The sequence below is a fragment of the Pinus tabuliformis genome, chromosome 1_2 (assembly GCF_031772625.1).
Source record: "Pinus tabuliformis cultivar Carrire ecotype Pingquan chromosome 1_2, CPIR1, whole genome shotgun sequence".
Taxonomy (NCBI): domain Eukaryota; kingdom Viridiplantae; phylum Streptophyta; class Pinopsida; order Pinales; family Pinaceae; genus Pinus; species Pinus tabuliformis.
Genome location: NC_142298.1, coordinates 1,000,253,464 through 1,000,325,552, shown reverse-complemented (window position 1 = coordinate 1,000,325,552; position 72,089 = coordinate 1,000,253,464). Strand labels below are relative to the sequence as shown.

Below are 72,089 nucleotides of genomic sequence, written 5' to 3'. Positions count from 1 at the left end.
AAAGCAGTCTATGAAGGGTGTGTCCTTAGCAAACATCCTAGAGAAAAGTTTGACACCGCCAAGACTCACAGAGCATCCTCTCCTCTAGATCTGATCCACAGTGATCTCATAGGGCCTTTTGCTCATCCTTCCATTAACATAGCAAGGTATGTTCTTACATTTATTGATGATTTCTCACGGTATACTTGGGTGTATCTTCTCAGGGGAAATCTGAAGTTTTTGCGCACTTTGAAGATTTCAAAGCACTAGTTGAGACACAGTCAGAAAGAAAGAACAAAGCCCTCCATACAGACAATGGGGGGGAATATGTTAACACAACACTTTAGAACCTTTGCCTTGAGTCTAGCATACAGTTGCAGCACACAGTTCCATACACTCCGCAACAGAATGGAGTTGCTGAGAGAAAGAATCAATCTCTCAAAGAGATGGCTTGCTTCATGCGGCATGCTAAGTCACAACCTCATAAGCTTTGGGCTAAAGCACTTAATTGTGCTAACTACATCCAGAATAGATCTCCTCACAGATCTATCAAGGATCAGACCCCCTTTGAGGCTTGGAGCGTCACTAAACCGAAGGTCACCCACTTCCGTGTTTTTGGCTCCCAAGGATGGGCCAAGATCCCCTCTAAAAAGAGGAAAGCTCTTGATCCATAGAGCATTGAGTGCATCTTTGCTAGATACCCTGATGGTGTGAAGGGATACCGACTCCTGATTTCCTCTACGGACAAGCTCATCATTGAGTGAAGTGTCTAATTTGAGGAAAGTCTCTCGCATGCACCTTAATTGCTGCATGCAGACACCTTTTATCTACCTCATGACCGAGAAGATGGCTCAGTACACTTAGATGCAGATACAGTGTATGCATGTGCCGAGATAGAGATAGAGCATCCAGATGCAGAGATAGAGTCTTCAGATACAAATCCAGTGCATGCATATGATGACCCACATCCAAGCCTAGATCGGGCTTCCAGCAGTGAATCAACTTCCCCTGTCATAAATGAGAGAATAAGGAGCTTAAGTGAGATATATGCACAAGACCACCCAACTGCTAGAAATGGTCTTGTGGGGGATATTTATGATTCGTGGAGGACTAGCTCAAAGTTTATTGAACCTCCTCTTGCCCTCATTGCCACTGAACCAACACCATCCCACCATTGTCATTTCGTTCAGTCTTCTAATCCATAGTCTTATGCTAAGGCTGTTGGGAATCCCTCTTGCGAGTCCGCCATGGAGGAGGAGTACAACTCCCTCCTCGAGAGCCAAACCTGGGATCTAGTCCCCCTTCCTCTAGGAAGGAAACTTGTCTGATGAAAATGGGTCTACAGGACCAAGAGTGTTGTAGATGGGAAAATCACCAGACAGAAAGCCAGGCTAGTAGCCAAAGGCTTCCAACAAGTGCATGGCATTGATTATGATGAGACCTTTGCTCCAGTAGCAAAGATGGATTCCATACGCCTTGCACTTGCCATTGCAGCTGCCCAGGGTGGGAAGTACATCAGATGGATGTGAAGAATGCATTTCTACACAGAGACCTATTTGAGGAGATCTACATGGAGTAGCCACATGGTTTCATTCAGGATTCATATTTGGTCTGTAGACTGAAGAAGTGTCTCTACGGCCTTAAACAGGCCCCGAGAGCTTGGTATGCGAAGATGGATTCTTTTCTCTTATCACAAAACTTCGAAAGATGTAAGTCTAATCCAAATTTTTACATGCTCATGACACATGACTCTCTTCTTATATTAGTTTTGTATGTGGATGATCTCTTGATCACCGGTAGCTCAGCTTCATCCATTGCTGTAGTCAAGAGGACCTTGCATGATAGATTCTTGATGATGGACATGGGTCCATTACACTTCTTTCTTGGTCTTGAGATCAGCCAAGATGCCACAGGCATCAAACTCTCTCAATCTAAGTATGCACGGGATCTCCTTGAGAGATTTCACATGACTGATTGCAAGCTAGCACCAACTCCTTTTCTGACTGGGGTCCACCTTGAGGATGGAGGTGACACTCCATTATTTGACAGTACTCTCTACCGATAGCTAGTGGGGAGCTTACTATACCTCACCCACTCCAGACCAAATCTCTCATATGTAGTAGGGGCAGTTCCCAGATACATGCAGGAGCCGCATGAGCTACACTAGAAAGATGCCAAGTGCACATCTGATATGTGCAGGGCACCATTACCTTCGGGATTCACTATGCAGCAGGCACTGCATTGAATCTCCTTGGCTTCACAGATTTTGATTGGGTGGGCGACAACATTTTTCGCAAGTCCACCTCTGGATATTCAGTCAGTCTAGTGTTTGGCGCTATCTGTTGGTCAAGAAAGAAGCAGGCTACTATTGCTCTCTCTTCAGCTGAGTCCAAGTATAGAGGAGTAGTCAACACCAACATTCAAGCTCTATGGCTATATCACTTCCTCACTGAGTTGGACGTCCAGTTCCACCAGCCCACTGTCATCTAGTGTGACAACCAGACCACTCTCAAATTTTGCAAGGATCCAGTACAATGGCAGCGGATGAAGCACGTAGAGATCCATATGGACTACATCGAAGACTTAGTACATGATCAGGTCAATGATTTGCAGTTATGTCCTTCAACAGAACACACTGTAGACATCTTCACCAAGACATTCACTCAGCAGAAGTTTCACTCTCTGCGTGATCATCTTGGAGTGAAGGACACCGTTGCTTAGAAACTGCCTTTTCTTCCTCTTTTCTTTTGATTACATTGTATTTTGAGGGGGGATTTTTCCCACGAGGTTTTCCCTCTTTCCTCATTTTTAGTACAAGTTGCACTATATTTTGGGTTACCTATGGCCTTAGTTGCTAGGGCCTATTTTCTCTTTTCCCCATAATAATGTTTAGGGGGGGTGTTGGAGATACTACACACCTAAGACCTTCATTACTGGGACATGCAGACACTTAGTTAGAACATTCACTGACACGAAAGGCTTCAACATTGGAATCTTCACCAGATTGGTTCCTTTGACTCTCCATGAATGCATGGGACTAGATGTAATATCCTTTTCGCATGTTTTACTCCCTGATTTTCTCCTCCTTTCACTCCGCAATCGGCTAGTTCTCTTCGAAACTTGTTGTAGGTGTTGAATCCTCTCATTGATCACCACTATGGTTCATTACCTTGGGATCTTCATCCAGTAATGCTATATCATGAGCATTGTAACCTATTTTCTGAATTAATCTTTCCTTTTTGTTCTTTCGATTCTTTTAATGTTTTTGCTCTATAAAGATGTGTGTTCAACATTTACTAGCTAGATTCATCTATGCAGGTTTTCTAACACATTTACAATTATATATCTTCCAAATGTTATGACTCATCCATAATTTTGTATATTTTTCAATTCTATTCATAGTTTTAATTTGGACACGATTAAACCACCTATTTTTTCATTGGATCCACACCCCACATGAAATGAACGAAATGAAAAAATACAACTACCACGTGCCTTTTCTTTCTTTATATTTTTGTCATGGTATCAGAGCTTAGGTGACTTGTGCATAGTGGCTGAGGAAGGTTGCAGCCTGTGAAAGTGTCGTTGGACTTTTAGAAGCGCCTGGTCAGACTTTTAGAAGTGCATGGTGTGTAGATTGGTGAGGGTTTTTTGTGCTTGCAGACCGTCAGATTGGTTTGTTGCGGTGAAGAACTTGAGACTTCCACCAAGTATTTTCTTTGTTGCATGGCATATTTGCATGTGGAGGAGTCTAAGTTGTTCGACCTTAATTTGTTAATTCCCTAAATTATTTTCTTGAATCGCTAAAAGTGTTGAAGAATGAATGTGTTGCAGAGCTGAGTAGATTGTTGTGCCCACTATGGCTATTGTGAATCTTGGAACTGAGATTGTATTTTTTTGAGTTCGATGTGCCATTAATAGACGTTTCCAAGTGCACCGCTATTCTCACACTCTATAAATTGAACCTTAGTGCTTGAGAAGTGTTAAAAGGGGACATGGTGTGATTATCCCTGGTTGATGTTCTTGAGTACAATCATGTGGATTGTTTGAGACTGTGTGAACATTTCTATATTCGAAAGTATCTTCAAAGAAAGGAATAGTGGACCCCCTGGAGTTGTAAGTGCTTCTGATTGTTAAGTAGACACTGTTGTGTGGAATAATAGCTGTGTGCAGGCGTAGTTGAAAGTGTGGGAACATTGTGGCACTCTGCTCTCTCTATGACTTAACATTTGGCACTGGACAATGTTGACTCTATGTTGATGTGAATTGTGGCAGTGGAATTTTTTTTATTATGTAGCATTGTGGAGCTGCTTGGAGCAGAGTGGAGTTTCCCCCTGATTTCTTGCATTAAGAAATCTTGATCTCTTGATTTTCCATAGTTTTGTTAGCATCTGCACATTGTGGAGGACATTTGTCTCATCATCAACTATTACCTGTTGGTGGTGCCCAGTGTTTGGAAGGTCTTGGGCGCTATGTTCCAAGCTAGGGAGATTATGCATATGTTGTTGAAGGCTCAGTGCCTCCGTCACCACCTGTTGTAACAAATAAGAGTGAGACAGGAAAACTGCTAGATTCAACGAAGCAACTACGGAGTCATTCTTGCCACGTTGCTTCGCAGAACCTTGACTTGCTGGTAGAGTGAGCATTGGTGCCCCATTTCAGAGCGAGTGGAAACTTCTCTGTCCCTACATCCAGCTTGAGGTCGTGAGTTTGTCAGTGCTCAATCCTGAGAGGATAAGACAAAGGTTAAAGCTTTCTTGTATAAAGTTGTGGCTACGAGAGAGTTTAGAGAGCCCAGTAGAAAGTTACAGGTCTTATTGGAGGACATTGGAGAACAATGACTGGAATAATGTTTGATCGCGATCTTTTTTATGTTGTTTTTTTAGAGTGTTTATAAGTATATAGTATTTTTGAGTTATAAGAATTATTCCATAAACATAATAGTTTTATTGATGACCTTGAATAACATGATGTGCATTGTATTTCACATGTTTCTTCAATTAGTGAGAGCACAAATTGCTTATTCGGGAATCCAATTGTTAGAAAATTGATTGAATCCATTTCTAAGATGGCTGCTACAGTGGAGGATATGACCATGGATTTTTTTCAGAGGTAGCGCATGTTCGAAGATGAGTGCATTTTGGTCAATGATGTTCTAGTAGATCAGTTTGTGCCACTTGGTTGCATACTTTACAAGCCTCCTTCTCATGGAAAGTGGGGAGAGCATGAATTGGATTACCTAGTTCGAGATGTTGCCTTGCATTCCAAGCCAAAAGGGGTTGTTTTTGTCAAGTACGTAAGAAAGGAGCATAAGAATCTCATAATGAAAGAAAGAAAGGTGAAGATGGAACTGCGTCAGCAAATGAACAAGCATGGACCCTTTAGCAAGAAGGTAAACATGAAATGAAATGTTTTGTTGGAACCCTAGCTGAGACTTAGACGAGCAGGCAAGTTAAAGTTTAGTTCGTAGTGATTAAGGGGAGGTGTTAGAACATTAATCACACCTGATAGTATGACAGCGATCAGTGAGTCATCAATGTCAATTGGCGGAAGTCGGTTGTAATCGATGAAATTAGATAGATACTTAATGATTGTCGAGAAAACCTCTATATATTTACTGTCTGGAATTTGTATAAATATGTGTTTTATAATACAATAAACAAGCTCTTTGATAGAGTCTTCATAGTTTCTGTCAATTTATTGGCACATTGAGAAGATGAATTAGATAACACCCTACATGCATTCACCGGTTGGTAAGAGGCGACAAAGCTAGCTTTGCTCCAACATGTTTTAACCCTTCCTCGTTAGGTGGCCCATTTAAATATTCCTCGTTCCAAACGCTGGAGTGAATCCTCCTGGGTCGAGTACTCAGACATGGGATATCAGAAGATTCTTCATTGTTTTTGAACGCCATGATGAACATAGAATTTATCGAAAACCTACTTACAAAATGCAAAACATATCATAAGCATATCAATAAAAATTTTGAAACAAAATTAAATAATGGCACAAAACCCTGCCAATAACACCACTAAAACCATTAGATTGTTGTCATCAGATCGTATTTCTCGTGCTCCACTGCTCAAATCCTTAGCAGAGCCAGTAAAGCTACCTCGTTACTCCACTGCTCAAATCTCACGCAAAATCAGTAAATTTATGTCGTTGCTCCATCACTCAAGTCTGGGCCATAGACTCTGACCTACTCAAATTGTGTTTCCAAAAACGCTAAATATCTTGGGAAGGGAAATTGATGTTATTGAAATGGAATTTCATGATAAAAACTAATATTAACTTCCTCACAGTTGCACGACGTGGAGAAATGATCCGTCACCTATGAAACGATCAATCACCCAGCTGAAACAAGGATTCATCGACTAGATAATGGAAACGTCAGTTTTTGAAACACCATCATCTAATCGTCTGGACCCTTCGGGTTAACCACTTGTCAACGCCACTCTTTTAATTTTATGTTGCCGTAAAATATTTTTCATGAGAACGCTCCATGATACCCTAAGCTTACGTCATTGATTTTTCTCTAAGACAAAGGATCTTTGAAGCATATTCGCTTCACATAGAATCTGCGTTAAAAATAAAATAAAAAATGTCAACCCCACTCATCCACCCAGGGTTGAGATAGAAAAGCCTTTCGCTAATAAAACTTTATATTGACTATTTTTTATTAATCAAAATATATATATAACACATTCTACTAAGTTAACACTCCATATTACATTGGTGTTAGAGAAAACCACTCATTAATTATAGAGAATAATAAAAGGACAATATAATCCTATGTTCTCTTACCTATTCAAATTTTAAATGTTTTTAATTATATATAATATTTATATTTTAAATTTGAAAAATAATAAAAAAAATCTTTTAGCAAATTTAAGAATTAAGAGCATGTGTTTAATTCTAATTCTAAAAAATTATAAGTTCAAAAATCTAAAAAATATTAGCATTTATAATTTATATTAAAGTTAACTATTTTAATACATTATGTTTTTCTTTTCTTTTTCCAAAGAAGAAATCAGCAACTTTCTATTAATAAAAATGAAGAGTTACATTGTAATATATGCATTGAAGCATTCTGGGTTTTGTCCCAAAGGACTCGTGTGTATGAAGCACACATAGTAGCAAAGCTACCCAGGAAAAATAAAAATAAAAGATAAAGAGAAAAAATAAAAATAAAATTTAAGATTACATATTAGGAGCAAAAAGAAACTTGTCTTTTTTTCCTTTTTTCTTTTGAACTTTTTGGGAGGCCCTAGTGGTGAAGAGGTAGGGAAAATTGCCAGTTGATTATTATTTGTAAGATTGGAGGTTTCTTTGTCTAAATCAAAGCTTTAGGAAAAATGTTGTCGCTTATTTCCACCAGTGCATTGGTTGTTGTTATTTCCTTCGACTTGGCTTTCAAGTATCAGATTAACCATTGAGTTGTTTGGACTCTCTTGTTGCATCTTGTGATCTTCTTCCTTTTCATCCCCCATCTCATGTGGACCTTGTAGTATTGAATTAACCACTGAGTTGTTTGGACTCTCTGGTTGCATCTTCTGATATTCTTCCTTTTTATCTCCCATCTCATGTGGACCTTGTTGTTTTCATGACTCCTATTTTTGATGGGTTTCATCCTATTCCTCTCCCTCATCATCTCATGAAGAGGGTTCTCTAAATTTGCATCTTTTTTTCCTTTTCATTCTCTTTTTTGTTGTTTTTTCTGCTTCTTTGCATGTATTTTGTAAATGCCCTCTTTGGTGGCATATCGTGCATCTAAACGCTATATTTTCAAAATCAAGCCATTGTATCCACTTAAAATCTTTATGCGTCATTTTTATGCAGCCAAGAAGGCCTTTACTCAAATCCATCTCCACACAGATGAGTGCAAATGTAAAGAGCCCTTTGTCTATTCTTTCTCGATTTATCTTCAAGTGCCTTCAAAGGGAATGCCCTATGCTTTCTAGAACATGATGGTACAAGAAGGGGAGCAGAAGCTTATGAAGCCTCATGCATACTGCCATTTTTGGACCACCATTGTATTTGCATCAAAACCATAGAACCATGGGGTTACAAAGAGCCCGACCCTTCCATGGCCTATCATTAATGACGTAGTTGCAGTCTTTTTGGGTATCAAACTGAACCACAAAAAGAACTTTTGGGCACAGGTAAATATCACATTCATTCTCTAGTCCAGTTTTGGTAAATCCATTCATTAAGCTCTTCATTTTTTGGCCAAAATCCATTAGAACGACAAATGATGGTGTTGGAGTGTAAAATAGTGAATAGATCACTTACTTATGGGAATTCAATGGACATATCTGACACTTTTTCCATTTTTTCTACAATGTATGGTCTTCAAATTGTTAGATTTGTGACTTGATTGTCTTGTGTTGCTGGTTTCCTTCTTAGTACATCTTTGAATGAATCTTGAAATTTGTTGGTTGGATTTTCCCTTGCTATTGTGCTTGCTCCTGTAGCCTGACCTTGTAATCTTAGATTCAAGATAATAGTGTAGTCCTTTTTGATTCCATAATATCTATGTTGGATCTCTTCCTACAATACTTTCCCTGAGAAAATCAAACTTTGAGAAAGGATTGGAATACCTGTAGCCTCTTGAACTTCTTTCTTCAGATCAATCCCCAGCTCCGTTTTCGCAACCCATGTCATTATCGACTTCCCAGATATAGTTTTTATAAAGATATGATATAGATTCTCTGGGGTTAATTTGCTTATTTTCTCGCTTGATGACTGCTGCCTTGAACTTGTTCTGCATGAAGCCCTGGTGAAATAGGCAAATTTTTTTGCATGCAACTCAAGTCCTTTTTTGGGGAATGGTAAAGCTCGTCCACCAGTGACATCTCCTTTTGGTAATTAAATAAGATATGCATATCAGCCTTTGTCCAGAAAAAGGCATTGAAATACATTTCGACAGAGGCTCCGACAGGGAAGCCTTGTGGAAGAGCGAAAGCATGGTGCTTTCTTATTTCCAACCCACCAACATTTTTTTGTACATCCACAAAGAAAAAACTGTATTTGTAAAAAACATCGTGCATACTAGTGAGCGTTGCATGCCATACAGGTACATCCCTGGCTTGTATGCAAAGAGTCTTTCACATTCCTTGCTCTGTTCCCCTTACTCCCATCATTGTAACCACCTCGCTTGCCATCCAGATCTGGCCCCATTACCTAGGGTAACGAATCTTGGCTTTCAAGGTTATCTTACGAATGCGGGTGAACGGCGTGAATTCAAATCCTTTGCATGCCTTCCAATCAATCTCCTTATCAACTGGAATATCATCGTATACATAAACCTCTCTGCCATAGAAAATTGACAGCTGTGCAAGAAATGGGTTCTCCTGTATCGTGGCTGGAGTAAGCTAAGGAATGCAGTCTGCATATGCACACTCAGCACTGCCATTAAACCTTATGAAGGCCATTTTTTCCAATCGCATGATGAAAAAAAATCATTATGTTTTTCCTTACTTCTAATGTCATTTCATTTATCTTTTATGGAAAAATATTTTTAAATTAAGTTGTTAAAGGGTTTCAAATCCATTTCACACTATTATAAGGTTAGTTTATTGACGCCATTCATTTTCAGTATACATTTTGTAGCCCTTGGATTTTGTTTGCGATATCAATGTTTCCACGGCCAATGAAACTTTATAATATACCATGTTCTATGCTTCTGATTTGAAGCGAACATTGGAATCTAATGTATAGAATGTGGTGGCTGAAGAAATTTTTTGTCGAGGCATGACTTTTCCAGAAGTATAGATACCATTCAATGTGTCAAATCTGATTGCAATTTCACGAAGTGTATATCTTTTGTGGAATTTTCTCATGCCTTAACAGAAAGCTTGATACCAAGAATTCACAAATCAATGCTTCACTAGCGTAAATCTAGGGCTAGGAAAACAACAACGTATAAATACTTAAATCTGTTATTGCTCCGTTTCATATTTTAAATATTTAAATCTACTATTTCTCCATTTCATATTTTAATTCTTTAAATGTGTTATCACTCCACCCTGCCTCTTCTGTACTATCTAAATGTTTCAGGTTCTCCCATAATCCGGTTCACATTCCCCCAGACGATAAGACGTCTCCTCCAATTTGCAAATATTTTTGGTGGTGACAATTAATGGCATTAAAAACCATGCGAAGGTCATCTTCGATTTCACGTTTCAGTTTCATTCATAAATCCATCCATGTTCACTTCTTGCGGCCGAATCCTAAGTTGTATTTTTACTGATCCAATGACTATTAGATTGTCCTAGTTAATCTTCCAATTTTGGAACAATATAATATAATGAGTATATGGATGCCTTCATAATTATCTCAAAGAAGAGAGGTTTAAACTTTAATCTTCTTCATTCCAGAAGCTGGTAATGTGCATGCGGTATGTCATAATTGTAATTTGGGAAAAGTACAATATCGATATTGTGGAGCGATGATCCCGATAGTGGTAGTTTCAGAGAGAAGGGGCGCAACAATATCGTGGATGTTAGAATTAATGGAGATTGGGTGATTATTGTTACATAGTTATGATTGTGCTTTTCTTGGAAATTTAGTTCTTGTTATTCAGGGATTTGATTTACTATCCATAAAAAAATGTATCTATTTATTGTTTGAGTTTAATGTGAAGCCTAAGTAGCATATTTTCTTGTAGGAGCTCCTGGTGATCCGCACTTGTGAGCTCCTCTTATGTTGTTTGATAATTCATGCCTTCGATGTGCAACTGTTGAAATGGTATCAGAGCTTCAGGAAGGAGAGGCCTGTACACTGAGTTGAGGAACGTGACATTGTCGCAGGGAGACTGAAGAGTAATCGCACTAATACTCTTGCGAACTATGCTCATTTTTTATTTTCTACATCGTCGCAGGATTCGGGTGTACATCAGTGACTAGTTACGAATCTGAGGTGCAAAGCAGCAATGATTGTTTTTTGCTGGCTAAGGTAAGTGGCTTGGAAGCTGCGTGTTGCATGGGCTGGCTAATGCTACGCGTGATTAAAGGTAGCCTAACTGTGTCGAGGAGAAGGAGGCCTCATCGCTGGTGGAGGCCGATCAAGACTACATGGAGGTCAATATAACCTGCATGGAGAAGGGCACTGGATCTGTGTCGAGAAGGAGGTAGTTGCGTGGAGAGCTGTCAAAGTAACGCTAGCAGAGCTGTAAGGAGGAGGCTGTAGTAGCATTCAGGAGGCTGCGTAGAAGAGTAGGCTGCAGTAGTGTTCAGGAGGCCGTGTGGAAGAGTAGGCTACAATAGCATTCAGGAGGCCACGTGATTGGAGGAAGCGAGCTGGACCTACGTCAAGAAGGAGATAAATGTCTAGTGATTGCATTTGAGTTGGTTGGAGCTCTGTCGTTTGTGTAGAGGAAGTGTATTGACTGAGAGAAGCTCAGTGATTGTGGCAGCATCGATTGATTTAGGCTGCATGGTGGAAAGAAGGTCATAGCGTGAGAGGTTTGCTATTACTTCTCCTCCCCACGGTGGTGTAGAAATAATCATCGCTCAGACAATTAAAATTTTTTAATTGAAATTTTATTTTTCAAAGCTTTAATTAAAAAAATTTATGTGGATTTCTTTTAATTGGAGGTCTCCTTACTTTTAAAATAAAGAAACAGGGTGTGTATTTTTTCTGTTAAGAGAATTTGGAGTGATATTTAAAAAAAAAAAAGATCTGCAGTTTCTTTGAAATTTGAGGAATTATTATCATTTAGGGCAACTTTTTTGTGAAGGAAATTCTTAGTGATCGGGGTATTTTGTTTTTTTAACATTTGAGGGTTGCTTAAATTGTTGAAGTTTTTTATTCATTCAAGATGAATAATCAAATCGCTGAAGCTTATCTCAATGGCAGTAATAAGCTTGATGGTTCCAATTACACTAATTGGAAGTTTGAGCTCCAGACTCTGCTTGAGGGACATAATGCCTATGTGTTTTGGGCAAATTTAGTGTTCTTCAAATGCCTAACCCTCTAGACCTAGTAGCTAGTCTAGAAACAATAGACAAAGTAATTCATCACTTTTCCTATTGTTAACAGATAAGAGAAAGAAGAACAAAGGTACCAACCTGTAACTTTCTCTCAATCCCTCTCTCCTTTAACTTATTTAGCCACTCCTTTCCATACTTAACTTGCTTGGAAAGTACCTGCACACAAGTCGAGACAGATACCCATCAAAGCATACAATAATGATGATCTGTTAACTAAACATATCATTGAATCAAGAATACGATATACATCATATAAACACATGAATGGAAAAAGCTTAAAATTCTTTATTAATAGAAGGAAAGATTACAACCCATGTAGATGCATGCTCGATTCAGTGGCATCCTTCTAGCTTCAAACCCTTCTCTCCTCATGAAGTAACAATTTGACATCATCACAATACTCTTACAAATCTCACTCAAACAGCATTTCCTTAGCTCAAGAAGTTCCAACCTAGACCAGCCTTTGAGTTCATGGTCAATTTATAGTTGAATGGAGGAGGTTAACTCATTAATGGCCCTCATGAATGCTTTGCCAAAATTGGGAAGTGGTTCCATGTAGGAAGGTATAATGGATTAAGGTTCATTCATCCTCTTCCTCATACAAATGCGAGCTCCATCCATCTGTAAACTTCCAGAAGCATCCATTGGATGAGGAATCCAATGCATTCATTTCAAAAATTTGATGAATCTTGATCAACACAGGTGAAAGAAGGGCTAGGTGCGATGCATAGCACCTAGACATTGTAGTTCCTACAACACATTGCAGCCTGATAGAAGGCTTCCTGCGTTGATCTCCTCAGGGGCACTTTTTGGATGAATGGTGACATGGAAACTCTTGGAAGGAAAGCATGATGTAGGTTGACTTCATTAGGGAATGAAAACAACTAAATTAAGGATTGATGGACCCTAATAATATGGATCTGGAAGTTGGGGTTGATGTGCCCAAATTGACCTGTAACAGTTTCCCCCCAAAGCATGAAGTTTAAAATAAACATGTCGAGTGGGATGCTTTACCACATGGAGAGAAGGTTTCGAAATGGAAGGAGGCCTGGATCAGTTACAATACATATATCATGATACTTTGATTTTTTCTCACAATTTCTAGCTGAGGGAAGGCATACCCATGCTCAGCTTATAAACTCTCATTACATGTACAAATATAGTCATCTACAGATATAGACCCATGAATGTAAATCCATTTGTACATTTGATATAGTACTCCTGAAAATATATCACAGCCCGAATGGATGAAACTAGATCCAGGGTCTTCAATCTCGTCCAATCTTTCACTCAAGTACAAGTCTAACCATGTGGGTAGATGATCTGAGGTCGAACATAGAGAGACATCGTCTGATTACTAGCAAATGATGTAAGCCATTAACAGATGTGAGAGGAATCACTGATAATGATAATGATACTCAAGGTACTGCAGTACATTTCGCATGGTGTGAATAAATGATCTGATGTCGAACACCAAATGAAGTCTTTCAGTCGAAGGCCATTGATGTCAACCTATCACCGGAAGCGAGAAACCTGCCATTGATGTACGCAAGCCTCAAGGTACTGAAGGGTGTTTCTAAGTCAACTTCTTGGATGATGTGCTGATGTTGACAAGAAGCAAATCATCGCAGGAGGGCCTTGGTGTATCCCACATCAAAGACATGAAATGAGGTAAATGATTTTGGAGATGAAATATCGACTGACGACACAAGGTTCAGGAATGATGGACATGAAAATGAAGGTTTATTGTATTGTAAAGGATGAAGTTTTGAACTAAATGACTTCTCTTGAACATATCGGTGACATTGAAGTGAATTGCTAGCATTGACCCAAAACAAAGTGATGGATGGTATGATAGACCAACGGTATGATAACCATCAAGCTGAATGACCCAACCAACATAGTCACAGTGATGAGGTGAAAGTGTCATGTTCAAGAGTGCCCTGCTACCACAAAGTGTTCTCAGATTTTTCCCATTTTCCCCAGTCATTTTTGACCAGTACCTCTTTATTTTTATCAAGCTTGAGGAGGATAACATATGCTTGTTGTATAATTCCACCCTTCGGGTGAATCCATCGCTATTTGATGTTTTAACGAGTCTAGTGAAGGTGAAACTCAGTCTTGTCTAGATGGACAAGTTTGTCACTATTTATGTTTCTAACGAGTTTAAAGACAAAGATAACTCAGTCCTTTTCACATTTAGAGAGTTTGAAAAGGGACTAAAAGGAAACTCCAATTTATTTTTTTTGTAAATTTGTCTCTCAAGTCTGAAAAAGCATAAAACAATACAAGAGAGAACCTATTGATCATGTTTGACCAACGAGTACCTTTTTCGTAATTAATCTATCTTAGCCCAAAGAAGGGGCAAAACTATATTGAGTAGATATCGATTCTAATCCATTAACGAGCTAGAAATGACAAGTGCTCGACAATCTTTTCATGTTTAGAGAGTCTGAAAGGAGCTTAAAGAGGACTATATTTTAAGGAACGAGTGGTGTCTACGGTAGCAACTGGTTCCGGTGATGTTGGAACTTCTCAAAACATGTTGATTTATGTGAAGAGGCTGGCTAATAAGACCACTCATTGCAACTGTTCCTCAAAAAAGGTAAAACAACCAAGTGAAAGCATATGATTGGCCAAAGGGATGTTGGCGATGGGATGAAACAACCAAGGATCATCTGACAAAAAAGGCTGATAGAATGGAAATCACAAGGGTTAAAATGGAAATGGGTTCATTTTTACACATGCTTGAACCATAGGGAACTATGCTTGTATTCGGTTTCAGGTTTACACAAGATTGAAATGAACAAACTATGCTTGGTTTCATTTTCATTTTTACATAAGCTCGTAATGAAAAGCTATGCTTGGATTCAGTTTACATGCTCCCAGCATGATGAAAGGGAGAGTCTCTTGTAACCAAATGGAAGTCACTGCGATCAAGCAGGATGGTTATCCAACATCTCTTTGGCTTCGTCCAGATAGAAAAAGGTGAATGGGGTGATTCCCTTCACATAACCTACAGAGAAACTTAACTTTACCATTAGGTGCATGCCCCCTAAGCTTCATTACATTCACCTAAGTAGACTACTCATGGCTATTAGGTGGATGGAATGAAGGTTCTTTTACGAGATCAAGTGAAAGACTCGACTGGGATTTTACGAGATCTAATCAAAGACTTGACTTGGAACTTTGCTCCAGGGGACCTTGTTTCATTTTTAAAAGAGCTTGAGACAAGACAAGGAACTTTGCTCTGATTCCTTGTTTCATTTTTTAATGAGCTTGACACAGGAAAAGGAACTATGCTCATACCCTTGGGTTCTTTTTTTAATGAGGTTGACACAAGACAAGGAACTATCCTCATAGACCTATTTCGTTTTTTAACGAGGCTGACACAGTAAAAGAACTGTCCTCATATCCTTGGTTTCTTTTTTTTAACGAGGTTGACACAAGACAATGAACTATCCTCGGACCCTTGTTTCATTTTCTAACGAGGTTGACACAAGACAATGAACTATCCTTGGGAACCCTTGTTTCATTTTTTTTAACGAGGTTGACACAAGACAACGAACTATCCTTGAACTCCTTGTTTCATTTTTTAACGAGGTTGGCACAAGACAACAAACTATCCTCGAAGATCTGTTTCATTTTTTAATGAGGTTGACACAATAAAAGAACTATCCTTGAACTCCTTGTTTCATTTTTTAACGAGGTTGACACAAGACAATGAACTATCCTCTAACCCTTGTTTCATTTTTTAACGAGGTTGACACAAGACAACGACTATCCTCGGGAAACCTTGTTTCATTTTTTTAACGAGGTTGACACAAGACAATGAACTATCCTCAGACTCCTTGTTTCATTTTTTAACGAGGTTGACACAAGACAACAAATTGTCCTCAAAGACCTATTTCATTTTTTAATGAGGTTGACACAGTAAAAGAACTATCCTCAAACTCATCGTTTCATTTTTTAACGAGGTTGACAGAAGACAATGAACTATCCTCGAAGACCTTGATCACAACTCATAAGAGGTCATGAAGGAGACATCTGGTTCTAATGCCCCCAATACATTTTGTACAAAATCACTAAATTGATCGTCGGTTGATGTAAGTATGGAATAGGTTACCACATAATTAACCCGTGGCAGGGCTGATACCATTGGTACAAATGGACCATTTAGGGACGATGGCTGACTAGGAGCTATATTTGGACCATGAAATGAAAGCTAGTCAACGGTGACAATTCTGCCTTCATGTGGGAAACAAATCACTCGAAAGAGTGTTGAAACAACAGCTCCCATGTCATCAACATAGTTGTGCCCAAGAAGTAAATTGTAATTTAAAGGGCTTGGGACTACCATCACGTTCAGATAAATAGTTTTTCCTCCCAAAGTAATGGGTAACCAAGGGAGGATCCCTAATGGTCGACTCGTTCCTCTGTTAAAAGCCAACATATTCTATGTAACTGGCACAAGTGGCAGAAAACCGAGCACTTTCCAAGCAGTTGAGGCAAGGATACTCACAGATGCACCTTCATCTATAATAATTCCAGAAACAATCATATTACAAACTTGTATTATGATTTGGAAGGGCACATAAGAAGGAAGGCAAAATCCTGCCAATCGATTCCAATCAAAGGAAGTGACTACACTACTTGGAGGGGGTCCCATAGAAATAGGAGTATTAACCCCTTGAGTTACGAGAATTGGAGGATTTTCCTCATGTCCTGATGGAACAGGAGGACTGCCCCCAAGTTCATTAGAACCTGAAGAAACGAAAAGAACCTGAGTAGTATCATTTTCACTCTCTTCGAGAAAGTTGTGATTAGCTGAAGTTGGAATCAGGTCAACTGTTACCTTGACCTGCTGATTTGGGTCATGTTTAGACTCATAGGATTCACTTTCAGAGAGAGTGGGTTTGACCGATGGTTCATTTTGGTCGGTCAATTCATCAACTAGTGAATGATTTAGGGATAGTTTCCTGTAACCAGATGGAAGTTATTGCTGTGAGGTAGGACAATTATCCAACATTTTCTTGGCTTCATCCAGATAGGGACATAGGTGAATGGGGTGATTCCCTTCACATAGCCTACATGGAAACTTAACTTTGTCCTTCTTGCCATGATCTTTACTACCACTAGTTGATGGTGTGTTACCAACATGATCTCCAAAAGTTGATAACACAGGATGGTGTGAACGAGAAGATCATTCTTCTAAGATCTGAGGAATATTAGGACAACTTCAAAGAATATCGTCTCCCATACAAAGTTTGCATGGATATCGAACTTTGTGAGGCTTGACCGATGGTTTCTCATCAGATGTTGCATTCAAAGCAATGGTTGCTTGGTTGCCCTTCTACTAAATTTGCTTCTTCTTCTTCTTCTTCCCTTTCTTCTTCTTCTTAGCCACCTGGTTACTAGTACCAATACTTTCACCAGGTGAAGAGGAAGAACTGGAGGAAGAAACAACCGAGGAAGAAGGCAAAGGGTCAACCTTAGGATCAGCTGGGGGTTGACTTTGTCCAATTGGAGGTGTACTCGATTGCGGAGAAATCACGACATTTTGAACCAAGGAGGTTGAAAAAAACCACATTGGCAAGCCAATGGTAAATCCTGGAAGGGAAAATGTAGCCATATAAGGAGCACCAATATTTTCGAAAGGAGGAAAAGGACTAGGATTCCCATCAAAAGGAATTCCTTGATTGGTGGACTATGGATTTGTCGTCATATGTTTCAACCAAAGATCAAGTAAGGAGTGAGTGTGGAGGATGTTATCCGCGGTCAATTAATTTGTATGACACTAGAACACAACTTCGCTTCTTGATTTTTAAAGAGTCGATAAAAAACAAAAGATGAATTTAGTCACTTTCGATGTTTAATGAGCCTGAAAGGACAAGTGCTCAGATGATCCTTTTCTTTTAAGGAGTCGAAAAGGAACAAAAGTGACTGCTTTGGAGATACTAAACAAGAGCGTTTACTAAACTAATCACAAAACTGCAATATACACCGTGGTTGTAAATGAAAGAGAAATTACCAAGGATTTACCATACAACAGTTAGTCTTCCTGAATGTTGTGTTTGGTGCATTGTGATCGGTAAGGTGGCAGACTCGGCTTCCTAGGGATAAAGGATTTCAACATATTGGATTCTCCCACTATATACTCGACACTACAGGGAGCACAAGTCTATACTAGTACTTATCAAATCAGAGAGGAGGAATCACCCAACCTCAATGAAAACAACAGCCACTAGGTTTTAAGATGCCGAAACACGTCTCTAGCCTAGACCTCTAGATGTTTTTGTTAAGTTCCAATGCACTATTAGGTTAATTGATGTAAATTTAGGTTAATCTTGCTTAAAATTTGCCTCTGAAGGTTCACCACGTGATGTTTTCCAAAATTCCTAAGAATGCAACTGGAATGAGAAGCACTCTTTCCATTTAATTTCAACAATGAAAATCCTAGCTATGAGGGATAGAGCAAACAAGTACTTTTTGATCAATTAACAAAGAGCAAAAACTAGATGCAATTCCCTAAACCATTCCTCTCAAGCATTCAAAAACTTTAATATGCACAATGCATGTTTTTCTTTTCAGTTTCCCTTAATGTGGATGATGCAATAAGAAAAACTAATGCACAGACGATTCAGAATTATTTTCATAAAAATGTCGATTAATGACAATTTCTTTTAAAGGAAAGGAAGATTGTACGAAACTTTCGATTTTAAAGAAATGAAGATTTTCGACACTTTAAATGAAAATACAAGTCAAATGCACAAATAAATCAATCGATTACTTATGAAGGAAGATTTTATGACACTTCATTTTTTGAAGAAAATGACGATTTTGCAACACTTTTCTATTGACAAAAACAATCGATTATATTCTAACTTTGACTATAGACTGATAATGAAAAAGAAAACATTAAAGAAACATTAATCAATCCAATCAAAGTAGGGCTGGATTAAGGAGATGAAAGAACTATTTTCAGAGATAAGACATCATTCACATTCAACAAGCAATTCAAACTGATGAAAATTGACAAAAAATTTCAATTCCTAGATGGGAAAACTTACCGTAAATGGATCATCGCAGACAACAATTAGAGATAGTGTGATGCATTGCATTGGATCTATGCGGGAAGTACACTGCATCGCACTGTGTCAGTCACAGAAGTGCGATGACTACTGAAGGAAATTTTATGCTCAAAATTGTCTCAACATTCAGTGAATTGGATTTGAATTCGATGAATAACAGAAGGTATAGTATGTCAAAGTGTTTTAAGAGATTGATAAGCTACTGTAAGGGATAGGATCATTCCCCAATATGGTCTCCATTTTGTTTTGGGAAAATTTAGTGTTCTTCAAATGCCTAACCCTCTAGACCTAGTAGCTAGTCTAGAAACAACAAACAAAGTAATTCATTGCTTTTCCTATAGTTAATAGATAAGAGAAAGAAGAACAAAGGTACCAACTTGTAACTTTCACTTGATGCCTCTCTCCTTTGACTGATTTCGCCACTCCTTTCCATACTTAACTCACTTGGAAAGTACCTACACACAAGCTAAGACATAAACCCATCAAAGCATACAATAATGATGATCTGTTAACTAAACATATCATTGACTCAAGAATATGATATACATTATATAAACACATCAATGGAAAAAGCTTAGAATTCTTTATTGATAGAAGGAAAGATTACAACCCATGTAGATGCATGCTTGATTCAGTGTCATCCTTCCAGCTTCAAACCCTTCTCTCCTCATGAAGTAACAATTTGACATCATCATAATACTCTTACAAATCTCACTCAAACAAAATTTCCTTAGCACAAGAAGTTACAAACTAGACCAGCCTTTGAATGTATGGTCAATTTATAGCTGAATGGAGGAGGTTAAGTCATTAATGGCCCTCATGAATTCTTTGCCAGAATTGGGAAGCGGTTCCATGGAGGAAGGGATAATGGATTAAGGTTCATTCATCCTCTTCCTCATCCAAATGCGAGCTCCATACATCTAGAAAATTCTAGAAGCATCCATTGGATAAGGAATCGAATGGATTCATTTCAAAAATTTGATGAATCTCACTCAGTGCAGGTGACACAAAGCTTAGGTGTGATGCATAGCACCTAGACAGTGTAGTTCCTGCAATGCAGTGTAGTTTGATAGAAGGCTTCCTGCACTGATCTCCTTAGGGGCACCTTTTGGATGAACGGTGACATGGAAACTCTTGAAAGGCAAGCATGATGTAGGTTGAATTCATTAAGGAATGAAAACAACTGAATTAGGGATTGATGGACCCTAATAATATGGATCTTGAAGCTCGGGTTGATGTGCCCAAATTGACCTGTAACACTATCGCATTGCCACCGGTGATGAGGTCAAGCCGACTACTGTAACTAGTGGATCAAATACAATAATTCAAGACTGGGAGAAAAGGGAGATGAAGGTGAAGGTTCTTCTTAAGTTATCAGTCAAATATTGCATCATCCCTCACATTCGGGATTCCAATATAGCGAATGACATCTGGACGATTCTCAAAGAGATATATGAGATCAAGAACACCAATCGAACATTGTACCTCAGGAAGAAGATTCTCTCAATCATGATGGAGGAAAATGAGTCTGTTTTTTCATTCATATCCCGGATAAAGGAAGTTAAAGATAAACTAACTCATATTGGTTAGATTGTGGCAAATGATGATCGGGTGACGATTACTATGAATGGCATGATGGATGATTATTAGATGTTTATAACAGGATTGAATGCAAGAGAAAAGCCTCCAGGCTTTGAAGAGCTCACTGGGATTTTACTACAAGAAGAAGAAAGGAGGTTGTCTCTCAAACCTCAAAATCTAGATCTTGCATTGATGATAAAGTTCAAGCCAAAAGGGAAAGCAATGGCTGATCACAGGAAAGGAAGCACATCACGAAAAAGGACACCACAAGGTATGACCTTGCATAAGCATGACTCTGCTTCTAAATGTTTTTGTTGTGGTAAGATAGGCCATATTGCTAAATTTTTCCATAAGAAAAAAGAAGATGGGGAGAGGTACAAGCAGAGAAAACATGCAGGTCATTTGGCTGATACAAATGCACATCAGAATCAGGATGAATCAGATATTTGGTTCTTAGATTTAGGAGCCTCCTCACATATGGCAAGTAAAAAGCAGTGATTCAGAAATTTTAGGGAATCCAGCACTGGAGTAAGAGTATAACTTGGAGATAATAGAGGGTATGAGATCAAGGGACATGGAGATGTCCTTACTACTCCGCCTGATGCAAAGATCAGGAATATATCTGATGTATGGTATGTTCCTGGTATCAAAAAGAACCTGGTTTCTGTATCAAAGATTACAGATCAGGATCTCAAGGTAGAATTCTTTAAATCTCATTGTATTATTAAAGACTTGTTCGATCAGATGAAGCCCATTACTACATATATTCATATAGGAGGACTCTACAAACTGGATGTGAATAGTATGCCACAACAAGCATTGATGTCATCGGATAAGTCTGCTGAAAATTTGTGGCATCAGTGACTTGGGCACATCAATTTTAGTGACCTTCTTCTGTTGCAGAACAAGGGTATGGTAGATGGTCTTCCTGTTTTGAAAAAGTTTCATATTGACCCTGAAGCATGTGAATTCAGTAAACAACATAGAGATGAATTTCCTGATGTTAAATATAGGAAACAAAGGGATCTACTTGAACTTGTACAGACTGATTTATGTGGCCCTATGCAGACAATATTGTTAGGTGGGGCCTACTACATTTTAATCTTTGTTGATGATTGTACAAGATTCGCATGGGTATATTTTCTTAAACAGAAGAGTTATGCTTTTGAGTATTTCAAGCAATTCAGAAACATGATTGATAAGCAGACATGAAAGTTCATCAGGATTCTTCGATTAGATCAAGGCAGAGAATTCAAGAAAGGGGTTAACATCAAATACTACAAAGAGCATGGGATACATTAGCAGTTTACAACACCTTACACTACTCAGTAGAATGGAGTAGTTGAGAGGAAAAACAGAACACTGGTGGAGTGTGCTCACAATATGTTGAAATGTAAGAATCTAACTAATGGTTTTTTGGGTAGACGCTGTCAATACTACATTATATTTGAAGAATAGGAGTCCCACTAAAAGTATTGGTTATAAAAATCCTTTTGAAGCATTGTTTGGCTTCAAGCTTGCAGTAAGTCACCTTAGAGTATGTGGTTGTAAAGCTTTTGTGCATGTTCCCAAAGAGAACAAGAAGAAGTTAGATTCAAAGGCCATTAAATGTACCTTCATTGGATACTGCAGTGAGTATAAGGCTTATAAAATGTTTTATCCTTCTATTCACAAGGTGTTTGTTCGTAGAGACGTAATATTCCATGAACAGGTTAATGATGGAAATCCTATTCAAAACAATGAAGAATGCCATGTACCCTTACATTCAGATGAGGCTATTGAAACAGGGATCAGTCAGCAACAACAACAACAACAACAACATCGGGATAAAGAGGAAGAAATCAAGTTCATTCCATAAAGAGAAGAACACAATAGAATAGTTGAACCCCCATCACTCAGGAGATCTAGCAGGTCGAAACAATTACCAACTCGATATAGGGATGGTGCGCTCATGACTGGTATGTTAAACATTGCAGAACCTTCTAATTTTTATGAAGCTAGTAAGAGTTTTGAATGGAAGGAAGCAATGAAGGGGAAATATGAATCTATTATTAAGAATAATACTTGGGATCTAGTAAAGCTTCCTCATGGTAAACAACCCATAGGTTGGAGATGCTTATTTAAATTGAAATTTAAAGCAGATGGGTCTATTGATAAGCATAAAGCAAGGTTGGTTGCAAAGGGGTATTCCCAGAAAGAAGGTATTGATTTTGAGGAAATCTTTGCCCCTGTTGCAAAATTAAATATTATTAGATTTATTATTGCTTTAGCCACTAAGCATCACTGGAAAATACATCAATTGGATGTTAAATCTGCTTTCTTAAATCGTGATTTAAAAGAAGAAGTATACTTAGTGCAACCTGAGGGGTTTGTTAAGAAGGGATAAGAGCACTTAGTATGTAGATTAAAGAAAGCTTTATATGGTTTAAAGAAGGCTCCTAGATCCTAGTATAAAAAAATTGACTCATTTTTCCTCATGCATGGTTATAAACGGAGCAAAAATGATCCTAATTTGTATACTGTGTTTAATGATGAGGGACAGATAGTGTTGATTTCTTTATATGTAGATGATCTAATCATGACAAGGAGTGCAAACAATCTCATTCAAGAAATGAAGCAGCAGTTATCACAGAAATTTAAGATGAAGGACCTTGGAGAAATGCATTACTGTTTGGGTCTAGAAGTTTGGAGAGATTCAAACCAAACTTTATTGTCCCAGGCTAATTATGCTAAGATGTTGTTGACTAAATTTAAAATGGATGAGTGCAAGGCTGCATTTGTGCCTTTACTACAGAACAAAAAACTTTAGGTGGATGATGGTTCGAAATATGCAGATGCAACATTGTATAGACAGTTGGTTGGTAGTCTTATCTATTTGACTACAACGAGACCAGATCTAGCTTATGCAGTGAGTGTTTTGGGTCAGTTCATGACTCGACCTTATGAGAACCATTGGAATGCAGTGAAAGGAGTGCTGAGGTATCTGCAAGGAACTTCAGACTTTGGTATTTTGTATTCTGAGTGATTTGATGTTAGTTTGACAGGTTATACAGACTCTAATTGGGCGGGAAATTTAGATGATAGAAGATCAATTACAGGTTACGCCTTCAGCATTAGGTCCAGGGTCATCTCTTGGTGCAACAAGAAGCAGCATACTATAGCCTCATCCTTAACAGAAGTAGAATATCAAGCTATGTGTGCAGCAACATGTGAGGCAGTTTGGTTGCCCAGACTTCTCTAAGATCATGGAGAATAATAGACAAAAGCTATGGTTATCAATCACAATAATCAAAGTTCCATCAAACTGGCCTACAATCCTGTGTTTCATAAAAACACTAAGCACATAGACACTCATTTTCCTTTTGTCAGGAAAAAGGTGCAGTCCAAAGAGATTTGTGTTGAATATTGTAATTCTTGTGATAATATGGTTGATATATTTACTAAGCCTCTGGGAAGACTAATGTTTCATTTGTTTAGGGACATATTAGGTGTGTTTAAGAACCCTTTCTCCATTAAGGGGGAGTGTTAGAATTAATGGAGATTAGGTGATTATTGTTACATAGTTATGATTGTGCTTTTCTTGGACATTCATTTCCTGGCATTTAGTGATTTGATTTACTATCCCTAACAAAGTGTATCTATTTATTGTTGGAGTTTAATGTGAAGCCTAAGTGGCATATTTGCTTGTAGGAGCTCCTAGTGATCCGCACCTGTGAGCTCCTCTTGTGTTGTTTGTCAATTCATGTCTTCCATGTGTAACTATTGACAGTGGAGCGATGAGCCCGATGGTAGGAATTTTAGAGAAGAGTGGCTTAAGTTGACTTCACCATGCAGCTCAATTTGGTTCGACTTCTAGCGTACAGATATTTCATGAGGAATTGTTAAGCATGGAAAAAGATTATAGTTTCACCTGTAAACTTTACTTAAAATTTCCTCACACTCTATGTTCAGAGGGTTAAATATTTTCAATGCAATTTGAAAATAAAGAAAAAATTGTTAGAAAAATAAAGATCAAAGAACTATTATACACAACATAAAACAATGATATTTCTTATTCATCACAATATTTACACATATAAAATACATAAATCTATGACTTCCACACATCTAGATCATGACTACAACTCTTATATAGGAAACAATAACTTTTAGATTGATGTTTGGAAACTCAGATGAGAACTCAAAACAACACATGGAAGGATTACTTCCAATATCCTCCCTTAATGCTTACATGGAAAATATTGAAAAGAGACATTACAACAACAAGACTAATCTACGTTTGACCGGTCTTCATCAACACTCACATCCACTTTGGAATCTTGCAAACACCATTCTTTCTCCATCTGTAATAAGAATATATATCATGGATAATATATTATGAAATTTATGAATAAATAAGGGAAGTGAATAAGTGATTTTAAATTATGGGTATTGGATTAAAATTTTGATGTAATTTAGTGATATGGTCATCACATTATTCTACTCATATTAAAATCAAATTATGAGTTGTATGATTTCTATACAAGGACATAGCTTAATAAAATGCAAACTAATTCCAATAAAGATAATCTAGTTAAGGACATAGCTTAATGGAATAAAGTTTATGCGTATAGAAATATGAAGGGAAGAAATGTTGAACCTTTATGAGGTAATATGATAGGTGTTTTGTTTCCATAGATCATAAGTTGAAGTATATAAATGGAAAATATATAAATCATCAGGTAAGAAGTCATGACATACTATCAACATTAAGAAAAGTTTATGGTGAATTAAGTGGGTTCCATCCTAGAATAAATTCTAAAGGTGTTGTTTAAGGATGTCTATTCACAAAGGTTCCCATGGAAAATCTTTAAGTTCATGAAGGACAGGTTGTTGTATGAGACTATGTATTTGTAAAAATTGTCTTTCAACTTAATATTTGGTGCATCTACATCTGATGATGCAATCCATTTTGGAATGTAATTTTGTCATTAGGGAAAATTCTATTGAAGTGAACTTAACCTTACCAGGTTATTATATTGAGTAACATATGCATATTTCATTGGACATGCATAGTTTTGACCTATATGTGTCTTTGAGTAAAATAATTTCTAACTAATTGTAACTAATCTAAATAAGAAGCGCAAATTATATGTTCAAATCCATACTGAACTAGGGTTAGAGTTGTGAAGAGTATGCACACATGCAATACAACTTACTGTATGCATGAAGACATCATACATGAATAATTGTATGACCTTCATAAGTAGGTCAATGGGACTGTCACCCAAAAGTACCAATACATAATGGAAGTGTAAAAGAATCTCCTAAGGATCATGATTAATATTATTAAGACAATATTAAATACAAGTTCAAGGACACATTCGTAAGTTTACTCAAATTCCAATGTGTCAACTCAAAGCATGCAACCTCAAACTTCACAATCTTAATGTTCATCTCCATCCAGGTATAGATGGGGTTCTGTTGATATCTTACAAATAGGAATCTTTCCAATCTGGAGCAAGAAAAATATGCTTTAAGTAGAAGGATTATAGATTTTGCAAGGGTACTTCATATAATGATCTGTATGTATATATAAACTTTATATGACAAACATATTGGATACAGTGGTGGTGATGCACTTGAATTAAAAATATAGGAATTCAAATGTAGCCTAATGGCTAGTAAGAAGTACACTAGATTTAGAACATGACTGATCTGAATTAATAAACCAATCTTTAGTAAACCAAAAGTTTTCGTATGAACACAACTTATGTTAATCAAAGGATCTTAGGCTGGCACCAAGTAAAATGGAACATACATTAGTACAAAATGGCGAATTAGTTACTAAAAGAACAACTAAATTTTGTATATAAATGACCATTTTTCAGTCGATCACCAATAGTGGTTAATTTGCAATATCTTCTAACGCAAACAATTATTAGTCGTATTTATCTTAATCATTAATTAGTTGTCTCAATTTTATCATCTGGTAGTATATTTAGTCATAAAATTGGTGATTAATTTAGTCATTAATTTCCACAATTAATGACCAACTACACAACAAAATATACTACTACATAAACACCCAATAAAATCAATTAATGACCAAAGAAGTATGACTAAAATGTTCGTCACGTTATAAGATACTCTAAATTAACTACTAATAGTCATATATATGCAAATTTTAGTCATTGTTTGAAACCCATTAATGACCAAAGATATATGAATAAATTTCGGTCATGTTATAAAATTCTGTAAATTAGCTACCAATAGTTGTATATATGCAAAATTTATTCGTCATTTGTAATCAGAAATTTATGATTTACAATAGTCATTAATCATTTTTTGGTAGTTTCATATTCATTATATAAACAATTGATTTAGTAGTTTATATTCATTTTATTTGTGTTCATCATTAATCAATATAAAGTATTAATTTAGTAGTTATAGATTGATTTTTGTGTTCATTATTAATAAACATTATAAATTAATTAATATGATTTTGTGTCTAAATAAAGCAATGACATTAAATGTGTATGTTCATCTAATATGAAAATAGAAAAATACATATGTTAATTACAATACTAAATAATATCAACTACAACTATAAATAATTTCAGCCACATAAATTATATTGTATGAAATGTCAAGTATTACAATATGAGTTTCCAACTCAATATTTGTTGGACTACAACTTACACATGAAATATTGTTTCATCACATCAAAACATTATCATTGTGTTATCAAGGCACTGTAGGTGAATTCACCAACTCTAAAGACTTGACCATTAGTCTATCTGTGTGTCTCGTGTGGGATATTGGATGTAAGGGTATCACTAAACTAGTTCTCTTCTATCCCTCTTTCAACATTTATTTTCTCTAGTGTTATTTCTATCATCTTTATTCAATCCCTACTTCTTACCATCAATACTGAGATCCTCTCTTGAAAATGAAGGAAGATACAATGCAAAGTATAAAACATGGACTACAATGAACACTATAATATAAAAGAAAGTAGACTATAAAGGATTTAGAAAAGATATACCTCAACTTCAATGATGTCAATGCCATTCTTCCTCAAAAAATAAAAAGAGTCAAATAAGCTTTCTTCATTTGGGCAATAGTGACCACTATGTGGCGAGATGACCTATATAAGCAAAGCAAATAAAATGTCACCATAGAAAAGAACAATTTAGGAACTTAGTAAAAACTTAGACACAATCATGCCAACTAAGTTACATGCTAAAAAGCTCAGGTTGTAGATAACTTGGGACAACAAATGGAAACAAAAAGATAACATATAATTAACAAGTGCTACATAGTATCTAGTACCTTCTTCTTAGTTTAAATATAGCTAAATTGGAGTGTGGGATGCTGACAAAATGTAAGATGACCAATTAAAGACTTCATAAAAAAATAGATATTAAAGTGAAAATAATGTGCTAAAATGGTGTTCTTTCAGTAAACACCCTACCTCATTAGTTGTAATGAATCTTTATAACTTTATTTGTTTCGCATTGACTTTTTCAAATTGATATGGAGAAACTTAGTTTCAACTAAATGAGATGTCAATTCCAAAAAACTTATTTTTCACAACCATTTGTCTCCTATAATGTTCATGGGAATTTTACATGATTGATATAGGGATGTACATAATTGTGTCTGTGGCAGTGAAGGCCAGGGAGTATGGAACAAATTTTTTGTTGTTATCTCTCAAATGACATCCTATTTTAAACAAGATTGCTTTCGTTTGTAGAGAAAAATGGAGTTGAGATGATCAATACCTTTCCATACTTAATATGGAAAAGGTTCTTCCTATAATCTATGCATTGAAAAAAAATACAACTTTATGGAGTCCAATTGTGAAAGAAATTCCTATCAAGATTAGCTAAGCATCCATTATACTATGTCATGTTGGCTCTAATTAAGGAAAATGTTGAATCTTAACCTCATTCTGCCCCTAATGTAAACATTGATCAACTAAGGACACCGAACAAGATCACAAAGAAGAGAAAATTTAGGGACACTACCTTCCTTCTCCTCTTCATAGCATACATGGTTGGAATGGTCATCTTTGAATAACTTAAGCACTATATAATTTATTGAAAGTGTTGCAAAGTGGGGAATATCTAAATGTATTTTCTCCAACTACTTCCATTGAAATTTATATATATATATATATATATATATATATATATATATATATATATATATATATATATATCTTAGATCAACTAGAAGTGGTTATTATATCAAAGATGACAAATCTAGAATTTTATTTCCAAGAGTACTACTATCGACTGAGCTAAATAACCCAATAGGGAAATGAAGGATCAAATGACTGGATCAGATAATATAATACGATTAATTTATGATGAATGAACATGATAAGTATATCAATTGGGAAAAAATACATCCAGTATCAGTTGTACCAACCTCATAGCAACGTCGAGACCAAAGGGAATCACATATGCAAGTGAAAAAGCATTGAGGCTGAAAATAAGAAAAACTAAGCTAAAAATAGGAAAAAATGTTTATTAGCAGTGGAAAAGAAAATACCATTATGAAGCTTTATGTATAATAAATTTTTCAGCTATAAGATATTTACCAAATGGAGAGAACTGACATTTGAAGTTGTGGTTTAGGTAAAAAACCAGAGTGGAGAATAAGCATTTCGAAATATATTACATTCAACAAATATTCATATTTAAATTGGTGAGTGTATTGAGATGGATTATGCACAGTTTTGTGCGAGGGGCTATGAATTTTTTTCTTCTTTCCATCACACTACATGATCATTTGCAAAACTTATTACATAGAAGAAGCAACTTAATTTTAGTGGAATATCAATCTCTAACAAGAACACATAATTGAAATGAAATTTAACTTGCTAATTATACAAATGAAATTAGTCAATTAGGTCTTTAGAGACTTTCACAAATAATATGCATAATTTATAGCATTTGATCCATATTGGGTAGACTTCACATAAATTTTAAAAGGGAAATATGATGGCCTAACTAAGTACATCCTATGTTTGGGGTTTTTATCAAAAGAAACCTCATAAATCAATTTAGACTATAAAAGAGGTAGCAATAGAACAACTGGAAAGTGCAAGATTTCTTGATGTTGCACAAATGTAACAAATATCACCTGCAAGAAATATTGCAACATGTTCACTCTAATCATAGGCCCTGCTATTCAACACAATTTCTTTACTTCATTCCATATGAGACTTTGAATGCACTTGACATCATGAGAAGGCTCTATTTCATAAATTCTAGGCTTGTGTTTTTCTGCAAATGTGAAAAGTAGCTGAGTTTCCTCAACGTTTTCGTTTATAAATGGCTCCAAAATGTCTCTCTCATCAACATGAACCAGAGGTAAGGCAGGTCTCTCCATGCAAAATTTCATCCTACATAAACTACTAGAAAAGTCAAAATTTGAAGGATAGGAACAAAATTTTGCATCCAATACCTAAAAAACTATTTAAATTCTATCATATATTCATTGGTCATTGACAATACGAATATGTACTTGTAGGAAAAAAATAGCATATATTCATTGAAAATGTGAAATGTAGGCACAACTTCTTCTTAAGCTAAGACCCTTAACTTACTGAAATGTCAAAATATCAATGAATTATTCATATCGGACAACTAAATTTAAGGACTATATTAAAAAATAAAGGAATCAATACACAAAATCTATACAAGCTTTTTCTCCAAAATAAAAAAGATACATTGTCACTTAAACCATTTTTGCGATCTCCTTATCATGTGATCTAAATTTCTGGCAGAAATATCAATCATGAAACTCGAGGGAAATTTACCTATGTCACTTGCATTAAATAGATTTTTAAGCACACAAATATGACTATCAACAAAGTCTACGACATGAATGTAGTATCAAACCTAATACCATTGCAAGTACAGTCGAAATAAATGGAATAGCTTGAAATAAACAATCTAAAATGCATAAAAATATAAATAAGTGAGGAGTTAAAGTATCATAATAAAGAAACCCAACAAGATTAAGAAACATATGCACGCTTCAAAAGAAATAGGTTCAAAAATATCTGACCTATAAAATGGTCTCTTAAAGTTGTCTAGGTATCAATTCTCAATAAGTAGCAAGTATTGCTTTTCAAAATAAATATGTTCTAATCTATAATAGTCTCATAAATTATCCTAGGAGATTCACTTTGTTGAATACCAATTTGAATTTTTGGGAAAGGTCTTATTCTCCTAGCAAGTTTGTGTGTGTAGATCCAGAACCACAAATTTCTATGTTATCTAAAAAAAATTGGCATCTAGATAAAAAATTATAATAGCATCAAATATTAAAGATAATATTATATCATACCATTGTTCCATCCTTTGTTGGGTAATAATTACCATATTCTTTCAGTAATGGTTTCCTACCCACAACCACTTGTTCGATGAAATACATGAGGTTGTTTAGAATTCCCTTCAGGTCTTCACTAATATCGCTACTTGGGTGAACTCCAACTAGGTTGAAGTACCTCAAAAAATTAATTCTTGACTTTGGATCTACATTATATATATCAATGGCTATGTCTCCAAGGAAGAGAGAAAAAATAGAAGGAAAAGGCATTGATTTTTGCAGCTACATGGTCCATATGAGCACTAATAACAAAATTATTTTAATCGAAAAAGATGCAAGGATCTACTAAGAAAATATTAATAGTTATTAAAATAGAAATGACACTCAAAAACGAAAAACATAATATGGATATATAACAATTGATGTGCACATCAAGTTGAAAAACAAAACTTAGTGCTTCCATAGGGGTTCATTGCGTAAATTCGGATTTCTTATACACAAGGAATCACCTTGGGTTGTCCATAAATTATAGTTGATGATGAAAAAAAAAACTGGTGAAGATATTTGAGTAAAAAATTATTACGCTTCGAGTTAAATTACAAAAATAATTTATGAAATTAACATCTAGTAGTTTCATAACTGAAAAACAAACCACATCAATACTTGTATCCTTATATCCAATGTGCATACTAAAATGGATCACAACCATACATAAATGAGAAGTAGACAACACCGATACACATGTCCTTTTATACATACTAACATGGATCATAATAATCCACAACTATCTTATTCACTTTCATCAGAATTTTATATATTGATCTTAGAGCAACACTGAACAAAAATCTTATCATTCCTTATTTTCATTTTTTTCTCTATTCACCCCTTTGTTATGCCACTAGGGAGGAAGTGAAAGCATCAATATGCTACACATCTTAATTAGCAAAAATAATAGAATATATTCCGAGATTTTACTTCAAATTAAATAGAAACTTTCACACAATCAGAACAAATGACAAATTTGCTTAAAATCATCAATGTTTGTGCTTTTATGCTATGAAACACAATTACTTTGGAAATCCATACCATTGCATGTTTCATATATTTAATCATATTGAATCAGGTATCAAAAAAATGATGCCATTTTAACCATATAGATCACTTATTTAGATCTAGGCCAGTATTAAAGACTACGAAATACATTTATTTTATCAAGGCGTACTTGTCTTAAATCATTTAAATACTCCCTGAATCCATTAAACATCACCATTATAACACTACCACATGAGGAAAGCACATAAAAAACTCACCAGCTTTGGAGCTTCGATCTTTGTTTGAAGATCAATATGATAAAATGTAAAGAGCAGATGATGGTGGGCAGTAAGAATAGATGGAAGGGAAAGCTTAACCTCATCATGGTAGCATGTTGTTCAAATGCCAACAACAACCTATGTGTGATCCCACTTCTGAAATGACACACCTCCATGTTTTGGATATATAACCTGCTCATCATATACCCATACTGAAAATAAGATATTAGGGAAAAAAATTACTATTGAAAACACTAAAGCATATGGTAAAGTATAACAGAAGTCAGTTTCCCAACCTCTAGTGCATTTTTACGGATATCCACATCGTTCTTCAGTAACTCAACCCTCATGAACAAATTGCGCTTTCTACTCAAGTTAACTATTAAAGGATACACAAATAAACAATGAAGTGGCTCATAAAAAGGCTTGTTCTTTGTCAACACTGGAAAATCCAAAGGCCATAACTGCAGACGACAAACAAAAATTACAAAATATTTGAGCATGTACAATTTTAAGAGTTTCTCTAATTATAAATGTCGAACATGACATAAATTATTTTCTCAAGTCGATAAAGCATGTTCTTTTGAAATTTACACATTATTTTTCAGATACAATCAATAAATCACAATAAATTTAGCAAACATCGATACCAACCCTCGAAGCCATGTCTAACAACTAGCTTTTTAGTTTTACCAAGTCCAAAATCACATTTTGATGTCAATCAAGCATTCATGTAAACACTGATCCAGTAAATCACTCTTCCATGCTCCCAAGAAATGGAAGGTAGGAGATACTCACGTCATCATTGCCATTTTCCAGCATTACTCCTTGAATAATATTTGAACGGCTACCACCAACTTCCCTTGCTTGATCGATATTCCATTTTGAACCACCATTGGATGTTCTGCAAGTATTATTTCTAGTGCTTTTTAACATACATGTTTCTCCAAGTCTTTCAGCAACATCATTTGAATGATTGTTGAGGCTACTAGTTTCAGAAAGAGTGTCTATGTCATGATGAATGACCTGTAGTTTTTGAACTTCCAACCTAATAATTCATTTAACTGGTTTTTGAACGTTTCTTTTGGGATCCTACATCTAAAAAACAACAGAATTATATTTTAGAGAACAATATAATACTTCATGACTCACTACAATGAATAAAGAAGTTTCTAGACGTAACAACTGTAGGTACAATTATAAATAATAAGTAGATTCTTCCAAATTGTTAAAAGAAAGAAATTAACCAAACAGAACACACAATTTCCATTACAATCTAAGTATTCGACATGTTTATCCAACACTAATGGTAGATGCACCACAAAAAATGTGAAATCGAATCTCTAATCACACAGTGAACCTGAAGTGCTCAACAATTAAGCATCAACTATATTACGAGTAAATTTCAATCATTATGCATGCATCCTTACATTCTCAAGAATAATACAATCTACTAGGTATTGTCAACAAAAGATAAAACAATTAAATCTCACCATCTATCTAACAAGTAAGTGTCCATGGGAAGACATATATTGACAATGTCGGTTCTAAAAATAGTATTCAAATTCAATCTTCTGTGATCTATATTCTGATTATTTGAAAACATTTTGAAGAAATCACATTGAAAGACTTAGGTCTACCCGTTTCCAATCAACCTGTGTGGTTCATCACGGGGACAAGATGAAAAATCAGATCATAGCGGCAAGTTAAATAGAGAGATAAGACCTTCTAACGGCTATAAGGAAAATGACTATTACTTTATTTAGGAGTGTGTTATAATCCTCTGTTTATTTAATTTATTTATATATTTTGGGTCATGTTAGTTATATATAATTATATATATAACTAAAGACTGGAGTTGATATTTAATTTAATTTAATTATTTTGAAATTAATTAATAATAAAAAATTGATTATTTATTTTGTCCATTTTTTCCTAACCAGTCAAATATAGCGGTTTTTATAGTCTTTTTTTAATACCTTTAGAAGTTCTTATCTCCCTATTTAACCCGCTATGATGTGATTTTTCGTCTTGTTCTGATGATGAACCACATAGGTTGCTTCGAAACTTATCTACCTAAATCTTTCCATGTGATTTCTTCCGAGAATATTTTCAAATAATAAAAAAATAGTAATTAAATGATACATCTCAACTATCTATGAATTTTTTGTAATTATTCATCACGTTTAATAGCACCATATAGATCCTTACCTAAACAATCCCATAAGATTTGCTAGAGCTTTGACTAGACAATGAACGCAAAACACTTTTCATCAAATATTCAAATTCGAAGCTAAAGAAGCATACTTTTCATCACATATAACTTGGAGGCGCATTATGGTACCAGGTCATTTTGTGGTTTTCATAAAAATTATGTGACATATGCATAAGAACCATAGGTTTGGAGTATATTTATTACTCAACAAGATGACAAAAGATGCTCAACAACATGAATGTTGTGTTCACAATAAAGAACATTATTATTAGCATGCATGTATATTCCAATAATTATAATATCAAAACATATTTCATTTTCATCTATGTATCTATGTTCTCTTTGAGAATAACAACAAAAATTTTCTTTAATTATCGGTAATCTTATTCCTACTACCCTAAAAAACCTGTAAGACTAACACAATAAATAGTTTAAAGAAAATTGTATCAAACATCAAGCAACTCCTCAACGTAGCTTTCTTTCACTCTATTCAAGTTGGGTATCTCAACAATTACAGTAGAACCGCTTGAGTAATGGGTCATCCTTCCATCTGATGTTGTTCTCCCAATGAGGTCAATGTTACTTTCTTGTGAACTTGACCCTGATATACTAGGGGCAAGTGGGCTACTCGGAGAGGCAATCCCACCAACAGCTCCGCCAATGTTGCTCTCACACAACGGAACAACAACCCAAACAAAAGAATCTTGGTATGGCATTAGTCTAGCCTGTACTTACAACTTATACTTCTCTTGCTCTGTCAAATGAACCTGCATTATTTACTACATTCAGTTTCTGATCGTTATCAGAAAATTTGACCTTATAAGCATTTTCTTCTAAGAAGCGAAATTTTCACTACAACCAGGGCCTTCCATGGGATAATAAAACTACATACCGGAGAATCTTAAAATTCAACAAGACCACAATATTAAAAGCTACAAAAACAAATTTTTCTCAACCATTCTCTAAAGCAAGAGGAAATTCGAATGGAATGGTAATAGTAGTGGAATGATCCATCAACAATGTAAATTTTTGAAAAATAGTCTAAAGTCCAATTGGTTTTATAATGCCCTCTTTGAAAAATATTTGGGAACCGATTTATCTACTAAACGATTATTTTATCAACTAAAATACCTCAAATAATGGCTTGATAAATCTATTATCATGCCTCTACACTATCAAAGTTCTATAATATACATAGTTATAAATATCCTTATCAATTGCAAGGTTTAGAATTACCTTTTTGCAACGATGTTTGGCCATAATCTCATATAGGTTCAAAGTTACAACTAGACTGTTATTTTAATAACGTCATGGAACTGCTACACTTTCACCAAAAACCTTCAATATAGAAAAATGTATCACACCATTGAATCTACACCATGAAAAAGAAAATCTTTTAATCAGATTAAAAAATTTACTGCTTATAAGGGTTCTGGTGCAAGAAATGGAAGGATAATACACAAAAGAAAGAACAGAGAACCAATCATCAACAAGTCGACCATCATAGTAAGTAGTCTAAAGCTAAAAAATATTCGATAGTTTCCAACTAAGTCTAATTTATATCTAGTTTTGATCAACATACTAAATCGTAGATGACAAAACACAAATTATGACCTGAGAAATCTTGAAACAAAAGGTAGCTACAAATGACAAAAAAGAGGGCATGAAAATGGAAGATGTGAAGAAATGATAAAAAAAAATTATACCCAATAAGAACATCAAAATAACAACCATAAACATATAACATTTGATTTAGTATTCAAAATGCAAAATATAACATGCATAACGAAATAATCTACTTACTTGGCCAATGGAAAAACATTCTCTATATCCTCTTTGTTCCAAAGATTTTCCTGTAATCATAATCACAAGGTCATTTATAGTACCATTTTTCTATCATTACACCATATCCATAGTTTAATATATATTCAAAAATATAAGTGATTCTTCTTAAAAAACAAAATACAACTAATTTACATAGGAGACTTCACTATTTCAAATGACATGCAAATTGGAGGCTTTTTGTCCATGATGATGGATGTAATGTCCTTTCAAAATATCAGACATTTTACAAAATTTACACACAAGTGAATCTCCAAAATTCAATCATCATGGCTTTTTGTTATTAGTGCAATCCAAAGGCGGTGAAAGGTACAATTAGTTAAAATGATCTCTTTAAAAATTGAATCTTCTCAAAAACCACAATAGGAGAAGCCTTATCAATTTAAGGATAAGGACATATTTTAAGAAAATATGAAAGATAGGTCAGGTCATTCAAGGAATTATGTTTTGTCAATGTTCTTACCAATTTGTTTTGTTGAAGTTAAAAATTCTTAAAATTTCAAACCCTCCAACTGAAATCATAGTGTTTTATAGGAATTATTTTTTTAAGATGAATTAAATTAAATTAAAATAAAATAAAAAATTATACCTTCACCTATCATAAATTCCTATCAATGCTCCCAATACGTTCTCCCTTGTTTTTACTGCTAAAGTGACTGTATTCTGTGTGCCTAAACACCAATAGAAGAAGCAATATTGTGCCTCGAGAAATAAATTCTATCCCTTTACTTGAAGCAATGCATTTTGTTAATTTGGCTAAAATACATGTCGTTGTTGAAAACATTGAGATTGGAACAATTCCCTATGGATGTGCTTAAACCTGAATCAACCTATCAGAAGATTGATCTATGTGGTGTGCCAAGGTTGAAGCGATTGACTTCATAGATCAACCATGAATAATTAATAATTATGTATATTAATGTTATATTATTATATTCATATTCATGTTCTACTATTATAACTTATATATTCATGTTCTATTATTATGTTAATTTATATTGTCGCAACTTTTATACCTTGATTATAATTTATAGGTGAAGCCGCAGTGTTGAAGAGATAAAAGGTGTAAGGTAAATAACTTATTTTTCCATTGCATCCATGGGGGGCATCATGCTTCTGATGTCTCAGTAGGAAGGAAGAGCTTACGTACCACCATAAAGTTGGAAATAATTAATTCCTACTTGTCTATGGTTGTACGTTTCTATTTGAGGAGTTTGTTCCTATGTAATAGGAATTTAGTTTCTCCTAGTTTAGTGTGTGGTTGAGAGAATCTCTCAACCACACTACTGTACGTCTAAGATAGCATTCCTATCTTAAGACTACTTAAGACTATTGATTGTATAAATATGTGTGTAATCATTCAAGAATTAATAGAATATATATTTTGATTGACTGCAATTTTATCTTGGTATTGAAGCCTGAGGGCCTAGCCCCTCGTGGGCTTGGCTGCTCTTGGGTGGAAGAGAATAAAAGTTTTGTGTATATTTGTTTGTCCATCATCCGTTGTCCAATTAATAGTTCCAAGTTACAATTGTCTCTGAAATCAGCTGATTTGTGTCGTTGAGTGTATTCAGATCGGGTAATTCGAAATGGCGAAAGATCTCTAGAATGTGGCGTACGGAAGATTCTGTATAGGCACCCCTATTTTTAAATCATGGCATATGACAGTAGAGTTTCAACGTTACGTTGCGTGGTGCAGTTTGTTTGTTACTGGCCTCTGCAATACTATATATTGACTCTGTGTTTCGATGGGATTCCCGGATCCAGATTCAATTGAAGGAATCAAAGAATTCTTTGTGTGAAATTTTCAGCGGATATCGAGACAGCGAGCCGAGCTGGTGTGGGAGAAAGCCGTGGGCAGAGACGAACTGAGGAGGGTTTTCTCGACCTTCGACAAGAATGGCGACGGGCTTATCAGCAAACAGGAGATGAAAGAGTCCTTTGATAAGCTCAGGCTGTGCGTGGGCGAGGAGGAATTGGCCTCCACAATTCGAACCGTGGACGTCAATGGCGACGGGTACGTAGATTTTGAGGAGTTCGTTTCGCTGTATGAATCGATTAGTGGTAAGCGAGGGGGTGAAGAAGAAGACGACGCAAGGGCGGATCATGAAGACACGGATCTGGCGGAGGCGTTCGGCGTTTCCGACGAGAATGGCGACGGTTTGATAACGGTGGAAGAGCTGCAGGCCGTGCTCAAGTCGATGGGTCTTAAGGAAGGCCGAGCGATCGAGGAGTGCAAGAAGATGATACAGAAAGTTGATAAAGATGGCGACGGGATGGTTAATTATTTGGAGTTTAATGAGATGATGAGCGCTGGTATCCGTGGTGCCTGTGCGTGTGGGGAAGGCTTAATACATCGACCCACTGCGCTTGCATATATTCATCATCTCTGAGGTTGGATCCTGCTAGGAAGTGGAGGAGGCTGGACCTGCATCGAGAAGAAGGCCTGATCGCTGACGCAGAAGGCCTGATCGCCAATGGAGGCCGAATTGGCTGTTTGGACAGAAAGAAGAGGGCACTATTGGTGAGGAGGCACAACAGTGGAGGCTCAGTTTAGATCAGAGGAGGTAGCAAGAAGGGTGCTCGAAATTGGTGAGAATATGGCTTCCGGCAGAAAGAAGGTTTGAAGGTGCCTTGCGCTGTGGAGGTTTTTTGAGGAATCGCTGCGGAGCTGTTGTGATTGTGGCAGTAGAGCCGATGGATTGCAGATCGCGGGCTAAGTGGTTTGCTGGAGATGGTGGATCAGAGCGCCTTGACAAAGCCGAAGTCGCTGGCGGAAGCGAGCAGCAGGATCCGCAAGAACTGGACGTATTTCTGCATCAATTACCTGCTGCTTCTCTGTGGGGTGTTGGCCTTTAGCCTCATTTCGCACCCTGTATCATTGTTCCTTCTTGTTGCTCTGGTGGGGGGCTGGATCTTCCTTTATCTTCTCAGGACAGAGCCCCTGGTGCTACTCAATAGGACCTACAGTGACAGGGAGGTTCTCAGGATCATGATGGTGCTCACCATTGTTGTCGTGTTTCTGACGAACGTTGGGTCGTTGCTCATCTCGGCTCTTATGGTTGGATTGGGGATCGTTTGCGCGCATGGTGCATTTAGGTTTCCTGAAGATCTGTTTTTGGACGAGCAGGAGCCGACGGTCGGATTCTTGTCCTTCCTCAGTGGTGGTGGATCCTAGCCCCCGGTGGTTAGCCATGTTTGAGAGTAGTCTTCTAACTTGTTGGCGACTTAAGTGGAATTGAGCTACCGAGGCTGCAAAGCAGAGCATTGGTGCTTTGGAAATAACTGGATACAAGTGACATTGGTGCTTTGGACCTCTTGGATGGTTAATTCCCAGCGAAACGTTTCCCCTGGAAACAAGATCTGCTGGACAGAGCGTGACAGTGTGCGTGAATCTGCTTTGATGCTATTACCGTGGAGCTCACGGAATCATTATTGTTTATGATGTGACAGATATGGACAGTTTCAAAAATGTCAAGCAATGGCTTAGTGAGATTGATAAATATGCAAGTGACAATGTGAGCAAACTTCTAGTAGGAAACAAATGTGACTTGACAGAGAAATGAGCTGTTGATCAGCAAATGGCAAAGTCCTTTGCAGATGAACTGAGGATTCCATTTCTAGAAACAAGTGCGAAAGATGCATCTAATGCGGATCTGAGCGGAGCCGGCGGCGTGGAAGTCGAAATCTGAGTGGATTTCCTGTCATTTGAGATACATCATATTTCTGTTTTATGCCATTTGGACGGTGATTATGAAGTGTGAACCTGCGTGCAGGAGCAAAGAGTTGCTGCGTGGAGAAGAAATCAGCATGGGTAAATTTTTGAGCTGTTGGTGTGTGCAAACCTCCTCAATGTTCTTGATGCCTTGCTACTACGCCAGTCTGCTACATGGTTTGTTTGCTGAATGGTCATGTGAGTAAAGTAAATCTAGTTGGAAAAATTTAATTTACTTATTGTGACAGTTAGCTTGGCAAACTATTGTCACGAGTATAAATCTATGTTGGAATTTTCCATCCCAACAATAGACAAATTTATTTGCAGGAATGTTCTACTACCAGATACAATGATGACATGACAATGAAAATGGCATCAAACAATAGTGGTTGGAGCTGCATGATGATCGCGTTTGTGTGATAATGTGACGGAGAATTGGACCATGGAGTCCTGGATTATTGTTCTTGAAGGGAAAATTGTGTTCTCTTCGTGTGGCTGTGAGTGCCTATGTTCCGGTTTCTTTATCAGTGGACCCCTCATAGATGAGGTAAAGGAGCAGCAACAATGTTTATGGTGGACAACAAAGTAGATGTTTTGGTTTGTGGAATAGACTCCCTAGCATGTTATTGTAATAGTCATTGTATGTACTCTGAAACTCCAAAATGTGGAATCAGATGTAAGATTTTTAAGGGCATCTGAAAGTTCGTGGTGATCTCAAAACCACTTTGAAATGGTTTATGGTTGGTGGCGAGCCTGAAACCATCTTTTGTCATTGAATGTGAGGGTTGGTGGTGAGCCAGAAACCATATATATAGTCTTTGTGACTGAATTGCCTTTGTGGCCAGCTTGCCTTTGTGGCTAAATCGCCTCTGTGGCTTGAGGTGCCTTTGTGGCTGGAATCGTGGATGTCAACACGTTGTTTGACAAGCTAGCCTTTGTGGCTGTGTTGAGCTCTGGCTGATTTGAGTCAGCGTGCCTTTGTGGCTGTGTGTACACGAGAGCTTTGTGCTCAATTGAGCAGGTGGACTGCGGAACAAGTTGGAAATAATTAATTCCTATTTGTCTATGGTTGTACTTTTCTATTTGAGGAGTTTGTTCCTATGTAATAGGAATTTAGTTTCTCCTAGTTTAGTGTGTGGTTGAGAGAATCTCTCAACCACACTACTGTACGTCTAAGATAGCATTCCTATCTTAAGACTACTGATTGTATAAATATGTGTGTAATCATTCAAGAATTAATAGAATATATTTTGAGTGACTGCAATTTTATCTTGGTATCGGAGCCTGAGGGCCTAGCCCCTCGTGGCCTTGGCTGCTCCTGGGTGGAAAAGAATAAAAGTTTTGTGTATATTTGTTTGTCCATCATCCGTTGTCCAATTAATAGTTCCAGGTTACAATTGTCTCTGAAATCGGCTAATTTGTGTCGTTGAGTGTATTCAGATCGGGTAATTCGAAATGGCGAAAGATCTCTAGAATGTGGCGTAAGGAAGATTCTGTATAGGCACCCCTATTTTTAAATCATGGCATATGACAGTAGAGTTTCAACATTACGTTGCGTGGTGCAGTTTGTTTGTTACTGGCCTCTGCAATACTATATATTGACTGTGTTTCGATGGGATTCGTGGATCCAGATTCAATTGAAGGAATCAAAGAATTCTTTGTGAAATTTTCAGCGGATATCGAGACAGTGAGCCAAGCTGGTGTGGCAGAAAGCCGTGGGCAGAGACGAACTGAGGAGGGTTTTCTCGACCTTCGACCAGAATGGCGACGGGCTAACAGCAAATAGGAGATGAAAGAGTCCTTTGATAAGCTCAGGCTGTGCGTTGGCGAAGAGGAATTGGCCTCCACGATTCGAACCGTGGACGTCAATGGCGACGGGTACGTGGATTTTGATGAGTTCGTTACGCTGTATGAATCGATTAGTGGTAAGCGAGGGGGAGAAGAAGAAGAAGACGCAAAGGCGGATCATGAAGACGCGGATCTGGCGGAGGCGTTCGGCGTTTTCGACGAGAATGGCGACGGTTTGATAACGGTGGAAGAGCTCCAGTCCGTGCTCAAGTCGCTGGGTCTCAAGGAAGGCCGAGCGATTGGGGAGTGCAAGAAGATGATACAGAAAGTTGATAAAGATGGCGATGGGATGGTCAATTATTTGGAGTTTAATGAGATGATGAGCGCTGGTATTCGTGGTGCCTGTGCGGATGGAAAAGGCTTAATACATCGACCCATTGCGCTTGCATATATTCATCATCTCTGAGGTTGGATCCTGCTAGGAAGCGGAGGAGGCTGGACCTGCATCGAGAAGAAGGCCTGATCGCTGACGCAGAAGGCCTGATCGCCAATGGAGGCCGAATTGGCTGTTTGGACAGAAAGAAGAGGGCACTATTGGTGAGGAGGCACAGCAGTGGAGGCTCAGTGTAGATCGGAGGAGGTAGCAATAATGGTGCTCGAAATTGGTGAGAATATGGCTTCCGGCAGAAAGAAGGTTTGAAGGTGCCCTGCACTGTGGAGGTTTTTTGAGGAATCGCTGCGGAGCTGTTGTGATTGTGGCAGTAGAGCCGATGGATTGCAGATTGCGGGCTAAGTGGTTTGCTGGAGATGGTGGATTGGAGTGCCTTGATAAAGCCGAAGTCACTGGCGGAAGCGAGCAGCAGGATCCGCAAGAACTGGACGTATTTCCGCGTCAATTACATGCTACTTCTCTGTGGGGTGTTGGCCTTTAGCCTCATTTCGCACCCTGTATCATTGTTCCTTCTTGTTGCTCTGGTGGGGGGCTGGATCTTCCTTTATCTTCTCAGGACAGAGCCCCTGGTGCTACTCAATAGGACCTACAGTGACAGGGAGGTTCTCGGGATCATGACGGTGCTCACCATTGTTGTCGTGTTTCTGACGAACGTTGGGTCATTGCTCATCTCGGCTCTTATGGTTGGATTGGGGATCGTTTGCGCGCATGGTGCATTTAGGTTTCCTGAAGATCTGTTTTTGGACGAGCAGGAGCCGACAGTCGGATTCTTGTCCTTCCTCAGTGGTGGTGGATCCCATCCCCCGGTGGTTAGCCATGTTTGAGAGTAGTCTTCTAACTTGTTGGCGACTTAAGTGGAATTGAGATACCGAGGCTGCAAAGCAGAGCATTGGTGCATTGGAAATAACTGGATACAAGTGACATTGGTGCTTTGGACCTCTTGGATGGTTAATTCCCAGCGAAACGTTTCCCCTGGAAACAAGATCTGCTGGACAGAGCGTGACAGTGTGCGTGAATCTGCTTTTATGCTATTACCGTGGAGCTCACGGAATCATTATTGTTTATGATGTGACAGATATGGACAGTTTCAAAAATGTCAAGCAATGGCTTAGTGAGATTGATAAATATGCAAGTGACAATGTGAGAAAACTTACAGTAGGAAACAAATGTGACTTGATAGAGAAACGAGCTGTTGATCAGCAAATGGCAAAGTCCTTTGCAGATGAACTGAGGATTCCATTTCTAGAAACAAGTGTGAAAGATGCATCTAATGCGACTCTGAGTGGAGCCGGCGGCGTGGAAGTCGAAATCTGAGTGGATTTCCTGTCATTTGAGATTCGGCATATTTCTGTTTTATGCCATTTGGACGGTGATTATGAAGTGTGAACCTGCGTGCAGGAGCAAAGAGTTGCTGCGTGGAGAAGAAAGCAGCATGGGTAAATTTTTGAGCTGTTGGTGTGTGCAGACCTCCTCAATGTTCTTGATGCCTTGCTACTACGCCAGTCTGCTGCGTGGTTTGTTTGCTGAATGGTCATGTGAGTAAAGTAAATCTGGTTGGAAAAAATTAATTTACTTATTGTGACAGTTAGCTTGGCAAACTATTGTCACGAGTATAAATCTATGTTGGAATTTGCCATCCCAACAATAGACAAATTTATTTGCAGGAATGTTCTACTACCAGATACGATGATGACATGACAATGAAAATGGCATCAAACAATAGTGGTTGGAGCTGCATGATGATCGCGTTTGTGTGATAATGCGACGAAGAATTGGACCATGGAGTCCTGGATTATTGTTCTTGAAGGGAAAATTGTGTTCTCTTCGTGTGGCTGTGAGTGCCTATGTTCCGGTTTCTTTATCAGTGGACCCCTCATAGATGAGGTAAAGGAGCAGCAACAATGTTTATGGTGGACAACAAAGTAGATGTTTTGGTTTGTGGAATAGACTCCCTAGCATGTTATTGTAATAGTCATTGTATGTACTCTGAAACTCCAAAATGTGGAATCAGATGTAAGATTTTTAAGGGCATCTGAAAGTTCGTGGTGATCTTAAAACCACTTTGTAATGGTTTATGGTTGGTGGTGAGCCTGAAACCATCTTTTGTCACTGAATGTGAGGGTTGGTGGTGAGCCAGAAACCATCTATATAGTCTTTGTGACTGAAGTGCCTTTGTGGCCAGCTTGCCTTTGTGGCTGAATCGCCTGTGTGGCTTGAGGTGCCTTTGTGGCTGGAATCGTGGAAGTCAACACGTTGTTTGACAAGCTAGCCTTTGTGGCTATGTTGAGCTCTGGCTGATCTGAGTCAGCGTGCCTTTGTGGCTGTGTGTACACGAGAGCTTTGTGCTCAATTGAGCAAGTGGACTGCAGAACACCTGGCTCGGACTCAGATGTTTTTTTTCTGAGTAGAAGGGGATTTGCGTTTTTCGCGCTAACAGCATTGCTTTACTTGAAGCAATGCATTTTGTTAATTTGGCTAAAATACATGTCGTTGTTGAAAACATTGAGATTGGAACAATTCCCTATGGATGTGCTTAAACCTGAATCAACCTATCAGAAGATTGATCTATGTGGTGTGCCAAGGTTGAAGCGATTGACTTCATAGATCAACCATGAATAATTAATAATTATGTATATTAATGTTATTATATTATATTCATATTCATGTTCTACTATTATAACTTATATATTCATGTTCTATTATTATGTTAATTTATATTGTCCCAACTTTTATACCTTGATTATAATTTATAGGTGAAGCCGCAGTGTTGAAGAGATAAAAGGTGTAAGGTAAATAACTTATTTTTCCATTGCATCCATGGGGGGCATCATGCTTCTGCTGTCTCAGTAGGAAGGAAGAGCTTATGTACCACCATAAATCCATCGATCATTAAGGAACCTCGAATACAGTCTCGCCAAGTCCATTTCATTTGTGGTTTTAATTCCTCTATATTTTCATTATGGAGGGAAAGCTTTCCCTTCACTAATAATTACATTGAAGGAGCCATGAAATTAGATGTGTGTTCAACCAAACATAATTTCACTAAAAATTATGACATTATGGAATTATCTGGACCTTGCCATAAGCCATTATGATAGTTTAGGTGTTTTGAGGGAAATTATTGTAATCTGGAGTCATTCCCTCTAATATCAATTGGAAAAGGGATTACTACATTTCTATCTCCTTGTTTAATGAATACCAAGGCAGAGTTAATTGAGGTGCAGCGTGATGAATATCCATCGGCTTTAATTTTGAAACTATCTCATGTATCTTCAATTGAGGATAACTATACAAAGTTACGTTGTCATACTTATTCCTGTGCACCTTCAAGATATCATTGATGGATAATTAGTACTCAAAATAATTTGCTAAGTATGACATGCAAAAAATATTTGGGAATACAAAGACTCTCATTTGATGACAACAATGAAGTTAGAGAGCAAACATCCTATAATTTGTCTAGCCTCTTAGAAACCCTTAGATCTTTATGAAGATTAATAACTGTTGGAAAATGAGACTAAATCACCACATTTTTTTCAAAGGGATTCACCCATTCACAAATATAGCTTCTAGTCTATGCAACCATCTAGAAATTTTATTAAAAAATTCATATACGTCCCATTTAGAAATGTTGTCAAACGTTTCACATGCATCATGTTCAGAGAGTTTATTGAATAGTTCCCATGCATCCCAGGTTTTCCAAACAGTTCCCATGAATATTAGTTCCATCAAATTGAACCAAGGGGAGCATCATGATACTATAAATTAATAACCCTATCCACCAATAAAAGAATGATAGAGAGATGTTATAGACCAATTGAAACCAACCAAGAAAGAAAATAAGCAAATTCCAAACACCAACAATTAATTGAAAATGCATGTGGCATGCAACAAAAAGGTTGAGCTAAATTTTGGAACAAAATGAAATGTCATACCATAAAAATGATGATTTTGGAAAAATCACTAATCAACTAAATTCCACACTCTGTTCACCACTTCTTCAACATGGTTATCTAAATTTCCCTATAATGCAGAGAATACACTTAATAGGCTCATCTACAATGAAGTTATTTAAAAGCTGGTTATAAAAGAAAAACAAGGGTAGTTTTATGTGCTAACCAAACATCATAGAGCTCCCTATACATTAGTTGTATTTATAGTTTAGGGTTCACACAATGGGGTTAGGTTAGGTCTGACTCTGCATTTTTGAACTAATGTACAACATCAAATACAACCTGTCAAAAATCTAGCTACTTGTCGTGTGAAATGGCAATTGAACAAAGTGGGATAATGTGTAAAGGGAATGGTAGAAATGTATAAAGCATTAATGGGAGTGTATTGGGCTTATTCATGTGTGATTGTGGATAGATCCTTTTTTCTTCTTGGGTGTGCCTAGGCAGGTGTAAGGAAAGCAAACAAAATGGGGTGGGTCAAAGTGAGAAAGGGAGAAAGGTTATGGAAAAGAAAGCATAAATGGGGAATGAAAGGTTTGTGCTATTGGAAGATGCATCAGACACTGATTTTAGTGGGTGAAATGCCTCCTCTACCTCTATTTTTGTTTTTGACCCTGAACCCTGGATATCACTAAGCACTTCGTTGCTAGAAGTCACCGATGCCACAGGGAAAGTTGATTCCTGGAGCCATGAAAAAGAGAATAACATAAATAGGCCTTGACTTTTCTAAGAGTGAAAGAAAATATAGAAGGTAAGGCAAATTCATACCACTTATTGTGTTCCGTGAGCCTAAGCAAATAATAAGAAGGTATAACCTTTTTTTGTTTCCATTCTCCATTCTTATATAAATAAAAAGAAACAAAACTTTACTTTACAGAGCTAAAGGAAATTAGTCCCCTACTGAGCTCTAGCAAAAAAGATATATGTTTTTTCTCTTCATCCACATTCTTTGATTGAAAAAGGAACAACACTCACCCTAAGTTATTTTCTTCAGTAACCTTACATAACATAGAGAGTAAAAGTTGTATTCTGTAGAGTAATAGCCCAGAGAATAATTACTTACAAGAGTATCACAATAATGAGACACATACCCTGCTTAACTGTTGGAAGTTTGACAATGAATTATGTAAATATGAGTAATAATTGTATTAGTTACTACTAGTTAGTTTTATACCGAAACAATAGTTTTGTAATAGAGGAGGCTTGTATAAAACTAGTGAATGCCCGAGAAATGTAATCATGGAGAATCATTGTTGATTGAATAGAGATTCCAATTCCTTGCCACGTGGATGTTTCCTTGACACCCTGTCAAGGTTTTACCATGTAAATCCGGTGTTGTTATTTGTGTGTTTGGTTTCAATTTTCCAGTTAGTTATGAGATTTTTCTTGGTCAATGTATAACTGAATGTTTATTTTCTTTCCTCATTTCCCTTATTCGAACAAAAATTGGTATCAGAGCAAAGTTGAATTGAGTATGGAGTCCAGGAGTGTTGTCGAGAGGTTGCATGAAAGGGAGGAAGTGGAGAAAATTGTTGCCAAACCCTGTATTCTTAGCATGAAGACTGCATTCTCAGTGTGAAGGCTGTGTGTCTCTGCGTGAAGGCAAGTAGATCTCTGCGCCTAGCCAGTTCTACGCTGCTAGACCTGCGTGAGGGAGAGAACTCATTATCTAAGCATGATTCTACTTGTGTAAAAAGAATATAACATGATAGATCTCTGCACCCAGCCAGTTCTACGCTGCCAGACCTGCGTGAGGGAGAGAACTCATTATCTTAGCGTGAGTCTGCTTGTGTGAAAAAAATAAAATATAACGTGACAGAGTGAGACAGCACGCAGAGGTTGAAGCATGAGAGGCTTGAGGTTCATCTTCTCTTTGTTTGAGGAGGAGGCCATCTGTGTCCATCTGCATTTGAAGAGGAGTACACTTTTGCGTGAGGAAGCTATCTGTGCCCATCTCTGTGTGAAGTGTTGCATGAGCAGAGTGTGAAGAGGAAGCAACACTGCATACGTCCTCTGCCCTCTACGTATGTTTTGAAAAATTATGGAGTGGTTCCATTGGCTAGGGCCTCATGCTTTCCATAACCTGTCTAGTGCCTCTGCCTTGACTGGTGAGAAACCTGCGTGTGAATTGCTGCAACTGCAAACCCATTTTCTGCACGTGAAGGGACTTGTGTGGAATCCCGTTGCTTGTCGAGCAAAACGTGAAGGGAGCCGTTGCCCAGTCTTCGTTGCAGAGAAAGAAAGAGCCGCTGGACCAGGCTGCATACTTGTTGCTGGCCACTTGCGTGTGATCATCTTGGAAGGCTGGGTTTTTTTTTTTAATTTGTGAAGAAATTCAGGGTTTGTTGAAAGATTTCTTTGAAGTAAAAAAAATCTTTGAAGGGTTTGTTGAAAGATTTTTGTGAAGTGAAGAAAATCTTTGAAGTGAAGAACAAAGTTTTTTCTCCAGATTTCATTTAAATTGAAGAAAAATAAATCCAAGGGTTTTTTCCATTAAATTGATGAAAAAGAAAACAAAAGATTTGAAATAAAAATATGTTGAATTGGGGAATTATTTTTTTTATCAAACCCTAGTTGAAATATTGAAACCCTAGGAAGAAAAAATGGCCAAGATGTTGAATGCAAAATTCGAGGTGGAGAAATTCACCGGCAAGAGCAATTTTGCTCTTTGGAAACTGAAGGTTAGGGATTTTCTTGTGCAACAAGGGTTGCACAAGGCATTAGATGGGGCAACTAAGAAACCCTCAACCGTGACTGATTCAGACTAGGAGGACTTGGATGCCCGAGCTCTCAGTACCATCAGGTTATGCCTGGTGGATGAGGTTCTCTTCAACATTGTTGAAGAGAGTATAGCTTCAGGATTGTGGGAAAAACTGGAAAAGCTCTATATGACAAAGTCATTAACCAATAGAATTTATCTGAAAAGACAGTTGTACAGTCCTCGAATGAAAGAAGGTTCAAAAGTTGCAGAACATTTGAATGTTTTTAATACACTTATGTGCCAATTAACAGATATGGAAGTTAAAATTCAGGAAGAGGATAAAGCCATAACCTTGCTGTGTTCTTTGCCCGAATCATGGGATCACTTCGTAACTTCAATTAGCTTGAGCACTACTGATTCTTTGAAGTTTGAATCAGTCATGGGAGCTCTCTTGTCTGAAGAAGTACGAAGGAAATCCAGTACTAAAATAGCTTCATCAGAAGCCATGGTAGCTAGAGGACGCTCAAAGGAAAGAGGAGAAAAACCAAGGGGGTCTTCGAGATCTAAATCGAAGGGAAAGAAGTGTAAGGCAAAATGTTGGCACTGTAATAAAATTGGACACTTGAAGAAAGACTGTTGGAAATGAAAAGAATCCAATAACTCGAAGAAAGAAGCGAATCAAGTCGATTCAAGTATGAAAGACGAAGTTTTATCTGCTGAAGAATTATGTATGATAGATGAAACTTCACCTAAATGTAATGTCTCTCAGGGTTTAGAAAGCTGGCTGTTAGACTCTGGTGCTTCTCATCACATGTGTCCACACAAAAATTGGTTTACTTCGTATGAAAATGTAAATGGTAGTTCTGTGTTTATGGGTAATAATGTGTCATGTCAGACTGTTGGGATGGGAATATCAGGATTAAGATGTATGATAACACAGTTAGAACATTAACTAGTGTTAGACATGTACCTGATTTGAAGAAAAAATTGATTTCTTTGGGAGTGTTGGATTCAGATGGTTATAAGTTTACAGGTTAGGATGGCATCTTGAAAGTCTTTAAAGGAGCCCTAGTGGTTATGAAAGCAGAGAAGCTTGAAAATCTTTACAAGTTAAAAGTAAGTACTCAGGCCAGTGAAGCAGCGGTTGCGTCAGAAAAGGAAGAAGTAGGTACTCGTCTATGGCATCAACGATTAGGTCATATGTGCGAGAAAGGTCTTCAGATACTGATGAAACGTAAATCTCTTCCCGATCTAAAATCCTTGAAGTTATATTTCTGTAAAAATTATTTGTATGGAAAACAGTGTAGACAGAGATTTAAAGTTGGAAATCATAATAGTAAAGATATTTTAGACTATATTCATTCTAATCTGTGGGGACCATCCCCTGTTGTATCATATGGAGGTGCTCTATATTTTTTAAAGTTTATTGATGATTTCTCTAGTAAAGTTTGGATCTTTATTCTAAAAAAGAAACCTGATGTATTCAATGTCTTTAAACAATTTAAAGCAATGGTAGAAAAAAAATAGGAAAATCTATTAAATGCTTAAGAACTGACAATGCTGGTGAGTTCACCTCAATTGAATTTGAATAAGACTGTAAGGATGAGGGAATTATTAGACACAAAACTACTATTTATACTCCTCAGCAAAATGGTGTTGCTGAGCATATGAATTGGACTCTTATGGAAAGAGCCAGAAGCATGATCAGCAATGCTAACTTGCAAAAGGAGTTGTGGGCAGAAGAAATATCTACTGCTTGTTATTTAATTAACAGATCACCTTCAGCAGCAATTAATTGTAAAATTCCTGAAGAAGTTTGGACAGGTCAGTCTTGTGATTATTCACATTTGAGGATATTTCGCTGTGATGCTTACTCTCTTATTCCTAAAAATCAGCATTCAAAATTAGATCCAAAATCGAAATGTTATGTCTTTGTTGGGTATGAATATGCAGTGAAAGGATATAGGTTGTGGGATCCTACATTGCGGAAGACAGTCATTAGTAGAGATGTAACATTTGATGAATCTTCTCTTTTAAAATCAAATGTTGAAAGAATTGAACAGGAACAGGTATCTCCAAATCAACGAGTTAAGTTGGAGGCTAGGCCTTTCAGTGACAGTCAAAAGGAAGGAGAGACTTCTGGAGAAAAAGGTGTTGAAGACACAGAGGAAGTCGTTGAAGCTTCTGAACCAGTTCAGCAACCAGTCGCTCTAAGAAGGTCTACAAGGGAAAGAAAAACTCCCAAAAGGTATGAAGATTATGCTTCATCTTTTGCTTTGATTACTAAAGATGGGGAAACTTCTTGTTATCAAGAAGTAGTAGATGATATAAATAGCGAAAAATGGAAAATGGTTATGGAAGAAGAAATGGATTCCTTAGCCAAGAACAATACCTAGGATCTTGTAGAGCTTCCTGAAGGGATAAGTGTTGTTGGATGCAAGTGGGTCTTCAAACTAAAACAAAAAGTTGATGGAAGTATCGAAAGGTATAAGGTGAGACTGGTAGCAAAAGGGTATTCTTAGGTTGAAGGCATAGACTTTCATGAGATTTTTTTCTCCAGTTGTAAAACTTGTTTCTATTCGTACTGTGTTGGCACTAACTGCATTACTTAATCTTGAGTTAGAATAGTTAGATGTTAAAACAACTTTTCTACATGGTGATTCGAATGAAGAGATATATATGAAGTAGCCAGAAGGTTTTGTACAAGGTCGCAGCAGAAGATTAGTTTGCAAGCTCAGGAAATCATTGTATGGTCTGAGGCAGTCTCCCAGACAATGGTACAAGAAGTTTGATTCCTTCATGGTGAGCCAGAACTTTATAAGAAGTGAGTATGATCATTGTGTATACTTCAAAATTTTCAATGGAATATTCATTATCTTAGCTTTGTATGTTGACGATATGCTTATTGCAAGAAAAAACATGGAAGAGATCAACAGGTTAAAGGCTCAGATTTCTAAGACGTTTGATATGAAGGATCTTGGAGTAGCAAAACATATCTTGGGCATGGAGATACACAGAGACATGAAAAATGGTAAGCTTTGGTTATAACAGTAGAAGTATGTGGAGAAAGTACTTGAAAAATTCTCTATGAACAATGTGAAACCTATTAATGTTCTAGTAGCTTCCCATTTTAAGCTTTCTTCGGTTTTGAGTCCTAGAACTGATGAAGAAAAGCAGTATATGTCTCATGTACCATATGCAAATGTTGTAGGCAACTTAATGTATGTGATGGTATCTACAAGACCTGACATTCCACATGTAGTTGGAGTTGTCAGTAGGTTCATGGCAAATCTAGGTGAAGAACATTGGCGAGCAGTGAAATGGGTGCTTTGATATCTAAGAGGCACAAGTGACCATCGTATCATCTTTAGTGGTAGTGAAGGATCAGTCTGCGGATATGTAGATGCTGATTGTGCAGGTGATTTGGATAAAAGAAGATCTACTACAGGTTATTTCTTTACTCTTGCAGGTGGAGCAATTAGTTGGATGTCAAAGATTCAAGAAACATTTGCATTGTCCACTACCGAAGCAGAATATATACCTGCTTCAGATGCCAGTAAAGAAGCAATCTGGTTAAATGGTTTGCTTGATGAGATTGGAAGGACACAGGAGAAAGTGAATGTACTTTGTGACAGTTAATGTGCTATTCACTTGGATACAAATCCTGCTTATCACAGCAGAACCAAGCACATTGATGTAAGGTATCATTTTCTTAGACATGTGATTGATGGCGGAAAAGTAGCTCTTAAAAAAGCCCATATGCGAGAGAATTTTGCAGACATATTCACAAAGCTAGTTAAAGTAGAGAAGCTGTGATGGTGTTTAGCTTCTCTTGGCTTGGAGAAAATATGATGAATGTGCATGGGAAAGGGATTAGGAAAATTGTTGTCAAGGTGGAGTTTGTTGGAAGTTTGACAACGAATTATGTAAATATGAGAAATAATTGTATTAGTTACTACTAGTTAGTTTTATACCGAAACAACAGTTATGTAATGGAGGAGGCTTGTATAAAACTAGTGAATGCCTGAGAAATGTAATCGTGGAGAATCATTGTTGATTGAATAGAGATTCCAATCCCTTGCCCCATGGATGTTTCCTTGACACCCTGTCAAGGTTTTACCATGTAAATCCTGTGTTGTTATTTGTGTGTTTGGTTTCAGTCTTCCAGTTAGTTATGAGCTTTTTCTTGGTCAATGGATAACTCAATGTTTATTTTTTTCCTCATTTCCCCTATTCGAACAACATTAACCTGATTCACTTACACATCGAAACGTTAATGGAAAGGTAAGTTCATAATGTTGAGATGAAAACTAAGATGTAGAGATCAAGACGATATATATAGTATTCTTAGTCAATAGAATAAGTTGATGAAAGAAAAGTGATCAAGTTAACTCATAAGAATGCTACGGTGCCCTCCTATTATAATACGATCATTTATACATGAAAAATATTATGATTACCCTACTTTATGGCACTTGACATTGATAAATGCAGAGTGGATCGATAGCCTTATCATAAATGCACTTTGGACTAGGTTTGTGCTTGATCAGGACAGAATTACGGGTAACAAAAAGCGAGTTCTAAGTGCATATGGTTTTTGCAATATATACCAATAAAAATCTCTCCAATCACTATTTGCATAGAATCATCCTCCACACCAGGTTTACTAACAAGGGAGGGGAAGGAAGAACCTCCATATTAGAGAATCTCGTAGATAGAGAGCTGAACAAAAATGTACTTTTCCTTGCTCATAATCAAACTCAAAGTCTTTTGATGTTCCAGGAGTATACCTTTTTGACCCCCTTAGAAATGGAAATGGGCCCTCTTAGACTTGGTCAGGCCCTTAAGCTCATCCCAGATCCCAACATTCCATCCCAGCAAGAAAGTGTAAGCAGTTGCCTCTAATAAATTGTATGAAATATATTACGGTGGGCATAAAAATGACATATAGAAATATGGGTGTACATAAGAGAAGTCATGGGAACTAGACTCCGAATATCGGTAAGGACTGCGGGAATAAAAGAAAAACTGTGAGACATTCATTCTTGTCTATATATATATATATATATATATATATATATATATATATATATATATATATATATATATATATATATATTCTTCACCAGCAAAGATAGAGGACGGGTTATCGTCGTTGTTCTAGATATGTTATTGGGACTTGATCTTATACTTAGTATAGGACCCGTGGGGATATTATGGAATAAGAGCTGACGATAGTAGTTATGGATGGGAAGATTCATCCTACCAGAGTGGTGGAAGAAGCCAATTTGTTTCATTCAAGTTGGCCAAGGCCCAAATTTATGCATATAAATAAACTACCCCAAATAAAATCTAAAATTACTTTCCCACATCCCACACCAACCAAATAAGTACTGTAAAAAAGGTTTATAACCTGCCACCTTATGTTACCTATAAGTGATGGGAGTGGTAAGAACACATTCAAAAGATGTACACCTTATGTTACTTCTAAATTCGAAAGTATATTTTGTAGAGAATAAACTTGCAACTAATTGCAAACTAATGTGTGGGAACTACCTTGTGAGAGAAAATACGAGTGTGGTTCTTCTTTGAGATTTAAGTTTGGAAAAATTTAATATTATAGAACATTATAGTGAATGGAGATTTTCAAGTGTTGCAAAATTTGCATGGTCTTCACACACACATACTAATCATCCTTTTCCAATTATATACAAAGAGGAGCTTATAAATGCTCTAAATGTAGGTTGATAGGCAATGCAAACAGAGAACAATTTGCAAAAGCATACAGTGGTTTGTAAATGTAGTTTTAAAATAGATAAACATTTAAAAGATAAAAATTCCATCACATCTATATAGAATATATAAATCAAAACAAAAGAACGGCTAAATATCTAATTTGAAGCCACAAGGGATATAAAACTCTCATTTGAAGCCACAAATGATATTAACAAGTTGTTTAGGACACTTGGTTTGGAGTGTCAACAACTTGCATGTTCAAATTAAGCATCGTGAGTCCTTTTTTAAAAAACAAAGCTATAGTTCTTTCCTCGAAATGATCAATTTGTCATTTGAAGAAATGCACCTTCTCCACACTATTTATTCTAAATTGACATGTATATTTTTTAGAGGAAACATCCAACTAATTGTAAACTAATGTTCAGGAACTATCATGTGAGAGAAAATAAGAGCGTGTTTCTTCTTGGAGAATTAATTTTGGAAAAATTGAATATTGTGGAACATTATATTGAATGGAGATTTTCAAGTGTTGCAAAATTTGCATGGTCTTCACAAACATACTAATCATCCTTTTGATTGAGTATGATTGTAAATTTGTTTACAAATATTTTCTTCTAGTAATGTCTCGGCTATAAGATCAGCTTGGGAAATATATAGTTCTAGTAAATATGGACATCTACAAAGAACATGTTAGAAGTGTGTGGGGTGATACTTAATCTTTGTAGACTAACATACTCGTTGGAAACTTCATTGAGCTATTGCACTTCTATTGGTAACCCAGATGGAAGCATTGAAATGATCACCGTCGTGTTAGCAATCAATATCGGTATGGTAGTGATAAGGAATTATTTGGTTGTTTATTGCTTGATAAAATTGGGCTAACTAGGTTTCAATGCAAGGGGCTTCTCACAAAGTCATAGAAAACCAAAAATGTGTATAATATTTCAAATCATAATTCTATATTTGTTTTATTTAAAAAGAAAAAGTCCTTTTGTTCAGCAAATCAGGGTTCAAATGCAATACTCTCCATCCTAGATTGGTAAAATAAAAAAATTTGAGTTTCACCATCTTTTATTTAGGTTTTTCTTGTCAATGGACTAAGTGTAATCATGTCTTAATTGAAGGATGTTTAAAAAATATCCCATATATTGAACACATTTTTCCATGGTAATAAGATTTTTATATTTTTTGATAAGGAACTAACATTTGTGTCATGAAAAGAGTCATGATCATTTCCTGATGCAAAAGATGTGAAGGGATAAAATATGGAGGCTTTAGATCCATTCAATCTTTTCATGGAAGTGATGCAATTGGATTTATTTTAAAATCAACCTTATCTCATAAAAAGGAGAGAACCATTGCAAATATTTCACATGACGTACATTGTTTTCATCAGGCCTCAATTCATTGCAGAATAGGAAAGTAATTATTGATCTTGCAACTTAGAAATAACACTTGAATGGCCTACCATTCTTAGTGATCAAGATTCAACATCCAATGATGTAGAGATTCATTGCAGAATAGGAAAGTTATTATTGATCTTGCAACTTAGAAATAACACTTGAAAGGCCTACCCTTCTTAGTGATCAAGACTCAACATCCAATGATGTAGAGATTGGTGTAGATGACATGAATCTCCTTTAATAATCAACAATGTAGTGGAAAAGGAAGACAATAATCCTTTTTTATGGCTTTTTATTCAACATGAACTCCCATACAGCTTGAATACAATCCAAATTTGTACAGTAGATAAATGAGTTGTCTTGTTGGGTTTCATAAACATAACTTGGTAACATTCTTGTGTTTCTTTACACCACATTACTATTGCTTGCTAACTTAGAAAATGACTACTTTAGATAACAAGCGCTGAGTTGTCTTGTTGGGTTTCATAAACATAACTTGGTACCATTCTTGTGTTTCTTTACACCACATTACTATTGCTTGCTAACTTAGAAAATGACTACTTTAGATAACAAGAGCCACATTGTGGCAGTGTCACTACATTTGTTTTATGGATATTGTACCACTTGATTTTGTTTAAAGAAAAGAATAATTAATAACTTTAAAATAATATTTAATAACTTTTTAATTAATAATTATAATTATTATTTTAATTGTCAATTTTAAATCAAAATAATATAACATAACATTGTGATTTTACAATATCTCAATATCAGTGAAAAATATAGAAATAGTGGGAAATGTTTGAAGTTCAAGTCTTTCTAAATTGCCGCACACAAATTCTCTATATTTGTGGACTTGCAAAGGCAATGAAGAACATATTCTAAAAAGACACTTGTAATTAACCTTTGCTAGAAAACTTATAATTTGTTAAGATGGATGATAATATAAACAAAGTTTTCTACTCCACTTGCATGAAACCCAAAAACATTTAAATTTATTCTTTCAATAATTTCAAATTTTAATTAATAATTATAAATAATATTTTACTTTTAATTTTTTCTTTGAAATAACGTAATATAACTCTAATGTTTAATAGATTTAAATATGTTTGTAAACAAATATTAAAAAATTTGGAACCAAACCTTTCAAACAAAAACCTCTGCACGACAAAGAACTCGAGAAGAGAGGACCGACGTTTTAACACCGACACATTAACAACCGAACACGGTACTGAAGTAGAGATTGATTTGTGTGGAGATAAAAAAGAAATTATGATAATTGTAAATTATTGAATCTCGATTGAAACGAATAATATAATTTTAGTGTAGGTTCTATGTTCTTCATTTTTTTTAGAATTAAACAATTCAATAAGACAATCTTTACAAATAATTATTGATGCATCTATTCACCAAAAAGAACTATCTAAACGATCACAGGTGTGTATCTGTTAATTCTTATTATTATGCATCAAAATAAGACAATATTTAACCATACTTATTGATTCACATGTCAAAAAACACTGTTATTAACGAAACGATCACAGGTGTGTATAAAGTGCAGGGTTTATTACACAACCATGACCGCTTTGAGCCAGCGTTTACGGTTACCAAAATGGATTTCTTAAATGATGACGATGACAACTTAGATTCGGGGTTTATTTTTCACTAATGCATTTCTTTAAAAAGTTACATGACTCCAACAAAGAGCATTTGATAGTGGATATTTAATGGACACTTCCAGATTTATTTTAAAAAAAAAGGGATAATCTGCGTAGAAGAAGTTTTATATTATCATTATTTTACATATCTGTACAATTGATATATCCGTACAACTGTTGCGTCACAACAACAGCAATCTAGTCAAAGATATGTTGTGTAACAACAATATTGCTCCGTCCCAACCACCCAGGGCAACAACGTGGACACTTCCAGATTTATTATGCAATATTATTATTAATATTATATAAAGTAGAATTAGTACAACTATATTAAAAATATTAATGTGATTGATTTATGGTTTATATAATTCAAAGTTTCATTTGTATCTATTATTTATAAATATATAAAAAAAAATATTATTGCAACAAAAATATTAATATTAATTAATTTTGATTTTACTTGATTCTTAAAAATGCCAAATCTTAATAAAAAACAAATGAAGATTTTCTATCCTTTACAACCAAGATATAAAGCAATTATTCTAAAATCCAAATTAGTAAGCTTTCAAACATCAATTTTATAAGAAAACTCAACAAATTATCATCCCTTAAATTGAAATAAAAAAATTTAATTAACACATATTTAAATATATTCTCAACTATAATCATACATCTAAACATATAATAAATTCCCACATAAAATGTTACATCCAAGGATGACATGAATGCTCATTACAATGCATTTGAATGACGCTTTGGGTTACATCGTTCTGCCAGCTATTTTACGGTTTATACGAAGTCCATGTTATGCATTATTCAATAATCATGTCAAAACTAATTCTTGACTAATCTTAATCGAAATGAATGGATGACCTTTTGTCATTCAGGAGCAAAGTTTTTGTTATTGTGCGGATAGGTGGACGAATTATATAATGTAACGTTACGTTGATTAACATTAGAATTTAAGATTTAAAAATTAAAATAAAAAAATAATGGATTTATAAATTTGAAAGTGTTTAGGTTTGTTATGATGAAGTCTATTAAAAATCTAGGGAAATCTATTATAGAATGCCACTATTTTAGCTCAGATCTATTTAGATTTTGGATTTGATTTTTACGAGCATGTGGTGGATCTAGATTTAACATGCAACTATTTTAGCTTAGATTTATTTAGATTCTGGATTTGATTTTTACGAGAATGTGGTTGATCTAGATTTAACATGGATCAGATTTAAGATGGATGTAAGTAATTAGTAAAAAAATAGAGATGAATGTGCTTATTATGTAGGATTTATTAATATGTGTCACTAGTTTTTCTTTTCTTTTTGTATTATATTTTTGTATTTGAAATTATAAATAATTGCATATCAAAATTGTGTGATTTTATATTTAATACAATTTTTAAATTATAATTAGTGTAGTAAATATTTATATACATAAATCCATACATTGACATCATGATACATTTCAAATTGCCAAGAGTAGAAAAATCATAAAAAAATTATAAATTATATCTTTACTATTATTATTAATTATAAAAATAAATAATATATGAATTAAAGATATATACATTTAAGAAAAATGTGACAAGGAAAAACATAGTAAAGTAACCAAAAAACCGTAGTAAAATAACAATAAGAAATAAGAATTTCCTTGTAAACATGCCTCTTTGCTAATTAAATTGAAAGACAAAATGTCTAAAACTACCTTTGAAATAAATCTAAACCCTCTTATCCTCAATAATACTAAAAGTATTCCATGGATCTTTTGCGAATGTTAAATCCCTACTGTAACGCCCTGCGGTTTTGCCCGGGCGTGCGCTCCTCCGGTTACCGAAAATGACTAAGTGTTAGTCATGACCATTGCATAAGGCGCGCGGAATAAATACAAGTTATGGCGTGTGAAGTGTATATATATGCGATGGGAGGATTGAACGATGGACTAACCAAGCCGACGTATGAAACATGGCAAAGGGGCGTTCATCATAATACATTGTAGCATCGGCCGCACGAGATAGGAGGCGTATATATTGGTGCGACCTGCGGTTCATTTGAACAACTCACAATCGCTCTTGCTTCAACGCACAAGTGAAGTGCGCAGATAAGAAGTGCGGCGAAGGGTAAAAGGACGAGCTGGGGGATGAGCCCGCCGAGCCGGGCAGCGTTCAGGGTGCGAGTTGGTTTATGTGTGTGTGCGCGGTCGGTCGCCACCACACGGTGTTGTAACTTGGTGTGTGTTGCGGTTCGGCGGTGGGTTCGTGCACGGGTGTGCCCGCCCGCCCAACGACACACGGGTTTTATATATTATATGTTGTAACTTGGTTTCGGTGGAGTTTTGGCAAGACCGTCGTGCGGTCGTGCACGGGTAGACGCCCTCCCGACTTTGTAACATTACAAATATAATAAAAGAGATTATTATTATTATATTGTCGTGTTTGATTATTATTATTGTCGTGTTGGTTTTATTATCGAATATTGTTAATGGTTTCCGCACATTAATAATATGAATTCATAATGGTTATGAATTGTTAAGGCGTAGTTCGCAAAGTTTATTAACGATGGAACATCTTAATAACTTAGGCGGTGCCGCACCCGCTCAATTAAACGAAAAAAGAATTGGGGGTGTGACAGTTGGTATCAGAGCAGCTGATCCGGGTATTGAAGCTGCTACACAACTTCACCGAAGTGAAGTTGGTATCAGAGCAAAGATTGCTCGTGACGAAGATGATATGGTGAAGCCTGATAGAGCAGGGTTGCTCATGACAGGTGAAGCTGATAAGGTTATGGAGAAATCATGGATGAACAGTTTGGGTTTCGTGGACTTGATGGTTCATGGCAAGACCATTCAAGCTCTAGTGGACACGGGTGCCACACATAACTTTATGACGACATGGTTAGCAAAAGAGGTTGGGCTGACGATCACCCCATCGAATATGGAGGTCAAGGCAGTGAACTCTAGAGCTAAGGTGGCGGTTTTGGTACACGATGTACCTGTGCAGATAAAAGACTGGAAAGGTCAGTTAGACTTCACGGTGATGGAGATGAATGACTTTGATATGATACTCGGACAGGATTTTTTGAAGGGCAACAAGGCTATTGTTGTCCCCTTCTGTGATGAGGTGGTGCTGGTTGGACAGCCACAAACTTGGACTTTGCCCACTCATAGGCAAAGGAGGGAAGTCAAGGTGCAGCATGTTTCGGCACTAAGTTTGGAGAAGGCTATGAAGGATTCAAATATGGAGACATATGCGGTGATGTTCAAGGATGTTGAAGGTGATGGAGTGGAGACGCCTGTTCCAGCTGAGATATCTGATGTGCTTACCAAGTATGTGGATTTGATGCCTGATGAGCTTCCGAAGAAACTTCCACCAAGGCGTGCAGTGGACCATAGCATTGAGCTTGAGCCAGGGAAGCAACCCCCGACTAAAGCACCTTATCGATTGTCAGGGCCTGAATTGGAGGAATTGAAACGCCAGTTAAAGGAGTTAACTGAGGCAGGTTTCATTAGACCTTCAAGGTCCCCTTATGGAGCTACGGTATTATTCCAGCGGAAGAAGGATTCGAATGAGCTACGGATGTGCTATGATTACCATGCATTGAACAAGCAGATGGTAAGGAACATGTATCCTTTGCCATTGGCTGCTGATTGCTTTGACAAGCTTGCGAAAGCCCGAGTGTTTTCCAAGCTAGACTTGAGGCATGGATATTATCAGGTGCGGATAGATAAAGGAGACGAGAAGAAGACTGTGATAGTAACAAGGTATGGTAGCTTTGAGTTCCTTGTTATGACATTCGGTTTGTGCAATGCTCCTGCTACGTTTTGCACTTTGATGAACGATGTTCTACGACCATACTTGGATTCGTTCGTAGTAGTATACTTGGACGATATAGTGGTGTTCAGTGACAACATGGAGGATCATAAGAAACACTTGGCGATGGTATTCGAGGCACTGAGGGCAAATCAGTTGTTCTTGAAGAAGTCTAAGTGTGTGTTCGCTCAGACCGAGATTCCGTTCCTTGGGCATATTGTTGGTCAAGGGTACATATGGATGGAGCCGACCAGAGTGAAGGCGATCGAGGACTGGGTTGAACCGAAGAATGTCCATGAGATGAGGGTGTTTTTGGGCATGACCAACTACCAACGGAAGTTTGTAGAGGGGTACTCCAAGGTGACATCGGCACTGACCAACCTATTGAAGAAAGACAAGAGGTGGATTTGGACGAACAAATGTCAAGAGGCATTTGATGACTTGAAGAAGAGGATGGTTACAGCACCGATACTGAAGTTTCCTGACTTCGAGAGACCGTTTGAGGTACACATTGATGCTTCAGATTTTGCCATAGGAGGAGTTCTTATGCAGGATGGGCATCCGGTGGCGTATGAGAGTCAGAAGTTGCAGGATAAAGAACGGAGGTATCCAATTCATGAGAAGGAGATGACTGCCATCATCCACTTTCTTCATGTGTGGAGGCATTACTTGACTGGGAAGCCGTTTGTTGTCAAGACTGACAACGTTGCAGCAAGTTATTTTGCATCACAACCGAAGCTTTCTGCGAAGCAAGCTCGTTGGCAGGACTTCTTGGCAGAATTCGACATGACTATCGAGTATAGACCGGGTAGACACAATGCGGTAGCAGATGCCCTTAGCAGGAAGGGACAACTTGCAGCATTGGAGGAGGAAGAAGACCGGGCAGCTAGGAGTAGGAGTCGAGTTCAGATGTCAGAAGAGATGCAGAATAAGATCAAGGAAAGTGTTGAAACCGATACTTTGGCGCAGAATATAGTGAAGCAGATAAAGGAGGGGAAGACACGAAAGTTCTTTCTACGAGACGGGTTCTTGTTCTTTGGAAACCGACTCTATGTTCCAAAGTCATCCGGACTCAGGAGACACCTTTTGAAGGAGTGCCACGACTCACCATGGGCTGGCCACCCAGGGCAACGTCGTTCTTTGGCATTGTTGGAGAGAGGATTCTTTTGGGAGAAGATGAGAGAGGATGTGGAGGAGTATGTACATACGTGCATCATTTGTCAGCAGGACAAATCGGATACTCAGAGACGAGGAGGACTGTTGCAGCCTTTACCGATTCAAGAGAGGCCATGGATGAGTGTCTCGATGGACTTCATCACTCAGTTACCACAGGTTCAGGGGTATAATGGGATTATGGTCGTGGTTGATAGTTTTTCCAAGTATGCTGTCTTTGTTCCTACAAAGATACCTTGTGGAGTGGAGCGGATAGCGGAGTTGTTCTTTAAGAACATAGTGAAGTATTGGGGGATGCCATTGAGTATTGTGTCGGATAGAGATCCGCGATTTACAGGGAGATTTTGGACCACATTGTTCAAGTTGGTCGGGACAGAGTTGTTGATGAGTTCGAGTTACCATCCGCAGATAGATGGGCAGACCGAGAGGATCAACGCATTGCTGGAGGACTACTTGCGACATTATGTGACGGTTGATCAGAAGAATTGGCCCGAACTCTTGGATATTGCTCAGTTTAGCTACAATATTCAAAAGAGTTCTGCAACAGGGTATAGTCCATTTGAGTTGGTGAATGGACAGATGCCGGTTGCACCGCATACCGTAGTGATGGGAGGCTTCTTGAGAAGTCCTCATGTGAGGAAGTTCATGAAGGCTTGGGAGGAGACCTTGGAGTTAGCACGGTTACGCTTGCACGATGCTGCAAGGAGGATGAAAAAGTATGCTGATCGTGGAAGACGGGAGGCACACTTTAGTGTGGGTGATATGGTGTTTCTCAGGATTACTGGGGAGCAGTTTCAGCCAGCGAAGGGGACGATGAGAAAACTGACACAGAAGTATGAGGGACCATTCCGAGTGAAGAAGAGAGTGGGGGAAGTTGCTTACGAGCTGGAGCTTCCACGCCATATGAACATGAAACACCCAGTTTTTCATGTGGGACAGTTGAAAAGATGTAGACTTGATTCAGACCATCCAGAGAGGGTTGAGCCGACGAGAGGACCAGCTGGGATTGTGGACAGACCAGGACTAGAGTTGGAGAAGATTTTGAGTCTCAGAACTACAGGAGTTGGTTGCCACATGCGACGGGAATTTCTTTGCAGATGGAAGGATGCACCGGAGGAGGACAGCTGGGAGATGGAGGATTCACTTTGGAGATGGAAGGACAAGATCGCGAAGTATGACAGGAAGTTGAAGAGGAGAGCAGGAATTATCGGGATGATAATGACTTCTGGTGGGGGAGGATGTAACACCCTGCGGTTCTGCCCGGGCATGCGCTCCTCCGGTTACCGAAAATGACTAAGTGTTAGTCATGACCATCGCATAAGGCGCGCGGAATAATACAAGTTATGGCGTGCGAAGTGTATATATATGCGATGGGAGGTTGAACGATGGACTAACCAAGCCGACGTATGAAACATGGCAAAGGGGCGTTCATCATAATACATTGTAGCGTCGGCCAAGAGTTAACGCACAAGCTAGGAGGCGTATATATTGGTGCGACCTGTGGTTCATTTGAACAACTCACAATCGCTCTTGCTTCAACGCACAAGTGAAGTGCGCAGATAAGAAGTGCGGCGAACGGTAAAAGGACGAGCTGGTGGATGAGCCCGCTGAGCCGGGCAGCATTCAAGGTGCGAGTCGGTTTATGTGTGTGTGCGCGGTCGGTCGCCACCACACGGTGTTGTAACTTGGTGTGTGTTGCGGTTCGGCGGTGGGTTTGTGCACGAGTGCGCCCACCCGCCCAACGACACACGGGTTGTATATATTATATGTTGTAACTTGGTTTCGGTGGAGTTTTGGCAAGACCACCATGCGGTCGTGCACGGGCGGACGCCCTCCCGACTTTGTAACATTACAAATATAATAAAAGAGATTATTATTATATTGTCATGTTTCATTATTATTATTGTCGTGTTGGTTTTATTATCGAATATTGTTAATGGTTTCCGCACATTAATAATATGAATTCATAATGGTTATGAATTTTTAAGGCGTAGTTCGCAAAGTTTATTAATGATGGAACATCTTAATAACTTAGGCGGTGTCGCACCCACTCAATTAAACGAAAAAAGAATTAGGGGCGTGACACCTACCATCCACTAAAAGTATTCCATGAATCATTTGTAAATGTTAAATCCCTACCATCCACATAGTAATTATTAATAATTAAATTATAATAATGAAATCCTTATTTCAAAATAAATATATTATCCATGTAACTATCTATATGTTTGTCATTTATATACCAAAAAAATGTGTTATAAAGCTGAATTTAAATAAAAATGATGTCACACACTCACAAACACACATATACATATCATTTAGAGTAAACTTAACTTAATTATAGAGTCAATTTGATACTTACCATTGATTGTTTATGCATAAATATATAATAAGATTGAGTCAATCATAGAGTCAATTTGATAATTACGATTGACTCTTTGATAGAAGCTTTGGTAATGCATGATTTTGTTTGTCCTATTATCATGCAATGTCCTCTATTTAAGGGCATGCTAATTCCATTATTTTAGCATTGTAATATGCCTTAGGGTTAAATAATAATAGATCTATTATTAAGAGCTAGCTTCCCACAAGGGTTTGCAAAATCATGTATTGTGTCTAAGTGTTGTTACATTTATGTGTTGCCATTATGTTTTTATTTCTCTCTATTTTAATTATGTTGGTATCAAAGTCAACCCAAGATCACTCTATGCCAAAATAGATCACTCTCTGCCAAAATGTGTGGGAGATGTATAAACACTTTCGAAAGTTTGGTCGAAGTCGTAAATGCTATCCATGGGTAAACTTTCTTGAGGTTATTATAAGGCCTCTTATTGAGATATATGTAATAAAAATATTATGACCAAGTTAATAATAAATATTTTCAACATAGGTCATATAGTCAATTTGGTACACTCACTTTATTGATGGTGCCTTTCTTCATGTTTTTCTAATGCATAATTTTTTCCATGAAATTCTCACGTAATGTATTCTATGTGAGGGTATGATGAGTATATTGTAAAATGTATCTGAGATAAATAATAATAAATATAATATTAGGATATGACTTCCGCACAAGGTTCCAAATATAATTTAAAAAGGATTTAAAAAATAGTTTATGAATTAAGATAGTCTCACTTCTCCAACTCAAAATAATTTTATAGCTAGAGGAATAAATATTAGTCTTTGTGTAAACGTGGTTATGGAACCCTTTGTGACAAGGTTCATTGTCAATAAATTTATTATAAAAGTTGATAGTTCAAACCTATGTTTACCCATGTCCTTATTAGGGGTAGTCATGGACACCTAATGTCCCCTATTGAGAGGAGTGATTAGTAAAATGAGATGTCACAAATAAAAAAATAAAAATAAAAATACTTATAGAGTTCTGATTGAAATGGACTCCATATTACGCAAATATTAACCCAACCTACTTATAAAAAAAATCATAAATTCTTAGTAACTTAAGCCAACAAGGTATCAGTTCAATATGGTGAAAAAACGATTATGATAGTAATAATCAGAATGAAATTTATATCTCACACTAATCCAAGTTACTTAAAAAATAATATTTTTACGATTTTTAAAAAATTAATCATATGTATTAATAAATAATTATAATCTTAAATATAATCTGTTATATTTACTAGAAATCATTCTTAAGTATTATAAATATATTTTCATTTCAATTTTTTATTCAACACGTTTGATTAACTATTTAATGTTGTTTTATTCTTTAATTACATATTTTGTATTTGAAAGTATAAATTTGTAACACCCTCCTCCCACATTTACCCAAGCTAACTGGTCCACTATGGTAAATATGTGCTGAGAGACTTCTATGATGTGAATCAACCTCCGAGGTCTCCTTAAGGAAGTGGAACTCACCAACACAACCAATATGACCTTCCACACATGCAGCAGAACCCTTATGATCCAACCAACCCCTCAAGATGATCAACCACTAAGACAATAAATCATTTGACTAACCTAGAACCTCAGTCACTCCCATGACAAGCCCGGAAAGCAAGTAAGGCCTTCTAGTCTCTCCCACAGCAAGGCATGCCAACAACTGTGGAATTTTCCAACTAGTTCTATGCCAACGACCCCAGATTTTGTGCCACTTTTTAGAACTAGGACTTAGGCCACTTTATATAACTTCATGAAAACTTCAAGAATGATAAAATAACATGGAAAAAAAGGTATTAATTCAAACATTGATACAATTACTTGACCTAAATCCTACTAGGCATGACAAATATTTCATGAAACATATCACAAATGTGTAATCTATAGGTCATAAAATCCGATTTAAGCTTAGGGTTCTCATAATTATTTGAGATTTGTCAAGAACCACTGATGCCATATCAAAATAGCTGTATAATCATCTATTAGGTCATATATTCACTCTAATTTCAAATACTAATCAAATCATGATGATATCCATACATGAAGTCTGTCATGGAGGAGACTCATAACCAACATATAATCAACATAAATAACAAAGATATAGAAACCATAAATATCACATGTGAACCAGTACATCTACACATAAAATACCAAGGAGAAAGAGTTGTTATTGATGAATGAATAGGTCAACCAAGTTCTGGACTTCCAAGAACTAACAGACCATAGATTGGCTAACCCAAACTTTCTTCAGCCAATCACCCCCGTGACATATTCCAAGCATGAATGTGGGACTTACAACCAAACCAAAATAAGGCTTCAAAAGGAAAAAGAACCTCAAATCTCATTAATATAATCAGGCTTTACCGCCATCACAACCGCATCACTAGGCCCTATGAAAGCATGGATGCTACCAGATTTCTCCACCTACATAGTGAAGAATTTTCCTACTTCTTAGTCTCTAGGATTTACGTATATTCGGCCATGCACTAGTCAAGGATTCCTAGGCATAATCGAGACTCTACCCTCCAGGCTTTACCGCATATCCTGCCATACACCGGTCAAGGATTCCTAGACCTAGTCAAGGGCACACACATCTAGGCTTAACCATGTATCTCGCCATTCACCGATCGAGGATTCCTAGGCCCATCGAGGCACACAATATCTATATTTACCATGATTCATAGTCTGGTTTAGGGATTACTAGACCATTTTTTCTTATTTAGAGACCACCTCACTTAGCCTCGAATCCATCTAACAATCCATCTCAACCAAAACAAGAGAACCCCATGACACCATGACTATCTAGAAATGGCAAGGGAAGGCTAAAGAACATTATCACACTTAGAAAAAACCTTGAAAATGACAACAAGAGAACCAAGAACATATATGAATGTACCATGCATGCCAAAAATAGTAAGGAAATCACACATTCAAATTGATACCTGCAAGTAAACCCATTATAGTTGCTTGATCCTGCTCTTTCTTGCTTGATTTTTTCTTCCTCTTTCCTTCATTGCTCTTCATTTTCTTTCCTTTGTCCAATTCTAGAGTGCTCCAAGAATGCTCTAAGCGTATAAGAGTTTGATAGAGAGAGAATAGAGAGAGAGAGAGAGCTCCACAACTAATCTAACAAAAGGTAGCAACTGGCTGTCAGAATCCTTTTTATTAATGAGTCCTCTATTTTCTTCAATTTTCTATTATTTTCCTTCAATTTTATCCTCACATGCAACCCATGACCTTTCACCTTCCTTTTCTCCTAATTTCGATTATTTTCATAAATAAATTTGCCAAAAATTCCATTTTTCCTTTCCAAATCCTTTGCCATTTTCCTTAGCCATAAAAAATCAAATGAAAACCCTCACAAGTATGTTTTTCCCAACGTTAAACTTGTTATAAGTGTCATGTGACTTTGGTTATTATTTTTTCCATTATCTCCTTTATATATGAAGTTTCAACCTGGGGTTGTTCCAGTCCGCTCCCCCTTAGGTGAACACCATCCTCGATGTTAAATGACACTTACAACCAATAAGACTACTGAATGAAAGACATACTTCCCATGGAGCCTTATAATTTATCTCATTGCATTACTTACAATGATCAACCTGATGAGAAGAAAACCAACATGACAACATAATAACATGAAAGCCATAATGACATGGAAACCATACTATTTACTGGAGCTTTATAACATAGCTCATGGCGATATTTACATCCATGTACATATGTACATATACCAAAATATATACCAAAACCATTCGCTCAACTAGTGAATAGAGAAGGATAGATAACCTGCATCTGATCTTCCATCTCCCATGTAGCTTCATCTGGCCCAAAGTACTTTCGCCGCACTTTAACCTGCTCCATGAGCGTGTTTTTATGCTAACTACATTGTGGTACTTGCTGGAATTCTCCTTCTGTATCCACCTACAATACAAACCAATCAATCACATGATCAATATCTTTAAGATACTTATTAACAAATGAAACGTGGAAAACATCATGGACATTCACAGTCAGAGGCAGTGCAACTCGATAAGCTACTAATGCAATCCTTTCAAAATATTGAAAGGTCCATAAAATCAAGGTTTCATATTGCCACATGATCCAATTCTCAAGGAGCTCTTCTTGGGCTTGATGCGCAAGTACACCTGTTCCCCAACCTGGAACTCCCTAAACAACCTATTCTGATATGCATAACGTTTTTCTCTATCCTACGATACCTTTAGATTCTTTTTGATTACCTGCATTTCTTGTTCAATTTATGCCAAGATATATGTTCCTAAGAACACTATGTTTATTGGATCACTCCAACTGATGGGATTATTATAACTCTTCCCATAGAGTGCCTCAAATGGACTCATCCTCAGAGACTCCTGATACCCATTGGTTTATGAAAAATAAACCAACGGAAGGTACTCCTGACATCTCCTTTGTTGATGCATCATAGGCATAATCAAAATTTCCTTCAATATCATATTGACCCTCTATGTCCTTCCATCTATTTGTGGATGATATGTTGTAATGAAGGCCAACTTTATCCGCAAACCTACAAACAACTCCTTCTAAAACATGGAAGTGAACTTAGCATCCCTGTCCAATACAGTATTCCTTGCAACACCATGCAACCTCACTACATCTATGATGAATACCTATGATACATCCTTAGATGCATAAGTGTATTCATTGGAATGAAGGGCACTACCTTATTCAACTTGTCAACCACAACCATGATGGAATCATGCTATTTAGATGTATTCAGAATTGGAATCATATGTATTAGTCCACCTATATTCTCACATTCTCTCTTCACCTTCTGACAATCCAAGCATCTAGCCATAAAATCAGCCACATCCTTATTCAGATTCAGCCAATAATAAAACTTCTTCACTATTGTCAATATCTTTTGATATCCTTGGTGACCTAAATATGTCTCAGCATGAAATTGCCTCAAGATAAGCTTCTTGAGCTCATTGTTATCTGCTACATAGACCATGCCTCTAAATATGAGCAAACCATATATTGTGAGACCATATTCCACATCCTGATCACCTAAACCCTGTTGTAACATGTGCATAAGCTCCATGTGCCTTTCATCTTGTTGTCTTTCATGTAAGATGTGATTCGATACATCTATCCCATAAGAGCTCATAGCTGTAATATAATTCACATGTATTCTCCTGCTAAGAGAATATGCAACCATGTTGTCTTTTCCCTTGATGCACCCGATATCAAAATTGAACTCGTTGATCATGGCCAACCATCTAGATTTCCTAACATTCAGATTCAGCTGATGAAAAAAGTATCTCAATCCACTAGGATCACTCATCAATATAAACCTCATAGTGTCACCACATCTTCAATGCATGGATGATTGTTGCCAACTCTATATCATGTGTCAGATAATTCTTCTCGTGCTCACTCAGTTTCCATGAATCATAGCACATTACCTATCCTTCCAGCATCTGGACTCAACCAAGTCTTCTCTTGCAAGCATTTGTACATACCACAAACTCTTTGATGGGATCTTTAATATTTAACACTTAAGAATTTGTCAAAAATTGTTTCAATTGCTCAAAACTTGAAGCACTTTCGCTTTTCCATTCAAATTTCTTACCTTTCCTTTACAATGATGTAATAGGATAAGAAATCTGTGAGAATTTCTTGATGAACCTCCTATAGTAACCTGCTACCCCCATACATTATCTTACCTCATCCACATTTTTAAGAGCTTCCCATTCCATGATAGCCCTTATCTTTCTAGGTGCACTACTATGCCTTCCTTCGATACCACATTCCCCAAGTAATTTAACTTTGTATGAAATAAATTTCATTTACTAAGCTTAGCATGCAATTGATGCTCTCTTAATGTTTCTTCTAAGTCAGAAGAATTTACACCACCATGCTACTCATCTGATCCATATGGATCATTTCGTGAATTGTAGTCTACCATCTTGCTAGTCATCTTTGATCTCTTTCCTACAAGTATACCATGTCAACTAGACCAAAACATAAGCATAACTAACATACCTCAGTATAATTAAGGGGAGGATATCTCATCTACAAGATCAACTAGATTAGGATGATACATGTATAATCATAATCATAACAATGTATGAATGTCTTTCCAACCATTATCCATTCATCAATGCATGACCATCACATACCATGACCTCATGCATGACAACAATCACCACGTCAATGTATGCATAAAAACATATAAATTAATGTGCCTAATCAATTCATAACTGACATGAGCTCATGATGACCATATCCAATCAATGACACCATCAACTTTCACATGGAGAAACAATTGCAACCATGACCAACATCATGCACACATAACAAGAATATAGAACATAAACATAAGAAACATGTATGCAACCGACATATATGCATGACCAACACGCCTCCCATCTAATCCAAGGGGTCAAACATGCTCTGATACCACCCTATGGTATTAGATATCACATAAAGAGAATGGAAACTAGACACCACCCAAAGAGAACAAAACCTGCTCTGATACCACCTTGTAACACCCTCCTCCCACATTTAACCAAGTTAACTGGTCCGATGCGGTAAACATGTAATGAGAGGCTATTATGATGTTTCTTAACCTCCCAGGTCTCCTTAAGGAAGTGGAATCAACAAACACAACTAATGCGCTTCCACACATTCAACAAAACCCTCAGGAGTCAATCAATCCCTGAGACAAATCATCATATGGTTCACCTGGACCATTAGGTGCTCCCATGACAAGCCATGCAAGCAACTAAGCCCTCCAATATCTCCCTTAGCAAGGCATCCAGTGACTATGGACTTTTCAGGCTAGTTTTGTGCTGGCGACCACAGATTCAATGGAAATTTTTTGGGGTCACGACTTAGGCCACTACATAGAACTTCATAAAAACTTCAAGAATGATAGATAATATGGAAACAAAGATAATAATGCAAAAATTT

The 72,089-nt window shown here is 36.9% G+C and overlaps 1 protein-coding gene and 4 pseudogenes across 1 annotated transcript; 4 read left to right on the top strand and 1 right to left on the bottom strand.

Moving 5' to 3' along the window:
* Positions 1-30,985: 30,985 nt before the first annotated feature.
* LOC149209448 (UDP-glucose 4-epimerase-like) lies at positions 30,986-36,565 on the bottom strand (annotated as a pseudogene).
* Positions 36,566-37,994: 1,429 nt separating this feature from the next.
* LOC149209447 (calmodulin-like protein 3 pseudogene) lies at positions 37,995-38,733 on the top strand (annotated as a pseudogene).
* A 341-nt stretch (positions 38,734-39,074) lies between these two features.
* On the top strand, positions 39,075-39,518 carry LOC149209446 (PRA1 family protein B3-like). The gene has a single exon (XM_089398628.1). The coding sequence runs from the start codon at positions 39,075-39,077 to the stop codon at positions 39,516-39,518; it is 444 nt and encodes a 147-aa protein (XP_089254754.1).
* A 403-nt stretch (positions 39,519-39,921) lies between these two features.
* On the top strand, positions 39,922-42,309 carry LOC149209445 (calmodulin-like protein 3; annotated as a pseudogene).
* A 183-nt stretch (positions 42,310-42,492) lies between these two features.
* On the top strand, positions 42,493-43,118 carry LOC149209444 (PRA1 family protein B3 pseudogene; annotated as a pseudogene).
* The last annotated feature ends 28,971 nt before the right edge of the window (positions 43,119-72,089 follow it).

Excerpts from the sequence above, each read along its gene's own strand:
- LOC149209446 (XM_089398628.1), top strand. The coding sequence starts at position 39,075 with ATGGTGGATCAGAGCGCCTTGACAAAGCCGAAGTCGCTGGCGGAAGCG.